Source organism: Mustela lutreola, chromosome 6, assembly GCF_030435805.1.
Source record: "Mustela lutreola isolate mMusLut2 chromosome 6, mMusLut2.pri, whole genome shotgun sequence".
NCBI classification, from domain to species: domain Eukaryota; kingdom Metazoa; phylum Chordata; class Mammalia; order Carnivora; family Mustelidae; genus Mustela; species Mustela lutreola.
In genome coordinates, this window is record NC_081295.1 from 12,880,724 (window position 1) to 12,952,812 (window position 72,089).

General features: G+C 35.5%; 1 protein-coding gene across 1 annotated transcript; it reads right to left on the reverse strand.

Moving 5' to 3' along the window:
* Positions 1 to 758: 758 nt before the first annotated feature.
* On the reverse strand, positions 759 to 53,353 carry OPRM1 (opioid receptor mu 1). Its single transcript, XM_059176716.1, has 2 exons — positions 52,841 to 53,353; positions 759 to 1,223 (listed from the first exon to the last, which is right to left on the reverse strand). Exons 1-2 carry the CDS (start codon positions 53,131 to 53,133, stop codon positions 839 to 841), a joined length of 678 nt encoding a protein of 225 aa, XP_059032699.1. The 5' UTR covers positions 53,134 to 53,353; the 3' UTR covers positions 759 to 838.
* Between the last annotated feature and the right edge of the window lie 18,736 nt (positions 53,354 to 72,089).

Consider the following 72,089-nt stretch of genomic DNA (forward strand, 5'->3'; position numbering starts at 1 on the left):
ATCTTCCAAAAAAATAGTCACTCCTCGCCATATTAACTCTGACTGGTAGAATGACTGTTAAAAAAGTAAGTTAGTTCCAATAATTAAGTGATATGTTTGAAGTTTCCATTAGAGTTCAGGTGTAAAATTTGACAAACCGAAGGCTGAACAAGTAAGAGCTGGCATTTTTTTTTTTTTTTTTCCTGTCTTTTCTAGCTGTGACATTGATTTGCTGGGAACATCTGGCACCCATCACCACCGTGAGTGAAGTGATGACCCTTTCTGTTTAACTACAGAGCCAGAACAGGACTGACTTCTAAGAAGTGACAGGGATGTTGGAATGATATGCATGAAACATAGACATTGGGGAAAATGAGGAGAAGTCTAGAACAGCATCACTTCCACAATGTGCTAACATCATTGATTTTGCATAGAAGCAACAGCTGTGAAGATACTGATTTTTAGTAGCTTTATGGATTTCTAGTTGGTGTACCTCTCTATCTAAATAAATATACACAAATACATAGAGATGTTTAAATAATGTAAAGTATCTCTCTGTCACAGTGACCATAATTTGCTATCCTCCCTCAGTCCTCATAAGGGGGGAACCTCCATCCCTTAGTTTCTGATTCACTTCTAATGGTTTAAAAGTTTGATTGGAACAAAAATCTATAATTTTTATGTCATCCCCCATAGGTGTACCCAGTTCTAGAAGCTGCATACCTGATGGTTAGTCCTATCCACTGTATTGGCCGTGGAGGGGTGGTCTCTGGTGTTCTGACGGATTCGAGTGGAGTTCTGTTGCTCAATGGTAGAGGAAGTTGGGATACAGAACTCTCTGAAGCATCGTTTGAAATTTTCATCCAGAAATGCGTAAAGGACTGGGTTTAGGCAGCTGTTTGTGTAACCTAGAGCAATGCAGAAGTGCCAGGAAACGGTCTGGAACGTAGTTTCTGGGATTGTAATCAAGGCTTTGATGATGACATAAATGTGAATGGGAGTCCAGCAGACAATGAACACAGCCACAACCACCAGCACCATCCTGGTGATTCTTCGCAGATTCCTGTCCTTTTCTTTGGAGCCAGAGAGCATACGGACACTCTTGAGGCGTAAGATCATCAGTCCGTAGCACACGGTAATGATGAGGACGGGCATGATGAAGGCAAAGATGAAAACACAGATTTTCAGCAGGTTTTCCCAATACCAGGTTGGGTGAGAGAATGTGAGTGTACAATCTATGGAACCTGGAAAACAATAATTATAAGGCAGAATGAGCAGCAACAACTAATTACAGCTTTGACCAGAGCTAACTTAAAACCATTAAGGAAAGCCAATAAGGGAAGGTTTAAAGAAATCGAGAGAGAAAGCTCTCTGTTGATTTTCAGGGAGTTATTTTTAGATCTTTGTTTTCTAAATATCTCATGTTTCATCTATTTTGATCACATTAAGCTTTCATTTAATCAACAATTATGGAACCTTTCACTTGAGCTAGATCCCCTATGGGGTCCATGTTGACATAAAATATACAATCATTGTCCAAAGTCTATAGGAGGTTCCAGGTAATGGATAAATTCTTTCCACTTTTTGATCTTTTTGATAGGTGGTTCATGATTTTGATATGAGGACTAAAAAAATAATTTGAAATTTTAAAACACCTTAATGTTCTTTTGGGTTTAAGTCTAATCAATCTTGTAAGAGCTATATTCTTATTTTCCCATCATTTTGATGAAGTCAATACAGAGAAATCAGGAAACAGTAGATTATATTTTCTTTAAGATGTTTAGTGTTTTAAAATTTAGGAGAGAACTCCTATTATAAAACATTCAAAGTCATTTTGCTAGAAAAAAATCACTGAAATTACAATTTGACTAAGAAGTTGGACCACTCATGACTTTACCAGCACATCGAGTCTATAAACCCCTCACCCCTCAGGCCTGCAACTTACCATGCCTGTACTTTGTTGTTGCCATGAACATTACAGGCAAGCCAATGGCTGAAGAGAGGATCCAGTTGCAGACATTGACAATTTTGGCATTGCGGGGAGTGCGGAAATCCAGGGCCTTGACAGGATGGCAGACTGCAATGTAGCGATCAACACTCATGGTACAGAGGGTAAAGATGCTGGTGAACATATTATAGTAATCTATGGAGATCACAATCTTGCAGAGGATGGTTCCAAATGGCCATGTGCCCATTAGGTAATTGACGCTCTGGAAGGGCAGGGTACTGGTTGCTAAGGCATCCGCTAGGGCAAGGTTGAAAATGTAGATATTGGTGGCAGTCTTCATTTTGGTGTATCTAGGGGGTGAAGGAGGAGCAGTGGCAAAGTTAGAAAGAGACCAGAGTGAAATATAGATAAGCTTCCAATAATAAAAAATATTGCAATGGTTAGTGGAAAGTACTAGAGATGAGATATGGGAAAACTCATTTCTGATACTAGATTGGCTATTCCTAATCAAATGTCTATGAGCTAAATAAAGTTTCTCTACCTATCAATTTTATAAACTGTAAAATGGCCATAGTAACAGCTAAAAAACTGATTTATTGAATTTTTTTTCATATGCCAGGCACTGTGATAGATGTAATAGACACAGGGAGTGCTCAGTCATATATCCAAGTCTACCGATATTCATGAAATGAATATAAAATGAATGATAATTCATTTTAACTCTAAATATATAAAAGAAAAATTTCAGATATATATAGCTAAAAGTATGGAAAAATGTAATTATGCAAAAATGTGTATGTATATATATCAATGTAATAGTACAAGTGTGTTTATATGTGTGTATAAATATATATTGGTGTATGCACACACACACACACACACACACACACACACACACACCCCGAGACTATTATGGTGGCACAAAGAAGAAATGAAGGGGTAAGGTAAGGGCAGAAGGAGGGCATCCTGGAATTGTAAATGTGCAAGTTTAATCTTACATTAGTAAGAGTAGGTTATTCTAGATAGAACACCTAAATAAAGGCATAGAGTTGAAATGGCACGATGTGTGTGTTTTGGTAGTGCCAAAAAGTAAAATCCCACCAGAGAAGGACAATAACTCTGGCTGGGTAGGAATACAGAGGCCAGTTCATGGAGCGATTTGTATGCCATGGTAAGAAGGCTGAACTTTATCCAATCCATGATGAGGAAGCTAAGGCTGTTTGTTTTGCTTTTATGTCTTAATAGTTTTATTGAGGCATAACTGACATACAATAAATGGCCTATAATTAAAGTGTACGATTTGATAAGTTTTGACATATGTACACACTTGTGAAACAATCATCTTAATCAAGATCAGGAATTGGCAAACCGTAGCCTGCAGACTCGGTTGGGCTACTGCCTGTTTGGAAAGAAGACACTCACATTCATTTAATTATTTCTTATCTGTAGCTGTTCTGATGATGCAGTGGCAGAGTTGAGTAGTTGTGACAGAGACCATATGGCCCTCAATGCCTAAAATATTAACTATCTTGCCCTTTACAACAAAAAATCCCAACTCTTGATCAAGATAATGAACATATCCATCACCCTCAGAAGTTTCCCTGGGCAGCATCTTGATCTTTCCATTTTCCCTTCCTGCCTTGACCTCCACCCTTAGGCAATCACTGATCTTGATCTGTTTTCCGTCATTATAGGTTAGTTTTCATTTTCTAGAAGTTTATGCAAATAGAATCATTCTATATGTATTCTTTTTTGTCTAGCTTCTTTTGCTCTGCATAATATTTTGAGATTCATCCACATCTTGTTGCGTGTATCAATAATACATTCTTTTTATTACTAAGTATGGATATTATTATTATTACTGAGTATGGATATGGATATCATTGTGTGGCTATGCCAGACTTGTTTATCCATTTACTTATTGATGGGAATTGAGTTGCAGGTTGTTTTTGGATACTGAGTTAGCTGTTATGAACATTAATGAAGTCTTTGCATGGAAATATGTTTTTCTTTCCCCTGTGTAAGTATCTAGGAGTGTCATATGTCTTCAAAGCCACAGAAATTAGAACTTAGAAGGGATGAACAGGTATACTGACAATACTACTAAATTATATATGATGGTAGAAGAATATCTTGCTTATATATTGTTTAATTGTCAGATGTATTTGACATTCTGTATCTATTTACCTTAATGTTAGGAACTGTACTCAGTTGCGCTCTGGGAAATGACACCTTTTCCACCTTTAGTCTGTAGGCTTTGCAGCCTCCAAGATCAAGTATAGGCTTTGTAGTGGGCTCTGTAACTAGTTCAATGCATCAAGATGTAAAGTGTTTGGGGCCATGATGAATGTCCAGGGCTGGTCTCGTTTCCACCAGAGCCCTCTGAGCATAGTATTTTTAGATAATTAAACCTGAGAGAATGTAGAGTTGTTGGAAGGGCCTGTGTGAAAGTGGATCCAATATGGAGGATGTGGATTTGAGAGAACAAGAGACGAGTATCTGCCTGATGCCAGGAACTTTTTGTTTACATGGGGCAATCAATTCTCTCTAAACTTTAGCCTGTGTTTTTCAGTCCCATGAAATTAAAAAGCTAACTCATTTAGCTCAAGATGGCTGCTGGTTGGAGGAGATAGTATTATGGACTCATTTTCTTAGGGCCTTAATTCAGTGTTGAGGGAAGTTGGTTTGGTTTCAGTAAGCACCAGGAAGCTGCAGTTATAATGAAGGATTTTATGAACCCTCTCAAGGTCAACAGGCTCAAATTGTTTATTCGAGCTTTAAAATTCTGATACACCAACTTGACTGTCAAACTTGCGGAAGTTGCATTAATGCCTGAAAGTCTGATCTGGGGCCTTTTGAATTGCTTTAGAAGTTTTATTCCTTTAAAAGATTTAAAAAGGGAAAAAGGTAGAGAAAGCCATTTAATTTGAGGAGGTAAACCAATCTGATGTTAGTGAGGACTCTAAATGTGGCAAACAGAAAAAGGGTAATTCAGACAAGATCCTCCAAAGTTCAACAAAAAGCAAATAAAAACAAAATTCAAACTATGACTTTAAGGATTTTAGAATAACTGACCTGAATGCTGAAGAAGTTTAAAAAATTTTGATATTTATAAAAATAAATTTCCTTCACAAACAAGGGAAAAAAAAAAAAGAACCTTATTAGCTACACCACTGATAGGCCTGCAGGATACAAAAGCAGGCTTGACTGTCTTAGTCACTTCCCATTTAGCTGACCTTAAACTTCACATCTTATCTTTAACAGTGTATTATGTTAAATAATCAGGTACTTTACTGTCAGTTTTATGACTCAGAATACCTCTAACCTTTTCTTCAGGCTCATCTTAACACTAGGTATTTATTGATGTATGTTTATTTCGGTTAAAAAAAATTCCCTCCCCCAGAATGATACGTTTATGAAACAAAATTAGGTTAGGGTCCTCTATCACAAGAGCGAAAGTGAATATCTACAAAAGCTGTTTCAATTGGCATTTTACAGGAACAAAGCCATTTGAATTTTCTCAATTTATCCAAAGAGCTATTCTCTAAAGATAGCCAGTGTTCTTACCCCAATTACTCACACTTTGAGTCACAGCAACATATAAAAGAGGGTTTAGTAATTTCCTAAATATATGTAAGAGAATTATACAAGACCAAAGGTTTGAGAATTCCAACTGCCTCCAACATATCTCTGAAGGCTTGAATCTAACAGGCCAGTCTGATCAGAAAAGGGGTCGTGCCGTCTAGCAAACACGGGCTTTTCATTCTGTTTCATTCTGTTCCGATGCAGTGATATGAATTTTGCCTCAGAAAAATTACATGAACAGTCGGTCACACTGTAAGTTGTAGATGTATACAAACCAGTGTTAGCAACCATGACAAAGAGGTTTACCCAAGTGGACCTGAGAACATCTCGTTCTGGGGGAAGGAAATTTTTTTAACTGAAATAAACATACATCAGTAAAGCCTCTGGATATTAACACACGAGCCTGTTGTCATCCTATGCACCTCTTCATTCTTCCTGTGCCATGAATGAGTTTGGTGACAAAGTTGGCAAAGTAAAATGGGAGGGATACATGGCATGTCCTTGGAGTGTCTCTCCTAAACTCACAAGGCCTTTCTGACTTTGCCAGTTTTACTGTGCCCTCTGAATTAGGGATTTTCCTCGAGGCAGAGGCTTAATCTATTTTTTTTCTTTCTATTATTTTCTTTTATTTCTATTATTTTCTTTCTATTATTCCCATTGAAATTTTCCTAGTACGTATTTTTTACAACCTGTTCCAAGTGATGGAGTAGCTAATTTTCTATAGAAATCCAAATATATTGCCATGTAATTATTATTTTTGAAAAATTATATTCTCCAGACACTCAGTGTTTGGCCCATTTTATGGAGCTCCCAGATGCCATGTTGGGGAGGCATTCTGAATCCCATTTCATTGGCAGCTCAAATATTCTCCCAAGTTTCATGTGCACTTTTTGTTTGTAAATACCCTTCCTTTCTTTGTGGTCATAAAAGAATTTCTGTTTATTTTCAGACCTGTTCTGGGTGTCATTTTCACAATTATTACTACTTGACAATACATCATTGATTTTTACCAACGTATGTTAAATGAAGCCACACTGAATAAATTACTTGTGTAAACCCAATGTGCTTTGCAAACCTTTTGTTATGGTTTTGAGTTAATTTTTGAATTGTGATGGCCTTGTCTCAGGCCAGAAAAACAAAATAATCAAGAAAGCTTGAAAAGAAGAACATTCTAGAATCAAACTTGTCAGTTTCATACCGTGTCAAGCCCTTAACACTGCTCTGCTACCCTCTCTAGGAATGCACAACACAGCCAACTGGGATGTGCAGAAGACTTTCAGCTCTTTTTGGGCTAATTTTCTGCTCTTTCATGTTTTTACCAAATGGAGCCCCCCCGCCCACCTTTTTTTCCTGTTTGCTAATCCCTGTGAAGTAGAAAGGCATCTAATCCAGTAAGGATTCAATGAGTCCTTTCCAGCACTGTGCTTGGAAAGATACTTTTATTCTATCTGCCCTGACTTTTATGTCTATTGACCCTCACATAAAGAAATTCATATGTTTAATAGAGAAGATAAGGTATTAATTAGATGAGCAAAGTGGTCATATGACTACCTACTTTAATTTCTCACTTATTGTCCATTTTATTTTGATATTTCAGGCAAGTGTGTGTGTGTGTGTGTGTGTGTGTGTGTGTGTGTGAGAGAGAGAGAGAGAGAGAGAGAGAGCTTGAGATCTAAAATCTAAAATAACCAAAGCCAAGGCCAGTGATGATAACTCTCATTAACATAGAAAGTGAGTATATAATAATTTATTATTTTCTTTTATGTTCTCCATTAGTTTAGGGAAAGAAGGAACAGGAATTTGTCATTTTTCCTATAGAATGTTTTAAAATACTTCACTTACATTTATTTGAAGTGGTTTTATGTGGTCAATGATCAAATTTCTAATAAGCTTATACTAAAAAAAAAAAGAAAAAAAAGAGACAGTAGTAACCTCAGACCTCCAAGCCCTGTGGACAATAAAGTGACTGTTGCCTGGTAGTTTGGTTCAAAAAAGAAGACAGAGAGAGGTTTATAGGAAATTAAACAAAGAGGCACTTCCTTTCAGAGGTTAATTGGTTCTTTCTGTCTCTGTTTCACCAGAATGTGATGACCATCAGGGACTTTTTGGTTGAGTGTTCCTTTCTCTTTATCCACACCAGCTTTATTTTTTATTCTCTCTTTTTATTCTTTCATTCTCCTCCATCTCCCACTAATGACAATTCATGAGAAAAATATCTTTCACCCAGAGCAAGGAAAAATCTGCTTTCTTGAAGTAGATTGAATGGAAGAACCCTTTAAATAGAAAATGTGAGATGAATAAGTGATTATATTTTTCATTCGTGGCTCAGAAAAATCAATGTATAATCCATGTTTCCTCTTAATAATTGTGTAGAATCCTAATGACATTACAATCAAATATACTTCTATTGTATCAATTTTACTGCTAATCTCATCATTTCCTTTTCTATTGCCTATTCTTTGCCAATTTTCCTCTTTATTTCTCTTATTTTCTTGTATGCATTTTTGTTAGATTCTTCAAGTTCTCCTTTTGGAAATGGAACTGAGGTGGAGGATGGAGTGAGAACATGGTCAGATGCCAATGCACCACGCGTCTGGTCAGAGGAAAAAGTGAGAGACTACCATTATGGCCAAGAGAATTTGTGTAACCATTTTTTTTTTTTTTGGATTATGCTTTTTGGAAGTGTTTATTTCCTGCTTTATTTCATTTCTGGAAATTTTACCTCAGGACATGAATAGCATTTATTTCATCAGAAGTTTATATGAAAAAAAATCATATTTTGCCTACTTCATGCCAAATTCTGTGATAAATAATATTATGTATCATAGAAAAATATTACTATGCTAAATCCTCTGATGTACTTGACCATTATAACTGGTTGAAATATTCTTGTCTATAACTTTAGATTTTTGTTTGCAGGAAAATATCATCTACTTAGACAAACTGACTTCCAAAACAGCATGAGAATATTTACCTTAGAGATAGAACTTTTTGATTAATAGATCAAAATGTTTTGCTTTTATTTTAAAGGACTGATTTTTAAACTTAGAAATATCTTAGATTTCAAATTTGGAAGTTCTCAGAGAAAAAGAGATATCTTCTATTAAAAATTTTGTATATAAAAAAGAATCAAGTGTATATTACCACTAACTTCAAATAATGGTTTATCCCTAGGTACTTGTTTAATAATGAAGGAACAACAACAACAACAACAAAAGAACACAACTTCAAAATATGATAAAGCAGTTCTACCAACAGCAATATTAGAAAATTGCTTTCTAAAGAAGATCAAGCATACACTACAGATTATAAATTTTTAGAAGGCATAATCTTCCTGTAAAATTATTACCTATTATACTTAATACAACAAATATAAGGTTTCATTTATACTTTTGGTGATGATGTACATATGATCATTCACTATAAATAAAATATGAAAGATAGCACAAATGGAAAAGTTAAATAAAAATAGAGAAAATTTATCCATTCAGCAAAGAACTCAGCACAAAATGGGCACCGGTAAATGCTTATTGAATGAAATTAAATATAGAAAGAAGAGGGCACCTGGGTGGCTCAGGTCTCTGCCCCTGCCTTAGGCTCAGGTCATGATCCCAGGGTCCTGGGATCAAGCCCCACATCAGGCTCTCTGCTCAGCAGGGAGCCTGCTTCCCTCTCTCTCTCTGCCTGCCTCTCTGTCTACTTGTGATCTCTCTCTGTCAAATAAATAAATAAAATCTTAAAAAAAATTGACTTAATGTTAGAAAAAAGAATTTGTGTTATTTTATTTTATTGTAGTAAAATAAGCCAAATGTTTTTTAGGGAATCAGCAGTTTTTAAAGTAAAAGTAAAGAGGGAATATTCTTTTTTTCCCCCATAAGTTCATTGTCAAATTAAAAAGAACTTTGATCAAAAAGTTATGTTATGGGGCACCTGGGTGGCTCAGTGGGTTAAAGCCTCTGCCTTTGGCTCAGGTCATGATCCCAGGGTCTTGGGATCCAGCCCCGCATAAGGCTCTCTGCTCAGCAGGGAGCCTGCTTCCTCCTCTCTCTCTGCCTGCCTCTCTGCTTACTTGTGATCTCTGTCTGTCAAATAAAATAAAAAAAAAAAGTCATGTGATTATAAGAAGGTACTGTAAGGGGCTTTCTAAACCACATTGTCTGATCACCTCGTTTTATGGTAAAAGAGTCTGAAGCATGGAGACATGTACAAATATTTGAGATTCCCCCCCCCCCCCATTTATTTAGGCTTCACCTAAAAGTACCATGTGCCTTCTGTACTGTAATGTGGGCCATGTACATTTCTGGGAGTGCATTGCTAGTAACATTGCAAAGAACTTTGCCCCAACAGTGTTTGGGCATCTAGCTAAAACATGGTAGATATGCAAAGCTTTTTAATCTTCTCAAAAATGGCCATGCTGGGAACATCTTGGAAGTTTTGAAACATTTCTCATTATATTGAATGTGGTAACAGAATCATACTTTTTAAAGAGTAGAGTTCATATCTTTTGCTTTACTTTCTCATAATCCTTTATCAGTTCTATGCAGTTGATCTACAACCTCTCTCTCAGGTTCTGTGACTCCCTTTCCAGCTCTCTCTGGAGAATCCACACCTGCCATTGGCTTCTCAAGTGCAGTATTTCCCCAGATGTAGTCATTCTTTCTTACTCCTTAATCATCACCTCCACCACTATCACGCAATCAGCAAACACAAAATAATTAGTAACATCACTTAAGAAGATGTAACAAATGGTGAATTGAGGTAATTAGGAAGAAGGGTCAACAAGACTTAATTACTTTTTTTTTTTTTAAAGATTTTATTTATTTATTTGACAGAGAGAGATCACAAGTAGGCACAGAGGAAGGCAGAGAGAGAGAGGAGGAAGCAGGCTCCCTGCTGAGCAGAGAGCCTGATGCAGGACTCGATCCCAGGACCCTGAGATCATGACCTGAGCCGAAGGCAGTGGCTTAACCCACTGAGCCACCCAGGCACCCAAGACTTAATTACTTTTAAGAAGTAGGGAATAAAGGAGGAAGAGTATAAGATGAGTCCTAAATCCTACTACGGAAGAGTGGAAAGGGTAGTAGTACTGTTATCCAACAGGGAGGGAAGACAGGAAAAGCAGATTCAGTACCGAGAGTTTGATTTCGATCTTTTTATGTTGTGGGAGGGACAAAGGAAAAATTATTGTTTGAATTTCAGCTAGAGCAGTTCATTCGTAAGTCATCAGCCTCTGGTTGGTAATTCCAATCATGCAAGGGGATGAAATCACTTTGTGGTAAGATGCAAAATGTGAACAGTGTTAAGGCAGAGAAGGACGATGTTTCAGTAGAGGACAGAGAAGGAAGGAAGTCAAGGAAAAGGAGAGAGGCAGAGAAAGGGTAAAAATGTGTTACACAGACGCACTGGAGCGCGAGTGGGAAGGAAATGAGGTTTGAAATGTCAGAGCCAGAATGTGGGCACGTCTTTTCATCACCAGACACTTTTTTTTGTAAGTGGGGAGTTTGACTTTTATAAATATCCAATCAAAATAGTTCTTTCCTATCATGACTATATTTGATTATATAGTATAAAATGCAATTACTCAAGGATAATAAAACTATAACAATTGTTTGAAATAGAATTTATCAGAATTCTTGATTTTGAATTTGTAACAGTCCTATAGCCATTAGTGTATCTATATGTGAAATTGCATATTTCATGCTTCCTAACATATTGGATCACATCTTACTTATTTGATAAATGTTTTTCTGATAAATCTTATAGCTCATGTAAGAAATTTGATATATATTTTCCTAAATTTGACAATTTATAATTTTGTACCATTCCACCATCAATCTGTAAAGGAAAAAAAATTTTCTAAAGAATCAATAAAAATAAATAAATTTTGATCGTTTATGTTAGAGGAAAATTAAATTGGTTTTCTTCTTTTTCATGGAAAATGACAGTTCAAAGTTGTATCAAGTGATGAGGCATTCAAAAAACTATAGGGCCTAAAATTTACGAAAGTATTACAGAGTACGGCAGGGAGTTAACTAATAAAAATATTATTATTATGGATTTTGTGATGTTTGTGGTATTTATCAGCTTTTAAAAATTTGTAGTTTTGGGGCATGTCAGTGGCCCAGTTGGTTAAGTGTCTGCCTTCCGCTCAGGTCAGGATCCCAGGATCCCCGGATTGAGCCCCACCATGGGCTCCCTGCTCAGCAGGGAGCCTGCTTTTCCATCTCCCTCTGCTGTTCCCTCTGCCTGTAAACTCTCTCTCTCTGTTGCAGTGTCACAAATAAATAAAATCTTTTAAAAATTTGTATTTTTAATGATTTTTCAACCCAATTATTTTCTTTAATTTTAAAGTTCAATTCAATTAATTTAAATTTAATTTCTAAATTAATCTCTAATTTAATTTTTAAAAATCAATTTCTTGACGTTCCAAAACATATGAGCTTTGACTCTACCTCACATATTCTGAGCCCATCCATGCCTACTTCTCTGCTCCCACCCAGAGGGAACTTCCTGAGATTCAATCCCATGATCCTTCTGGTTTCTGCCCTGGGTTTTCCCCCACACAAGTTAACTAGAGTCCTCATTTACTGCATGTGGCAAGGGTGCCTCTGGATGGCACAATAGTTCTCAATTTCAGTAATCTCCTATATCCCATTTTCAGATCTCCACCATATAGTGCAAAACCATCTCAGTTCCTCTCTCTGCCTGTTCTGCCTTGCAACCATTTTACTCCACCATCACTATCCAATGGTACCATGGGATGCTCTAGGAACATCTCATTCCAGAATTCCAGCCAGGTATGAAATCAAATGTCTTATTGTTTTGAGTTCACAGATCTGTGATTTATATCCCCATAAAGAATTGGCCCCTGGAGTAAGTAGCCATGTGGGCAAGTGATAAAGGCAGGGGCCCAAATAAAGAATTGACCTATTTGTTCTCTTTTTCCTGTCTTTCAAAGCCGAGAAAATTCTCTCTCCTCTCTGTGTTGCAGGAAAATCACAATTTTTGCTAGCTTTTCTAGCAAACTTATGGTTTATTGTATAAACTCTACTCTTCCAGTCCTTTAGGCTGAGGTTTCCATAATCAAGCCCAAATATTTTCCTTTTTTGCATTTTAAAGCTAAGGGTTTCAAAACTCCATCATAGAACTTACAGCCAAGAGCTTAATTTTTTCCATCCTCCCTGGGTTCTTTAATAGTTTCTTCTTTTTTGGAAAAATAAAGATTAGCCCCATAGTTTGATTTTAAATATAAAAGAGCTACAGGATTAAAAAGGAATTAATGATAGGGAAAACATGCATTAGGTAGTATTTTAGTTTATTCTTTTGCCAAGTTCCTATTAGATATCTGGTGAAAAAACAAGGGACGCCTGGGTGGCTCAGTTGTTAAGCAACTGTCTTTGGCTCACGTCGTGATCCCAGCGTCCTGGGATCGAGTCCCACATCTGGCTCCTTTCTCGGCAGGGAGCCTGCTTCTCCCTCTCCCTCTGCCTGCCATTCTGTCTGCCTGTGCTCGCTCTCTCTCTCTGACAAATAAATAAAATCTTAAAAAAAAAAGATATCTGGTGAAAAAATGAAATAGGTCATTGGAGTATACAGTCTAGAAGAGGACACACTGGCAAAGTGGATATGGGAGGGGTTAACATTTGTGTAGTATATAAGCCTGAGGCCTTGGAAGACCAGTTGAGAATAAAGTCTGTACAGGGAGAGAAAATGGCTCAGGTTAAAGCCCTGATAAGGGAGAAGGAGAGGAGAAGTGCATTGGGGAAATCGGACAGGGAGATGCACCATGAGAGAATATGGAGTCTAAGAAAGAAACTGAGGGTTTTGGAGGGGAGAGGGGCTCGGGAGTTGGGTGAGTCTGGTGGTGGGTATTAAGGAGGGCACGTATTGCATGGAACACAGGGTGTGGTGCATAAACAATGAATCTTGGAACACTGGGGGAAAAAAAGAAAAAAAAGCCCTGATAACGATGGAGAAGTAAGGAATAGCCAGGATTTAAAGAAGAAACCTAGAGCTGGGGTTAAAGAAACCAAGAAAGGGAAAAGTGTCATGAAGTCTATAGTGGTCAACTTCACCGAATGCTGCAGAGGTTAAGTGGAAGGAGGAAAGAGATATATTTGTTTGCCTTAGGAAAATACAGCTTTTTAATGGTCTTGACAAGTGCTGTGGAGTGGTCAGGGTGGAAGATATGTAGATAAGAGTTAAACAGCAAATGGGCCCCCAGCAGGAGGAAGATGTAAAATGTTCTGCATACTTTTGCTATGCAGAACAGAGGGAGTGTGCAATCAGGAAAGGATTTTTTAAAAACTTGATCTGATATACGAGAGAATGCGTGTGTGCTATGGAATCATGTAGCAATGAAAATTTGATGAATCGGGGGAAATGGAGGATACTCGTGGGAGCAATGTCCTTGAGAATCTGAAAGGAGGTAGGATTCACAGTGCACGTGAACGTCTGGTCCCTTCTTGATTACTACGAGCAGCAAGACTAAAAGTAGGGAGACAGATACAGACAAGGTCTGCAGACTCGTTAAAGACGTTTGTTTGCAAGCTATATTTGTCCAGCGAAATTCTTCTCTTGACCTCATTTTCCATGCTGTGGTTTCCATTTCTGTTTTTTGTTTCACCAAGTTTTAGGAAAAAAAAAAATCCATATGCACTGTTTTCCGTTCTACTGGGTAGGGACACAATAAATATTTATTAAATGAATGAATGAAGAAAACATCTGAGGCGTCAATGAACAAGGTGGTGGAGCAAGAAAGATGGGAGATCTGGCAGAGAGAGAGCAGGAAAGTAAATCCATCAGAGAAACATTTGCTTGGCAGTGGTGGGCACTCACTTGAGATTTGTAGTTTGCAAAACAAGTGGTTAGAAGAAGGGATGGAAACCCTCAGTTTTGAGGGAATACCATCTCAGGGTCTGACTTAGGAGCTATTAGTATGAAAAGAGTAGGGATCCTTAAAGGGGACATTTGGAATTGTTGATGGATAGTGGTAGGGCGTGACTATGCAAGATGAAGATCAAGTCAAGGTAGAATAAAATATCACCAGGAAGCTCCATTCAACCCCATCCTTCATGATGCCTCTTGCTCTTCCCAAGTCGTGATCTAGACACTTCCCGTAATGACTACTGTGGAGATGCTGGATGCTGCTTCTAGTACGACCAGGCACTCTTCTGGTCCTGGCTCATTCTGCTGTTTTTCCTGCTTCCTTCTCTTTCTCTTTCTCTTCCCCCTCCTTTCTTCTTCTGCTTTTCCTCCTCCAGTATATCTGGTTTGCATGCAGTTGTGCACTTGTTCTATCTTCTGTAGCATGCCATTCTTTCAAAACAGGTATTGTGTCAAACTTGTTTTTTTTCTCCTCAGTCTTTAAATTCATTCCAATTCGTTTATGGTAACACAAGTTATACACAAGTTCTGGATGAAACTAAAGACCTTTGAAGTACCAACTCCAATATCAAACAGTTGTCTTTTCCCAAGCACATATACACACATTCAATACTCTGGTTTCTCTTCAGATCGCATAAATCTTTCGCCTTTTACATATACACACATTCTTATCGCTTTGGTCTATTACACAGCTTTTACAATAATTATATGCATAAACATGTACCTTTAGAAAATGTGCAATGCCGCATTATTTTCTTAAGAAGTACCATGCTGTCTGCAGCATTTTTGAGTTTCTTTAGTTTTTTAGTCAGCAATATGATTTTGAAAGCTTTCCATTTTAACACCTGAAACCTACTTCATTCTTTTTAACTGCTTTCTAGTAGTTCTTTATATGAAATATGCCTCATTTTATATATCCTTTTAGCTGATTGGCATTTACGTTGTTGATGTCTTCAATATTAACAAGAGCAGGTGGATTTTGTGCTGGTCTCTTATATTCATGTGCAAGTCTTCCTCTGGACCCTCACTGCTGGGTCATGGATGACACACGTGTTCTGTTTAGAGAGGGTCTCCCTGATCACTTGGCAGAGGGGCTATCCTGCCACCTGTAGCACGAGACTGTTTCTGGTTCTTACATGCTTCCCATATTTGGTGTTAACTTGAAAACATTTATCAGTCTGATGAGTGATATATGCTATCTTATTATCATTTTAGTTACCACTTATTACTCTAAAGGTTGAAAATAATTTCATTTACTTCTCGGTACATTGTATTGCCTACTCAATATCTTTTCATTTTTGCCCATTTTTGTTAGGTTATCTTTTTCTTGTTGATTTGTAAGAGGTTAAAAATATATGTTGCAAACATTTCCTCGCAGACTACTGTTTTTTATTTTATGTTATTAGTGGTGTTTTCTTAAAATCCTCTAGATGTATCAAATTTTAACTTACGTTATGGTGTGTGTGTGTGTCTGTGTGTGTGTGTGTGTGTGTGAGAGAGAGCACACCTTTCTCACAAAGGCCTCTTTTATTCTATTTCAGAGACCAGTAAAATTTGTCTCTAAAATTTCCTTTCAATAATTTAAGAAAATTTGAGTGCATTTTTGAATTTAAAAATGATGTATGCTTAATGTGAAAATAAATCAAATAACAGGAAAGTACAAAGAATAAAAGAAAAAATAAACTGAAACTCTAACCGCTGGAGAAATCGAGAGGGGATTTGGCTATTTTGGCTAATATTCTTCCAAACATCTCATACATGCAAAAAATAACATTTATTAATGCTGGCTACATGCCTGTTTTTGCATTAAGCAATTTACAAAATTGATGGGACAGGCATTTTCTCATCTCTATTTTAGAGATGATAAATTAAAGCTCAGGAATCAGCAGTCTCACCCAAGGTTGTAAAGCCAGTGAGTGAGGGAACTGGGATGACCCCTTGTCTGTTCACTGCTCTGTGTTCCCTCCCTGAAATAAACAAAATGTCCCTCAGGGCCAGAGTCTGAGTCTTAGTATTCCTCCATCAGATTTACAGTAGGCACTCAAGTGCTTATTTTATTTGGTTACTTAAAAAATACACATAACCTTTTTCAAAGAAATCCCTGCACATAATTTCATCCTGATGATGAAAGATACTAGTTTCTCTTATTCTGTCTCATTCCTATTGTTCATGTAATCAATTTTAGTACTTGGAATGGATTTTAGTGTTTACTTCAACATCCACAAATAACATGCTCCTAGTGTATGTAGAGGATATAACTTCTAAAATAGTTTTGTTTGTCATTCGAAGTCCTTCTTGCTCAGCTTGAAAATACTACTCCATCTTTGTCTTTACTGCAATGGTATTGATGAGGATTGATTTTATTCCCTTATGTCATGTTATTTTCTTTTCTCTTTCTTTGAAATTTTTACCTCTATCAGTTATGTTCTTGAACCTCAATAAAATGTGAGAATTTCTTTTTAAAGAATTATTGTTCTTGGCATTCAGAGAACCCTTCCAGTTTAAAGTCTCATCACCCTCTTTAGTCGCGGGAAATTTGGGGCTCTTATTTCTTCAAAAATTGTGTCTCTTCTATTCTCTGTGTTCTCTGCTTCTGATAGAGACATCTTAGCTATTCTATCTTCTCTTCCGGTACCTTATTTGCTTTTTCATTATCTGTTCCTATCCCATTTACTATATTCTTCCAACTCACTGACACACTGTTTACCTCCCTTTGTTTTGTTTTTCAGGTCACCCATAGAGTCTTGAATGCTAAAAATTGTGGCAGTTATTCTTAGGATTTCATATTTGTTTCTATATGTCACAGACACATAAGTGTCAGCTCTTGCCCTGAGTTCTTTACAAACATTAAATAAATAGGTAGTTATATTATGATTAACTCCATTATACAGATGCAAAAAACTAAGACAAACAGTGGCCAAATAAATTAGTGTAGGGATTCCTGACTAGCAATTGCTGGGGCCAGAATTGAGTCCAAGTTGTTTGGGTCCCTAACTACCATCTTTTTAAAATTAATAACCATTTCTTTTTTCCTAATTGCTTCTTCTTGTTTCATGGGCATAATACTCATTTTTCTCCTCCCCTGAAGATATTAAATACAACATTTTAAAGTTCTTGTGTGATTGCTTTTTAGTTGTTTCCTCAAGTGTAAATCATTATTGTATTCTCTCCCGGATGCCATCTCTTTTATGGTGTGGTCACTCATTAACAATATGATTACTATTGATTTTGAGATGATCCTTGAAATCAATATTCCTTGTTAGACAGTTCACACATCTGCTGTGCAGCCTGACCAGGCACAGAATTCAGAAACTGTTCCTGAACCTTGTCCACCACAGTTTTCCACAAGAACTCACGGTGGGATGGGCTTGAGTAGACGAAGTCCATTGGTGCCTACCTTCTAATTTTAAGTCCATTGCTGGTCTCTCAGGTATATCTTAGTATCTCTGCTCCAAGTACTGCATCGGTTTTAAAATGGACTTTGTTGCTTTTGTCTAGTCTGGAGACTGGAAAATACACAAAGATCAACTAACATGGCTGCTAGCGCTGTGGAAATCCACTCTATTATAAAATTCCCTCCAGGGTGTTCTCCACAACCTGAGGCTTGGATTGTCTGTTTTTTTTTTTTTTTCCCCCAGATATGTATTCAGGGTTTTAGTTTATCTGAGGTGAAAGAATCTTTTTTCTTCTGAATTCATATTTCATGAGCAGAGTCATCAGTGACTCAAGCATTCATATCTGTTGCATTATTCACTCCTTTCGAAAGGAGGAAGAGTGACCTATCTAGTTTATATGTTTAGGGATTGGATATGTATAATCTATTCCTTCTCCTATCTCTTTTTGAGACTTGGGTCCTCAAAGGAAACACACGCTATATCCCACTGCTTCATGTTCTATATTTTAAAGGGGTTGATTTCCGTAGGAGGAGGTCACTAGTGCTCCCGGATTGTGAGTAGGTGGGTGAGTATATTTCACTCTGGATTTATAATTAAGAAACCATTAATAGTGCTTATCTAAGTCACACCTACCAGAAAAGTACTTATCTTAATAAAGCTGATATTTTTTCTTCATTCATTCATTCATTTCATCTTATCTTTCAGTTGGTTCAAACATCAGCAAGGAATGTAGGCACGGCATTTAATAGCCTCCTTTAAGCATCCATATTCCCTTCCAAGAATTTCTCTATAATTTTCATAAATTTACATGTGTCTATTCACGGACATATTGCTCTAATTTATGCTATTTAAAAAACAATTTATGGGGTGCTTGACTGGCTCAGTCAGAAGAGTATGTGACTCTTGATTTCCAGGTCTTGGGTTTTGAGTCCCACACTGGGGGTAGAGATTACTTTAAAAAATAAAACTTAAAAACAATATTTTCTAAAAGTTGTTCTAAAGTTTGGAGGCTGTGAGTGGAGTGCTGTGTTTGTTTTCAATCAATCTGAAAATGAAACATTGTACAGTATTTACCCTCAGCAAGTACTTGAATATTCCAGAAAGGCAAATCTTATACTATTAATGAATTCAAGAATAAATTTCAGCCTTTTGGATGCTTGCACATGAGATTTTAGTGCTGTGCAACATATGTGGTGATTATATTAGAATTAGCTATTTTGTCTTTTGATCTGTAAGCTTCTGGAACATAGGACCGGACTTAATCCCTACTCTACTATCTGCTTGCCTGAACAAAATAATGAATTATCCTGACTCAAATGCCTGCATCAATATATATCTCTTTAAATATGACGTTCCTCTTCACTTCATATTCATAAGGAATTCTCTCTACCCTAATAGAAATAAATCATACCAGACAAAACATAAGAGACTCTTAATCTCACAAAACAAACTGAGGGTTGTTGGGGGAAGAGGGGTCTCCAGATGGGGTTATGGACATTAGGGAGGGTATGTGCTATGGTGAGTGCTGTGAAGTGTGTGAACCTGGCGATTCATAGACCGGTACCCCTGGGGATAAAAATATATAATACATTTATAAAAAAATTAAAAAAATTTTTTTAAAAAGAAAGAAATCATACCTTCTCATCCGATGTCAACTTATCACTCCCACATCGATCTCCATATTTATCTCTTCCCTATTGTCAGAGGAGAGCAGGGGATGGCATGTAATGACAGTGAGGCTGAGGAATATGAGGGGAAAAGCCCCTGCCAGCTTTCACAGAGCTAGCCTAGTTGCTAACAGACAGGCTGTGGTATTTTTCTGTGGAACATAATTCTATAGAATATTAACATTGTAGGAGAACTCTTCAATGCTGTGATGCCACAAGACGAAAACCAGTTGACTCTATAACTATGTCTGAACAGAGATAAAACCCTAATCACCCACAGCCATAAAAATGCCAAACATCTCCTCTCTCCTGGTTAGCACTAAGTGACCACTGCTTCTTATTCACTGATGACTCTAGCCCTACTTTGTTTATTCTGTGTCCTAGATTTAAAAAATCCCTGATGCTCATACATCAGATTTGTCTTTCTTGGAGCAGCACCCTCTCCAGATCGACCTCTGCTTCCTTGAATTCAATCTTAAATCACTAGACAGGAACTAAAATTCTTGTGATGTATTGTCTCTTTCACTGCAGCAAGCTTAGTAAGTCTAGTTTTGTTTGGCACCAGGTGTATTCCTGGTGGCTTTCAGCTGGTGAGCATTGATAGTAGAGTGTACTTGGCTCAGGACATCCTACCAGCATCATCAGGCTAACAGCAATCAGTGACTGGAAGGAGCATCAGTAATTTTCCAATGATGTCCCCAGAAGGGTATAGGCCACTCAGAGGGCATTGTAACTATAACAGCTGCCTGCACCACTGGAATCCTGGTGAATGTATTCACTCAATGTCCGTCTGTAGCAGTCAGAATCCTTTCCAGATGGTCCTGGGGTGGGGGGGGGAGTGCTGGTGGTGGTGGTGGTTCATATTGGTTAACGTCTCATCTTTTTTCAGGGCTGCTGTCCTCTTTCTGAGCCTATGACCATGCACTGTGCCATTAGCTGGATCTTCCCCATGCCCTCGGTAACTCTTCACCTATTATGCATTGCATGCCTGCAATTACTAATTGAATGTGGTTTTTTTAGGTCTAGGAGTCATGGAAGCAAAAAATCTGCTTGCTCAATTATAGTCCTATGTTTTGTATTTATAGTGTTTCTTTTCAATATCTTCTAAAGATACTTCAGATTTTATTTATTTATTTTTAAAGATTTTATTTATTTATTTGAGAGAGAGAGCGCGCGAGAGAGCATGAGTGGGGTGAGGGGCAGAGGAAGAAGCAGACTTCCTGCTGACAGGGAGCTTGATGTGGGGCTTGATCTTAGGACTTAGGAATCATGACATGAGTGAAAGGCAGATGCTTAACTGACTCAGCCACCCCGCTGCCCTGAGGTAGTTCACATTTTAAAATGACTATCTGATATTTCCCTAATTAGAATCTTAAGTGTCAGGAGATTAAACAACAAAAACCTTACCTTTTGGAGTAGGAACATTCCTGGTAATTCTCGAGTCCTATGAACTACTTACTTACTCTGAAGACCAAGGCCAGTTGCATTAAAATGTTATGAATGACACTTTAATGTTATTGAATAACAAAAACTACCTTGATTTTGTTAATTCCCCCCAATATAGCATCTTCATCAAGTTGGGAGTAAAACAGTCCCACATAATCTAGAAGGAAGAGCACTCAGTTTAGTATTAAGATACATAGGTCTGAGTGTGGTGGCTTGGGATCTTGGCCAAGTGGTTGAACTTCACAAATGTAAAGAGATGATTATGTTACCTCTAAAAATCATCATTAGACCAAAAAGTTATGATGGTGATAGGTGCTATTTTTAATTATTATAACCATAGTCAACATTTACTGAATGCTTTTTGTCAGGCATTGCTACACAATAGTGTCCCTTGTCTGTGGGGACGGTGTTCCCAAGGATGCCTGAAATTGTGGATAGTATCAACCCCGTATATACTATGTTCTTTCTTATACAACCATACCTATGATAAAGCTTGTTTCTAAATTAGGTACAATAAGAGATTAACCACAACAACTAATAATAAAATAGAGAAACTCTATCAATATACTATAATAAAAATTATGTGAGTGTGGTCTCTGTTTTCACCAAAATGTCTTATTCTACTGTGATCAACTTTCTAGTGATGATGTGAGATGACAAAAGGCCCATGTGTGGAGATGACATAAGGTAAATGATGATGGACATTGTGACACAGCATTAGTTTATTGACCTTCAAATGCTACTTTTAGAAGAGGTTGATTTTCCCAGAGGGTACTGGTAACTGAAATCCCAGAAAGTGAAGCCTCAGATAAGGGGGAATGGCTGTAAGCAGTTTACTTGGATTTTTTGGCCAGTCTTCCTAACGGACTTATGGATTGCATATTATCACTTCTTTTTGCAGAAGAATAAACTGAGGTCCGTGGAGGTTAAGTAGCTTGCTCAGGAATAACAGTGGCAGAGGCAGAATTTAAATCCATATCTGTTATGGTTTACACTCTTCACTATTACGTGGCATTGCTACAACACATACCATACAATATAAGCTGTCTATATAATAACTACTAACTTTTAAAAAGTGCAGTAAGGTTTACAAATGCTTCTACATAACAACGTGTAAACTAGCGCTCACAAAAGTTCTATTGGTAGCTGCAGCCACCATGGTTATTGTTCCCATTTTAAGAGGGACAATATTTAAGAGGTTTGGAGCAGTGTCCAGAACAGACATGTATAGCATTATACATTTGAAATACCTGGAGGTTTTGTTGCTTGCAAGCAAAATACCTATATAATTTAGATGTTTTGCATGTGGGGTGTATGTGTGTGTGTGTGTGTCCCGAAATAAGTATTTCAAGTGTTTAACAACAGCACAGCATATTGAAGAGAATCATGTATTAAGATACTGTTCAGGGAGTTGAAATAGGAATGTTCTCATTGCTCCTGAGTTTTGCAACAGAGAGATTTAATTAAGATATATGAAGACTCAATTTCAAATACCATTTGTCAAAACTGTTGATGAGCGTTCCCTGTTTACTTCCTCTAATGTGTCATAGAACCTGCAGTTATCTAAATATTTGGCATTCAGTTTATTCCTGCAAAAATAGCTGTCGAAAATCTTTCAGGACCAACTGAGGGAGAAATAAAGGTAATACAATTAGCTTCTCTAGATCTTCACTTATGTAAAGTAGTCTATTTATGATGACTGCTTTCCATCCAAGAATTTTAAGTTCTTTATAACTTAATGATCATGCCTACGTGGGATTTTTCTAGGGAACAGAAGTCAGTTTATTGAGTTTTTTTCTAAGTATTTTCAGGCAGAGAGATTTTTTGGAAGGTATTTCCCTTCCCCTGTGGAGAATTCAATAGCACTTGTTAGGAGAAAAAAAAATGATTCATAAATATACTAGTAGCTTGGCAAAGCAAATAAGCCCCATTAGTTTTAAAAATTTGAACATTTAGTCTCATGGTGTGATAAGAGTATTAAATCAAAGGGAGCTGTCTTTCAAAATGTCTATCAACATTTCCAGTTACAATTAATGTATGTAACTGCACTTTTAATAGGAAAACTTCAAACAATGTCTCAACTTATATATTGGTGAAATAATGTCTCAACTTATATATTGGTGAATAAGCCCTCTGATGAATATTTTATTGCTTTTCAGGATCATCTATTACTTTAAAAAAATTTCTTCCCTTTTGTTTTCATATTATTGTGTTTTTCTTCATTATAAGATTGCATACCATTGTAAAAAGTATGAATATAAAAACTGAAATACAGAACATCATAAGCTAACATGTAGATACAAACTATCACAACATTTTACTATATTTAATAGTCTAATTTTGTGATCAAAGTTATATACTTTAAATTTCCTTTAACTTAATATAAAAATTATATGGGACTTTATATTATGAAATAGAACCTCTGAAGAATTATAGGCATGTCTTTAATTTTTATAGAAAACATTTATATTTTCTTTTTTAACAAAAAATATTATTTCTTCATTTTTCATGTTATATGTATTTTTTTATTCCAAGCTTTTATTTAAATTCCAGTTTGTTAACATATAGTATAATATTAGTTTCAGAAGTAGAATTCTGTGATTTGTCACTTACCTACAATACCCAGTGCTCATCGCAACAGACCTCTTTAATTCCTATCACCCATTTAAGCCATCCTCCACCCACTGCCTCTCCAGCAACCCTCAGTTTGTACTCTATAGTTAAGAGTCCATTTTACGGTTTGCCTCTCTTTTTTTTCCCCTTCCTCTATGTTCACCAGTTTCATTTCTGAAATTCTACATATGAGTGAAATCATATTGTATTTGTTTTTCTCTGGCTGACTTATTTTGCTTAGCATAACACATTTTAGTTCCATTCATGTCATTGCAAATGGCAAGATTTCATTCTCTTTGATGTCTGAATAATGCTTATTGTGTGTGTGTGTGTGTGCGTGCGCGTGCATGCGTGTGTGTGTATAGCTCCCACATCTTTATCCATTCATCAGCTGGTGGACGTTTGGGCTTTTTCCATAATTGGTTATTGTTGATAATGCTGTTATAAACATTGGGGTGCATGTTATCTCTTCAAATCAGCATTCTTGTATCCTTTGGGTAAATACGTAGTAGTGCAATTGCTGGGTTGTAGGGTAGCTCTATGTTTAACTTTCTGAGGAATCTCCATACTGTTTTCTACAGTGGCTGCAACAGTTCGCATTTCCACCAACAATGTAAGAGTGTTCCTCTTTCTTTGCACCCTAGCCAACATCTGTTGTTTCCTGTGTTAACTACAGCCATTCTGAGAGGTACAAAGTGCTATCTCATTGTAATTTTGATTTGCATTTGCCTGATGATGAGTGATGTTGAGCATCTTTTCATGTGTCTGTTAGCCATCTGTATGTCTTCTTTGGAAAAATGTCTGTTCATGTCTTCTACCCATTTCTTAACTGGGTTATTTGTTTTTTGGGTGTTGAGTTTGATCTGTACCTTATGGATTTTGTATACTAACCCTTTATGAGATATATCATTTGCAAATATCTTCTCCCATTCTGAAGGATGGCTGTTGGTTTTGTTGATTGTTTCCTTCCTTGTGCAGAAGCTTTTTATCTTGGTGAAGTACCAAGTAGTTTGTTTCTGCTTTTGTTTCCTTGCCTCCAGTCATATCTAGTAAGAAGCTGTTACAGCCAATGTTGAAGAGGTTACTGCCTATGTTCTCCTTTAGGATTTTTATGGTTTCCTGTCTCACATTTAGGTCTTTTATCCATTTTGAATTTGTTGTTGTGTATAAGAAAGTGGGCTCATTTCATTCTTTTGTATGTTGCTGTCCTGTTTTCTCAACACCATTTGTTGAAGAAAGTCTTTTTTCATTAGATATTCTTTCTTGCTTTGTCAAGAGTAGTTGACCACATAGTTGTGTGTCCATTTGTGGGTTCTCTATTCTGTTCCATTGATCTATGTGTCTGCTTCTGTGCCAGTACCATATGGTCACTACAGCTTTGTAATATAACTTGAAGTCTGGAATTGTGATGTCTCCAGGTTTGCTCGCTCTTTCTTTCTTTTTTTCTTTCTTTCTTTTTCTTTTTCCTCTTCTTCTTCCTTTTTTTTTTTTTTTTTTTTTTTAGTATTTCTTTGGCTATTTGGTTCTTTTGGGTTCCATACAAATTTTAGAATAGTTTGTTTTAGCTTTATGAAAAATGTTATTGGTATTTTGATATGGATTGCATTAAAAGTGTAGATTGCTTTGGGTAGTATAGACATTTTGACAAAATTTGTTCTTCTAAACCATGAGCATGGAATGTCTTTCCATTTCTTTGTGTCCTCTTCAACTTCTTTCATAAGTGTTCTGTAGTTTTCAGAGTACAGATGTTTTACCTCTTGGTTATGTTTATTCCTAGGTATCTTAGGGCTTTTGATGCAATTTTAAATGGGATTGATTCCTTGATTTCTCATTCTGCTGCTTCATTATTGCTATATAGAAATGCCACAAATTTCTGTATGTTGATTTTGTACCTTGTGATTTTACTGAATTCATGTATTGGCTCTGGCAATTTTTTGGTGGAGTGTTTTGAGTTTTCTATATGGAGTATTATGTCATCTGTGAATAGTTGAAGTTGACTTCTTCCTTGCTGATTTGGATAACATTAATTTCTTTGTGTTGTCTGATTGCTAAAGCTGGGACTTCCAGTACTGTTAAATAACAATGGTGAGAGGGGAGGGCATCCCTGTCTTTTTCTTGACTATAGAGGAAAAGTTCTCAGTTTTTCCCCATTGGGGATGGATTAGCTGTGGGTCCTTCATGTATGGCTTTTATGGTGTTGAGGTATGTTCCCTCTATCTCTACTTTGTTGAAGGTTTTTATCAAGAATGAATGCTATGGTTCATCCAAGGCTTTTTCTGCAATGCTTTAGTGGATCATATGGTTTTTTATTATATTTTCATAATTACTTGTTTTACCACAAAATCCTTTGTGTCAATATTAAGTCAAACCTGTGTTTATTTAACACCTTTTAATTTTTATTTTCACCAAGTCTTGTGGTAGGCAATGGTTATCAAATGAGACATAGCCCTCCTGCCTTGAAGGCATCTATAGTCTGGTGGGAGAGGAGAACTGAGTGATTTCAAAATAGTGTGTTAGATATTATGGCAAGGGAGGGGAGATGTAACAATGTTGAGAGGAGAACCTAACCTTAATTCAGTGTCAGGAAAATTGCAATTATTCAAAATATGTTTCATTACCTAAGGAGTATCCATGAAAATATCAAATTTGCTTCTTGGAGTCATATGCCTGATCTATGCTGTGGAGGATTTTGTCTCTGATGGAGGTAGGGAGGGGTTAGTAGAGGGTTGGCCCCAAGTAAAACAATCTATTATCTGTTTTCTAGAAATAAAAGTAAATCTTGTTTTTTTTTTTTAACTTAGTCTGTACCTGTATTATGTATTGGTTTTCCAGAAACATTACTAAATACATTTAAATTGGCAAATTTTACTATTCACTTAACTGATAGTAATTATCAAAATTTTATTGCCAGTTGATTTTATGCTGTGTGAACTAGGACTTCTTTTTATTGACCTAAGCTTTGTATTTTTAAATGTCCGTGAGATGGTTAGTCCATCATGTGGATACATCAGTAAGATGAATCTATATTTCTTAGTTATATATTGTCTTATAATTTATTTCTTTCCATTTCCTGGGGAAGAAACCCACTCTTATTTTCCCTTGTTATTGCGGGCATTGTCACCTTGTCTTTCTTCTCCTGGGGAGGCGTAGTCCACTGGCTTTTCAGGGGGAAAAAATCTCACCACTAAGAATTCTCCTAATGTTTGCTTGCTTTTGGTCTATCATGTTTACACAAGAAGCCTAATTTCATTTACTCTTAACTTCTCAGGGTACTTCATATTACCCATCTGTCTGCAAGGCATGGGATGTGGAACAAAATAGAGTATATGGAAAGAATTTGGCATGGGAGTTGAATAGGCTAGGTTTCTATACTTTTCACAAGTGGCCCCATAAGCCATTTGAAAGAAGAAAAAAAAAAAAAAAAAAAAAAAAAGAATGTCCCAGGTAAGAGCCACAAGTGAGAAGGGAAGATTTCTATTTATTCTATTTAGGTTCCCTGGAGTAACACCAACATGCCTTGCTACTTTCTTTCATCTGGAGTAATTCCAGCTCACTTGCTTCCAGCCTGTCCATCTGGTGTTTTGCTCACCAGGAAGATAAGGGCATGGAATAGCATGCTTTTCTTTGAATATTTAATTAGGTGAATCTTTGGCAAAGTCCTGAATAAAGGCCTATCTTTCCTTGCAGAAATTCTTCCAGATTCAATTTTTCCCATTCTCTGTTATCTCCTTACTGCCCTTATCCCATTTGGATTCCTTGGGACAGTTGGAAGAAGGAGAAAGCAGACGGTATGGACTCAGGTTCTCTACTTGAATTTTGGAAAACAATCCTGGAAAATATCTTTGCTTCTAAATTAAATAACAGAATTTTATTTTACTATTTATTTATTTATTTATTTATTTTAGATTTTTATTTATTTGACAGAAAGAGATCACAAGTAGGCAAAGAGGCAGGCAGAGAGAGAGGGAAACAGGCTCCTTGCTGAGGAGAGAGCCCGATGTGGGGCTCGATCCCAGGACCCCGGGACCATGCCCTGAGCTGAAAGCAGAGGCTTTAACCCACTGAGCCACCCAGGCGCCCCTAAATAACAGAATTTTAGAATAGAATTTTACTTTTAAGAATTCTAAGCTTATTTCAATCATTAACTCTCAGAGGAGAGATGATACAAAAGTTATTATTTTCACAAAGTAGAAAGGGAACACTTAAAGGCAGATTGTTGAAATTAATCTAGCATGAATATAACAGTGTCATCAATTCAATGTACTGAAACATTTCAGCAACACTATGTCCTATGACCGTTTCTTACTCTTTTGGCTTGAGATTAAAAGAATGAAAAAATTATATACAGTCAAATCCTCAAGGAGCTTACATTTTCCAAATTGGAAATTTCCTTTTTCCAAAAATGTATCACTGTTGTAAACAGAAATATAAAAATGACATGGTGTTTGGCTAGATAACTGATTCAAAAACCAAGCTTGATCTATAACTGAGTCTGTCATACAAACTGTCCCCTGATCAGTATGTTGAAATGAATTATTAGCATCCATTTTTCACAACCTAAAATCAGGTTATTGGAAATCTATTCCACTTAGACAGCAGCTTTGTTTCACAACTGAGTTTCTGTAATTGGAAAGTTTTAAAGAAAATGGATTCTATTAATCAGAACTAATCAGTCTATTTTCCGTTGAAAGGTAAACTCAATTAGAGTCCTAGGTCAAATTAGTCCAAAGTCATATGTTTGTCACAGTCCAATATGAACAAGAAGCTCCAGATTTAGACCCTGTAAGGACACAAGTTTTCCCTTTGTTTCACTTCCATTTCAGTGGGGGCACAGCCTATCAACAAAAGGAATATCATGAACAGGTTGTCAATTAGATAATGTCCATGGAAGTACGATGTAGAAGGTAAGATGAAAGTCTAATCAGCCGTCCTGATGAAGCCGTGAGACATGGCTTAAAAATCTCACCTCAACGGAATTAAACGTAACAGTTTTTAAAGTTAAATTTCAGGATCATATATATCTTGATTCAAATCTTAGTTCTATTATTTATTAGCTGGACAAACTTGAGCTTCTTACATTTCCCAAGTTCTATTTTTCTCTTCTGTAAAACTTAGAACGTAATTAGTACTTTCTTTCTATAGTTCATGTAACGAAAATTTTTTAAAATGGTGTATTTAAGGATTGTTAATATGGAGTCTAATGGGTAGTAACTTGTAACAAGTATTAGCTCGAAGAAGAGTATTTCAAATTTAATGAGGCTGACATTATTCTCTGATAAGACACCAGTAAATGTTCATAAAAGTGTTACTTTTGTTTTGCCTGTACTAAAACTGTTTGTAGTGTGTTTCTTACGTGTGCTAAAGTTGCACTCTGACCTATGGTTATTCTAAAAAACCACAACTATATTCTTTGACCAATAATTTGTTAAGTTCATGACCTCATCTATGTTAACTAGAAGGCTGACTGGTATATTATGTTTTACATAACAGCTTAACTTCAAACAACTGTGTGAACAAAACCTCTCAGTTACACTAACACATGGTTTCTATCGCTATACTAGAATTAAATTTTTAGGTAGAGCAGAAGTCTTATAACTTTATATAAAATATATTTTACAAGGCAATTAAAACAAGGGTGTGTAGATGACTTGTTAATTCATTGGTCCATATATGATTATTTTGAGTTTTTAAATTTTTGAGAAAATAATACTCTTGTGGAAATGATCATTGGTGTGGTTCATGTGTTTTAATATATGTGTTGTGGCATTGATTCATTACTCTTTTGTGGAAATGTGACGTATTTATTTTTATGCAGGAAACATCTTTGTTCAGAGAAGTAATCCTTTTCAAAGGGTGGCATCAGTTTTTTCTTTGAAACTTCTATCCTAAATTCCATAAAAGGGTAGTAATTTTAGAGAACAGAAGTTTTATGTCTGACTTCCATGTTGAGCTTTCTGCTGCCTGTGTTCATGTTGTAAGGTATTCAGAAGACTGGCCAAGGTTAGAGTACTAATGATGGCACTAATGGCACTAGTGGCACTAAAGAATCTCCTAAAGCAATGATTCTTGAAATTTTTCTTCCTCCTTGTCCTTTTCATTCAGGACTCTTCTAATATCCTTATCATTTGAAAAATGTTTACAATACCTGCTTTGAGAAATACTTGTAAATTAGGATTGATAGGAATCTCTTTCGTTGTTTTCTTAAATTAACCAGGGTCCTGTCCACTCATTTTTTTCTGTCTTGTCTCTGAGACATAAATAATACCTTTAAAATTTTTTGGAAAAGTGAAGAAACACTTAAATTAGGAGTTACCTCATTGCTGGGTTTGGTGATAGAGAAAGAAGTCCTATACTAATTGATTGTTAAAAAGCTTGGGAATAGTATTTGCCTGAAAATATGGTTGAAAACATAGGTTGGTTGTTGTAATCCTATCCTTGGCATTTATCAGCTAGTGAAATGGTTTGATATTCTTCTCCACTACACTGGACTTTTGGGGACAGGGAAGACTGTATCAGTCTTCTCACTACTTTATCTGGAGTCTCTGGGAGAGTGCTTTGTACATGGTTAGTGTCCAACAATCATTGCAATTAAATCCCTGAGCCTCAGTTTCATCCTCTGTAGTATTAGTCTAGCTAACAATTTCTTTCCCTAGGATCATAAAAATTTTATAAAATTCAAATGAAAAAATTAAGGTCCTTTAAAATTGTAAGGTATAATCTTTACTATTTAGATATATGTCTTATTTCTTTTGCAGAGAAGTTAAATAAGCTTTCTTTTGTTTTTGGAAGGAAAGACTTCAGGATCTCAATTTACACTGTCTGACTTCTACGGGACCTCTTATTTTGGTGCCTTGGACCACCAGCATCATCAGAAGCACACATATTTAATTTCTTTCAAATCATATAGTTACCTTTTCATAGGCCAAGGGGCCTGGATAAGTATGAAATTATAATGTCTAGTAATTTCTCTTGTTCTTGGCAGATGAAATCAGGTTCTGATGTTGAGCTTATACTGGTAGCAACATTTTTCAATTAACATTTAATACTTCCCCGCAAAATGCTCAATCTCTCATTGGCACTGAACCCACTGTTTTAGTGGAATAATGTTCAGAGACAAGGAAGGCCTTCCTTTCATTGACCTCCTTGTTCCCCACAGCTTTTATATTGAAGTAGTTTTAATTCTCAGGGACACTAAGCCCCATGAATGTTATTTTTCTACACTGTGGTTGCTTATTTATACAAATCATTACTCTAATGGCATTTACATACATTGCTTTGCAAGTTCTGAAAAAAATCCATTAAGGAGGTGTTAGAAATAGACAGACACACAGATTCACTGTACCATCATTAATGCATCCATTATGAAGAGCTCCACCTTTTTGACCAATTTTACTGTGATTAGTGAGTCAGACTCATAAAAGAAGGTAGGATTCTCTTCCCAGAGATGGAATTCTAAATGCCTAAATTTCCATAACTAGAGTTTGAGAACACCATTATTTTAAGTTATTTCTTCTAATTCAAATAAACAACGATGCTGGCTATAAACAAATTTCATCACATGCAATCAACATTTAAACTTAAATTCTGCTTTAGATGTTGTGACTCTAATACTAATTTAAATGTGAAACATTTTTAAGTAACAAAATAGCTATTTTCTCCCCCAAATAATTGGTTTGCATGTTTTTACCCACTGAATTTATTCAGTGGACAGTATAAAAAGAAAGACTTATCAAAATGGAATCAAGTAAATTGCACTTCTTTGTCTTTAGAATTTTCTTGGCAGCATCATGGTAGTCAATAAGATGATCTTGAAACCATCCAGTGTTAGGAAGGAGTTGACTAGGATGAAGAGAGGAATGACAATATTGACACCCATGCAATGCCTTGCTTTGCTTCTGCAGAAATCATGATTCCAAAAAGATAAAATGTATTTCAAAATATATCAGGTAATATATTTGACCTTAGCGAAAGCAAAACACTGGGTGAGTGCTCAGATCCCACATGCTCATGGTGTGAACCTAGTGGGAAGGAAAATGAATTCCCAGTAGGAAGGGAACAAATAACAAAACTCTTTACCTTTATATAACACTTTTAGTGTTCACCACACACTCACACACTTCCATATATCTTGTATAATGTGGACTTAAAAATCCATGTGAGATTGAATATGGTTATTATTTTTTAGTAAAGGTTAACTAATGAGATTTAGGGCGGTTGAGTGACAATGTTCACTAGCAAGAGGCAGAGATTCAAATGCAGTTCTTCTCATTCCAGGTTCAACACTCTGTCCACTCCACTATGCCTATTATGAAGGGAGCCAACTGGCCAATTTTAAGGACATTTTGGAAACACGCTGACTTTACCTTTTCTGAAAAGTAATTGAATTTGCTACTTACTCTGTAAACAGCTTCTTCAAGTTCAGAGAAATAAGACATATGTATAAACCCCAAACCTCCTTGACAAACAAGCTGCAGTTTTCACATTCATAAAATGAATAGGTTGGACCACATCTTTGACCCTTAATCTTGGCTGAACATTAAGGCTTTCCTGCCTGTTCCCCAAAACTACCCCCAGAAATTCTGATTTAATTAACCTTAACTTTAGCTGGAGGTGGGCTTCCTTTTTTTTTTTTTTTAAGCCTACCCAGGTGACTCTGATGTATAAACCAAGATTGAGCACCACAGGAATGGTGATCTGGGAAGTCTTCTTCTAGGTCTTCTTCTATGTGCCTAAGCATATTTCTGATGTTCCAAGACTTAACTGGAAGGAAACTCAAATTTTATTATTTATTTTAACCTGTTTGGGTTCCTTGATAGAATACAGATCTAATTCTCACATAAGTGATTCTAGTAACTATAGAATTTTTTAGCTGGATTGTATATCACCCAGTTAAATCTCTTCTCAACTTTGCTCCTCTTGCAAACTTGTACCCAGTGGCTATTTGGCTAATCCAAAGAATTGCTTACATGCCAGAAAGTTTTCTCTAAGCACAACTCTGTAAAGTAGCAGTCATTTGGAGACAGATGGGGACTGAATTAAAGATGGGGAGCCAGGCAGAAAAGAGATTTCAGTGAATCCTTAGAAAACCAATGAGAAAACCATGGATAAGAAACCACTGGATTACAAACACCACAGAATGCTTTGGCCTAACTGATGCTCCTTTTTTATCCAGCTAGCCAGTCTGAATACTAAAACACAAGGGAACACATTTTTCAAAGCAAACTTTGAGAACTGCAGATAACTTTTTTTTTTTTTTTTTTAATGAACAAGTTACATAAATTAGAAAGAAAAGAAAAAAAAATCCACGCAATGAGCTTTTGTGCTTGAAAGGGCATAATGAGAGGTTGGGTGAAATGAAGCTGCCAGTCACCATCTGGGTGCATGAAGGTGGGTGCAGAGTGGCTGGTATGCAGACATGGTGTCTTTGAGGACAGATTTTGTATTTGCTTAGAAGTTAATATGAATTTGCCGATGACAGTTTCAATTTTTCCTGAAAGCTTCAAATAGTTGAAAATGAAAATACTGTGAGAAAGCCTAGAAAAATGCACTAATTTAAGATAACCATAAAGCATGTCCAATTGAGGGGAACTTTTGAGCAAGGCTATTTTCTAAGCACTTACTTCCTGATCACTAGCTAAGGGTGGTAATGAATATTGCAAATTGTCTGGTGGGAGAAGTGTGAATGATAGTGGCATAGGAAGATCTTGAACTCTCCTTCTCCCACAAACACAACAAACTCACAACTATATATGGAGAAATTCCTTCTGAAAAGGACCTAAAAGCTAGCTGAACAGTGCCTCCACAACAAAAAATTAAAAGGCTACATCAAAGTGGATAGGAGAGGCAGAGACATGGTCTTGCAAGAAACCCCACCCTCACGTGTGGTGACCCATAGTCAGGAGAGATTTTTTTCTTTTCTTTCTTTCTTTTTTTTTTTTTTTTTAAAGATTTTATTTATTTATTTTGACAGAGTGAGAGAGCATGAGCACACAAATAGGGGGAGTGGCAAGCAGAGGGAGAGGGAGAAGCAGGCTCCCTTGTAAGCAGGAAGCTCAGTGTGGGGCTCAATCCCAGGACCCTGGGATCATGACCTGAGCCAAAGTCAGAAGCTTAACTGACTGAGCCACCCAGACACTCTAAGGGGGATTTCACAATACAGAGCTTATCCCTCAAGAGCGAGGGGTTTGTGTCCCATAGCAGGCACATCTACCCTTGGGAACTGCACCAGACAGATCAGCCCCCAAGGAGTTTGGTCTTAAAAACAACAAGGCTTACTTCCAGGAGAACCATAGAGTATAGGGACAGAAAATCCACTCTCAAAGGGCTCAGCACAGACTCACTCACATGGAGACCCAGTACAAAAGCAACCATTTGAAAGGTAACTAAATCATATGAAGAGACTCATTTGTTAACCTTAAAGCATCTTTCAAACAGGCAAGAAACTGTTGGGATTCTCTCTGAGGATGGAGGTGCTGGCAGGTGCCATTTTTGCATTCACCTTCTGCCTTCTTGGTGCTGGAGCTGGTGGGCACCATTTATCACACCTGCCTTCTGGCCTGTTAGCTTCAGTGGGAGTGTCCCATCCCCTCACACTACAGCCATAGCTGTTGACTGTCTTGCCCTCATGCACAACAGCTGGGCAGTCAAGTACCTTACATTTGATCTTGGCCATGGGGTGTCTTGCCCCAGTTACCATGTGTTACAACCACAGCCTGCCTCACTACAGATGGTGGGTATGCACAGCCCCTTGAGTATCTGGCTTGAGTGCCTGGCTCTGGTGGCCAGTGAGGATTGTGTTTCCGTGCTCTTTGGGTCTAAAATAATCAAAAAGACAGTCCGTGGTAGGTTACCATCTCTAGAGTAATGCATAAACAGTAGACTGACACATATCTCCAGTCTTCATGAGAAAAATAACTGGTGTTTTTTTTTTTTTTTGTCCTGGAGTTTCAGCCTGAGGGGTAGGCTTCAGATTTGCCACACATCCAGATGCTACAGAGGTATTCCCAGGAAATGTGGGCAGGGAGATACCAGATTAAAGCACTCTTTTGGCTTTGCCACAGATCACTGATGCATCCCAGAAATGAGCTTATACACATGACTAAAGCCACATTTTTTGCAAATGTTGCAAATGTTGAGGGGACACCTCCAACTCTTGGTCTAGAAGTCAACAGACTTCTAGACCAGATTTATGATCACAGACTCAAAAGACTGTATCTATATCTATATCTATATCTATCTATATATACATCATCTATCTATCTATCATCTATTTATTTATCTATCATCTATCTATATCATAAAAGCTGCTGTTTGATGACAGTGCCTAAAACTAAGCACTATCTGAGATCCATCCTTTTGGAACACTGACAGGTCTTACACACTGTCAACAGCTGGGACCCATCAAAAACAAATCAGGATACACAGATAATCAAAGAAGTCTGAGAAACAACCAAAACCTAGGGTAAGGTTGAATGACAAGGTTCATCTCCTTTATAAGGCCACTCTTTCAAGACTGAAAGACAACATTTATTCCAAATGAAAAAAATAAGACAAAACCTCAGAAAAATACCTTAATGAAATAAAGATAGGTTATCTGATAGGTTATCTATCTATTATCTATTTACTATTTATCTATTTATTATATATTTATCTACTTACTCTTTTATTAAGAGTTTAAAGTAAGGGTCATAAAAATATTCACTGAACTCAGGAGAAGAACAGATGAACACAATGAGAACTTCAACAAAGAGATAGAAAACATAACAGGGTATCAAACAAAAGCCATAGATCTGAAGAATGCAATCACTGAATTGAAAAATAAATTGGAGCTGTGGAACAGGAGACTAGATGAAAAAGAAGAATGGATCAGCGATCTGGAAGATGAGACAGTGGAAATCACCCAGTCAGAGGAACAAAAGAAAACAGAATTAAACAAAATAAAAATAGCTTAAGTGACCCATGGGACAATATCAAGAGAAATAATATCTGCATATAGAGGTCCTAGATAGAGAAGAGAGAGAAAGAGGTAGAAAAGCTTTTTAAAGAAATGATGGCTGAAATGTTCCCTGATAAAGAAAATAGACATTGAGGTCCAGAAAGCAAAGAGAGTTCCAAATAGGATGAACCCAAAGAGATCACACTAAGACACATTATAATTAGAAGGCCAAAGATTAAAAATAAAGATAAATAACAGCATCAAAAGGGAAACACACACACACACACACACACACACAAAACAACTTGTTATATGCAAGGTAACCCCCTTGTATATAAGGCTATCAGTTAACTTTTCAGTAGAAACTTTGCAGGCCAGAAGATAGAGGCATGATATATTCAAAATGCCAAGAAGAAAAAGTTTCCAACCAAGAATATTCTATCCAGCAAGTTTACCATTCAGAACTGAAGGAGATATAAAGAGTTTTTCAGACAAACAAAAACTAAAGAAGTTTATTAAGTTTATTACACTAAACTGACCTTATAAGAAATGTCAAAGTTATTTCTTTAAGCTGAAAAGATAATATACTAATTAGTAACAAGAAAACATATGGAAGTAAAAATCTCACTGGTTAATGCAAATATACATTAAAGGTAGTATATTAACTGCTTATAAAGCGAACATGAAGGTTAATAGAAAAAGGTAGTAAAATTAACTATTACTATAATAATTAGTTAAAGGATATGTAAAATAAAAGGTGAAAAATATGGTATTAAAAATAGAATACATAGGGGGAGAGTAAAAATATAGAATTTTTAGAATACACTCAGACTTAAGATGCTATTAACCTGAAATAGACTATTAAATATCTAGGATAGAATATGTGAACCACAAAGCAATCTACAGTAGATACACAAAAACAGTGATAAAGATATGGCAAACATAACATCAGAGGAACTTACCAAATCACAAGGGAAGCAAACAAGTAAAGAGGCAACAGAGAGGAACTACAAAACAACCAGAAAACAATAAACTAAATGGCATAAGCGTATGCAGATCGATAATTATTTTAAATGTAAATAGACTAAATTTTCCAATCAGAAGACATAGAGTGGTTGGATAGGTGAGGAAAACAAAAGTCATATTTATGTTGCCTATAAGAGACTCACTTCAGATTAAAGGACACACTGAAACTGAAAGTGAAGGGATGGAAAAAGATGACCCATGCAAATGGGAGCAAAAAGAAAGTTGGTGTAGCTATGCTTATCCCAGGCAAAATAAACTTTTAGAAAAGACTGTAGTAAAAGATAAAAAGAGGCATCACATAATGATAAAGAGGCCAATTCAACAAAAGGATACAACAGCTGTAAATATTTATGCACTCAACACAGGAGCACCTAAATATATAAAGCAAATATTAACAGTAAAAAGGGAGAACATGGCAACAATAGAATTATAGTTAGTGACCTTACTCCATTTTCATCAATGAATAGATCATTCAGACAGAAATCAGTAAGAAAACATTAGCTTTAAATGATACATTAGACTAGATGAACTTAATCAACGTATACAGAACATTCCATTCAAAAGCAGGAGTATACTAGTGCAAATGAAACATTCTCGAGGATAGATGTTAGGCAGCAAAACAAGTCCCAATAAATTTAAAATGATTGAAATCATTATCAAGTATCTTTTCTGACCACAATTGTATGAAACTAGAAATCATTGACAGGAAGAAAACTAGAAAAGTCAAATATGTGGATATTAAATAACATGCTACTGAACAGCCACTGAACAGCAAAGAAATCAAAGGAGAAAAAAATACCTGGAGACAAATGCAAATGGAAGTACAACAGACCAGAATCTAAGGAATGAAAGAAAAGCAATTTTAAAAAGGAAGTTTATAGTGGGACAGTCCTCTCTCAAGAAACAAGAAAAACTCAAATAAACAATTTCACCTTACACTTAAAGGAACTAGAAAAAAAAAATAAACAAAGCCCAAGGGAGTGGAAAGAAGTAAATAGCAGCGGTAACATGGAAATAAATGAAATAGAGACTATTAAAAAGACATTAGAAAATGTCAATGAAGGTAAGAGCTGGTTTTTGAAAAGATAAACAAAATTTACAAACATAGGGTGCCTGGGTGCCTCAATGTCTACCTTCAGCTCAGTTTATGATCCTGGGGTCCTGGAATCAAGTGCTGCATCAGGCTCCCTGCACAGCAGGAAGCCTGCTTCTCCCTCTTCCACTCCCTCTGTTTGTGTTCCTAATCTCACTGTTTCTCTCTGTCAAATAAATAAATAAGATCTTAAGAAATTACAAACATTTAGCTAGATTCACTAAGAAAACATAGATGATAGATAGATAGATAGATAGAATCAGAAAAGAAAAAGAGAAGTTACAACTCATACTACAGAAATACAAAAAATCATAAAAGATGAGTCTGGACAATTTTAGCCAACAAATTGGACAACCTAGAAGAAATAGATAAATTCTTAAAAACATAAAGCCTACCAAAATGAATATGATGAAACAGAAAATCTGAGCAGAATAATTACTAGCAAGGAGATAAAATCATTAATCAAAACCTCCCAACAAACAAAAGTTCAGGACCAAAAGTCTTCATGGTTGAATTCTACCAAACATTCAAGGAATATTTAATACCTATCCTTCTTTTCCAAAATAAAAAACTGAAGAGAAGAGAATGTTTCCAAACTTATTTATGAGGCCAACATTACCCTGACACCAAAACCAGACAAAGAAATCATAGAAAAAGAAAATTACAGGCCAATATTCCTGATGAACATATGCAAAATCCTCAACAAAAGATTAGCAAACCAAATTCAACAACACTTTAAAAGGATCATGCATCATGATCAAGTGGGATTTAATTTAGGAAAGCCGAAATGGTTCAACATCTGCAAATAATCAATGTGATACACACACCACATTAACAAAATGAAGGATGAAAATCATGTGATCATTTCAACAGATGCAGAAAAATATTTGACAAAATTCAACAACCATTTATGATAAAAACTCTCAACAAAGTGGATATAGAGGGAATGTGCATCAATATAATAAAGGGCCATATATAAGAAGCCTAAAACTAACCTAATACTCAATAGGGAAAACTGAAGGGTTCCTCTAAGATAAATATTAAGAAAATGTTACCCATTCTTGCCATTTTGTTCAACATAGTACTGGAAGTCCTAGCCTTAGAAATTAGGCAACAAAAAAGAAAAAAAAAGTCCAAAGTGGAGAGAAGTAAAACTGTCTCTCTTTGCAGATGACATGATACTATAGATATAAAATACTAAGAACTCTACCAAAAAATTGTCAGAATTAATAAATGAATTCAATAAAATTTCATGATACAAAATCAACATACAGAAATCTGCTGCACTTCTATGAATTAATAACAAACTATCAGAGAAAGAAATTATAAAGAAAACATTTCCATATATGATTACATCAAAACAATAAATTACTTAAGGGTAAATTTAAGGAGATAAAAGATAAAAGATACATATTAATGAAAGAAATCAGAGGACACAAATAAATGGAAAGGTATCCCATGTTCATGGATTGGAAGAATTAATATTGTTAAAATGTCAATATTACCAAAAGTCATCTATAAGTTCAATGCAATCTCTATCAAGATCCCAATGGCTTTTTTACAGAAGTAGAGAAAACACTTCTAATATGAAACCACAAAAGATCCCAGATAGCCAAAGAATTCTTGAGAAAGAATAACAGGAGATATTACATTTCTTGATTTCAAGCTATATTATAAAGCTATCATCATCAAAACAGTATGGGATTGGCATAAATACAGACAAATAGACCGACAGAATAGGATCAAGAGCCCAGAAATAAACTCAAACACAATGGGCAACTAATATTTGACAATGGAGCCAAGAATATGCAATGGTGAAAAGACAGTTTCAATTAAATGGTGCTGGAATTATTGGATAATCACATGTAAGAGAATGAAACTGGACCCATACCTTACACCACTCATGAAAATTAACTCAAAATAGACTCAAGACTTGTGTGTAAGACCTAAAACCATGAAACTCCTAGAAGAGAACAAAAGAACAAGTTTCCTTGATGTAGGTCTTGGTAATGATTTTTTTGGATATGACACAAAAAGCACAGGCAACAAAATAAAAAAAAATAAACAAATTGCAGTACATCAAACTAAAAGGCTTCTGGACAACCAAATAAACCATCAACAAAGTGAAAAGAGGTCCTATGGGATGGGAAAAAATATTTGCAAGCCATATATCTTATAAAAAGGTAATAGCCAAGTATAGAGAGGACTTGTATAACTCAATAATACAAAAACAAATAACTTGATTAAAAAATGGGCAAAGGACCTGAAAAGACATTTATCCAAAGAGTATCTATAAAAGGGCCAACAGGTACATGGAAAAATGCTCAACATTATTAGTCATTAGGAAAATGCAAATTAAAACCACAATGATATACCACTTCATACCTCTTAGAATAACCATTATCAAAAAGTCAAGAAGTTACAAATGCTGACATGGTTACGAAGAACTGGGGACTCTTGTGCATAATGTAGGTTTTTAAATTCATGTGCCAACCTAGGTATCTAGTGACAGACTGATGATTGATTCATATGGGAATCCATTTTGTTTTCAAGCTCTTCCTTTTGATTATGATAAATGATAACAAAAACACTAAACTTGTCTTCATGTCATGAAAGTGTCATTATATTTAATGTGGAGCATAATTTCTAATTTTTTCTTCAGCTGTGTTTTTAAAATATTTCCTTGTAAAACATTTGCATATGCAATCAAAACTCATTATGAATGGATTCTGTATCTGCAAATAAACTTACATGCTAGAATGTATTTTAACCTTGAAGATATTTACTTTTGGGTTTTTGTGGTCATTTGCAGATATGTACAGAGTTATGAAAAATTTGAATTGCTCCTGTGGGCAAGTTCTTAGTTGAGGTAAAAGCAACACTCTGCTGTCCCATTTTAGCTGTCAGACTCTAAATGTCTCCTTTCTGAGGTTCATTAGGTGATTCATTTATTTTTTTATCATTTTCTAAAATTTAAATTGGATTAATTAACATATAGTGTATTATTAATTTCAGAGGTAGAGTTTAATGATCCATCTGTTGCATATAACACCCAGTGCCCATTACATCATGTGCCCTCCTTAATGCCTACTACTCAGTTACCCCATCCCCACCTCACCTCCCTTACAGAAACCCTCAGTTTTTTTCTTATAGTTAAGAGTCTCAGGGTTTGTCTCCCTTTCTGATTTTCTTATCTTATTTTTCTCTCCCTTCCCCTATGATCCTGTTTTGTTTCTTAAATTCCACATATGAGTGAAATCGTATGATAATTGTCTTTCTCTGATTGACTTATTTCACTTAGCGTAATACCCTCTAGTTCCATCCATATCATTGCAAATCATAACAGCTCATCCTTTTTGATATTCGAGTAATATTTCATTATATATATACCACCTCTTTTTTTTTTAAAGGTTTTTTATTTTATTTATTTGCCAGAGAAAGAGACAGAGAGAGAGGGAACACAAGCAGGGGGAGTGGGAAAGAGAGAAGCAGGCTTCCTGCTGGGCAGGGAGCCTAATGCTGGTCTCAATCTCAGGACCCTGGAATCATGACCTGAGCCAAAGGCAGATGCTTAGCAACTAAACCACCCAGGCATCCCTATACCACATCTTCTTTATCCATTCATCTGTCGATGGACATCTGAGCTCTTTTCATAGTTTGGTTATTGTGGGCACTACCACTGTAAACATTGGGGTGCAGATGCCCCTTCAGATCATTAGGTCTGTAACCTTTGGGTAAATACCTAGTAGTGCAATTGCTGGGTCATAGGGTAGCTCTATTTTTAATTTTTTTTTTTTTTTTTTTTAAAGATTTTATTTATTTGACAGAGAGAGATTACAAGTAGGCAGAGAGGCAGGCAGAGAGGCAGGCAGAGGAGAGAGGAGGAAGCAGGCTCCCTGCTGAGCAGAGAGCCCGATGCGGGACTCGATCCCAGGACCCTGAGATCATGACCTGAGCTGAAGGCAGCGGCTTAACCCACTGAGCCACCCAGGCACCCCTCTATTTTTAATTTTTTGAGGAATCTCCACACCACTTTCCAGAGTGGCTCTACCCCCATGCATTACCACTAACAGTGTAACACATCTTCACAGGCAAGGAAAACAAAAGCAAAAATGAACTATTGGGACTTCATCAAGATAAAATCTTTTGCACAGCAAAGGAAACAGTTGACAAAATCAAACGATAACCTACTGAATGGGAGAAGATATTTGCAAATGTCTTGTCAGATAAAGGTCTATTTATTCTCCAAGATCTATAAAGAACTTACCAAACTCCACACTCAAAGAACAAATAATCCAGTCAAGAAATGGGCAAAAGATATAAACTGATATTTTTCCAAAAAAGACATACAAATGGCCAACAGACACATGAAAAGATGCTCAACATTACTCAGCATCAGGGAAATACAAATCAAAACCACAATGAGATACCACCTCACTCCAGTCGAATGGCTAAAATTAATAAGTCAGGAAATGACAGATGTTGGCAAGGATGTGAAGAAAGAGGAACCCCCCTATTTAGTGACACACTTATAGCATTTTTGTGTTTTTTGTTGGTGATCTCAGTGTTTAAAATGGACCTCAAACAGAGTGCTGAAGTGCTATTAGGTGTTTAGGTGTTTCTAAGTATAAGATAATAGTGATGTGTCTAATGGAGAAGGTAGGTATCTTAGATGAGCTTCATGTAGGCATTAGTTATAATACTGTTGATCATGCATTCAATATTAATAAATCAACAATATACACTAAACAGTTACCTTTAAACAGAACCACAAATAACAGAGAGTTATGTTTTGATTAATTGATACAAATGAAATTGGAGGCTCATAGGAACCTAACCCTGCATCTCTCCTAGAAGTAAAGTTTCAGTCTTCTGTAATTTACTAATCACAATGACTTCATAGAACATAACTACCATCAATAATGAGAATTGACTATTAACTTTTTATTTTTCTTACTCTTTAAAATATTACTTTCTGTATCTCAATCATGAGTTCGATCTCTTTCCTATTTAAAATTTTTGGACTTCACATCTATCATCTATCCATTTGTCTATCTATCTATCTATGTGAATTTATTTATTTACTTGTAAGTGTGTGTGTGTGTGTGTTTGTGTGTGTGTGTGTGTGTGTGAATTTATGATTTGTTGATATTAATCTATTGGTACAGATCAGTTTTCATGACTCAAGTTATAAAAGCTAAATGCCCATGAACAAAGCAGTAAATGGGGAGAATTGATCAATGAAAATTTATATCTGAATACTTTGAGGTGAATTTGAAATGCTGCAAACTTTCAATTGCAAAATATTTCAAAGATGCATGATTCTTTTGTTAAACCTTAAGATGTTTAAATTTCTTAGCTACAGCAGAAAAATAGTTGTACATCAAATCTTCAATGATTAGGAAAAGAAATTTTGTAAAAGCATGAGTAAATTCCCAGATTTTTCACAATCAGAACGTTTATCATGGATTATGCTTCAGGGAGCTTGGTTGTAGAAGTACTATGAGGAGACTACAAATAGACATGGCTTTAAGTTGAGATTTGAAGAACAAGATTTTTATTAGAAAAAGTAGATGATAGGAGAAAATTGAAAAAAAGTAAAGAAAAAGAAGTAAAGAAATAGAAAGAAGTAAAGAAGTAAAGTAAAATAGGAGAAATTAATATGTAGTATATCTGGAGATAGTGAATGTGTTAACCTGGTTTAATTAATTTATTTTTTATTTTAAAAAATATTTTATTTATTTGTTTTGAGAGAGAGAGAGTGAGAGCACACCAGGGGAAGGTGCACGAGAGGGAGAGGGAATCTTAAGCAGACTCCATGTTTAGTATGCAGCCTGATGTGGGGCTCAATCCCATGACCCTGAGATCATGACCTGATCCCAAAACAAGAGCTGGGCATTTAACCAACTGGGCCACCTAGGTACCCTTGGTTTAATTTATTTATCATTAATTTATATTATTAAGAATACTTTTTTGTATGAATGATTACCATTTGAATCACATTAGAACCTCTACTTATATGTAAATAATAAGATAACACATGATTGAATAAGAAAAATTATACAACTGTACTCAACAATATTCTTGCCTGGGCAGAAACTTATATCCAGAGCAGAATAATGTCTCTCTCATTAAAATGCATCCCAGTTTCCATCAAGTGTAAGAGCCCTACCCACCCTACTTTAGAATGCAACAACTAGAATATAATTAATTTCTGAAAGCAAATATTAAAGCAATCTTTACATGAATTAAAAGGAGAATGAAAAAGAGAGAGGGAGAAAGGAAGAGAGAGGGTGTTAGAGAAGGAGAGAAAGACATAGGAGAGGAGAGAAGAGGGGTGTCAGAGTTTAAGCTGAATTTGAGGGGTCTGAGTTCAGGCAAAATCCTATGTGTGAACTTTGAGGCCCAACAATAGACAATTATAAAGGAGGCTTCATGGGGAGAATCTGCCCTCCTCACAACAAACTTGGTACATAATCTGGAGGAGGTTGTGATCAAGGACTCATGCTCCTTTTCCAACTCAACAACCATGCTCTTAGATGTGGTATATAGACCCAAAGATTGTATGATAATTGCCTTTCCCTGATTGTTTTATTTCGCTTAGCATAATATATATCTATACACACACACACACACACATATACACCCACACCCACAACCACACATACACACACACACACGTACACGCTAGAATACTATACAGCCATCAAAACCCCCCAAATCTTGCCATTTGCAACGATGTGGATGGTACTAGAGGGTATTATGCTAAGTGAAATAAATCAGAGAAAGGCAATTATCATACAATCTTTGGGTCTCTGTGATGTAAGGAATTTGAAAGGCAGGGTGGAGGGTCGTAGGGGTAAGGGAGGGGAAAAATGAAACAATATGGAACCAGGAGGGAGACAAGTCATGAGAGATTCTTAATCTCAGGAAACAAACTAAGGGTTGCCGGAGGGGAGAGGGATGGGAGGGATAAGATGGCTTGGGGATGGACATTGAGGAGGTTATGTACTATGGTGAGTGCTATGAATTGTTTAAGACTGATGATTCACAGACCTGTACCTCTGAAACAAATAATAATTATATGTTAATAAAAAAAATTAAAAAGAAAAGATGTATATTGCTAGTCCAACAGCCTCCATTTGAAGTCTCCTTGTTGAGGAGCCCTTAAGAAGGTTATTTCCAAGTGTCTCTGTTGAGAGACCTCCATATCAGGAGTTCTGGAAAAAACTTCTCCCCTCTCTTACCCCATACTTTCCCATTCCTATTCTTTTGCCTCTCCCTCCCTCTGGTCCGTGGGTAAATAAAATGTGTTTTGGGGGGCCCTCTGTACAAAAAGATGATGGCCTTCTTCCTCACTCTGTCGCATCTATACTCATACATGTAACCTGGTGCTCTTCTGTTGGGAAAAATTGAAGAGTGGGAAGCTGACACCTTTTTCCTGTTTCATGTCTTGCTTATACTCTCACAATGAGTGAATAAAGTCTTGACTATTGCTTTCGGTTAGTCTCATTGTATCAACTGACAAGCACAAAACTGACAGCTCAGCATTTTCTCTCTCTAGTAGACTCCATCTGAGCTTATTTAGAATCCAAAGGGTGAGAGGGAATGAAACCAAGGTTATATAATTTGGTAGATCATTACTTTTTTATCGATATAGTACAGCTACAAAAATTATGGAGAAACAGTCCTTGAAGTTGCCATAGGAATTCTTACTACTAGAAGGGACTCCAAGATTTTTAGTTTAATTCTCACATTTTGTAGGTGAGGAGAATGAGGCACAGAACAATTTGAAGTTGAATCTCAATTGGCACTTAGGGTTCTGAGCTAAAGCCACTTTTTTTGTTTTTATTCCATGTAACCTTTCCATTCTAAATGTCTATCTTGGTTCAAGGACCCTCAGCCTGAAGAATTTGTGGAGAAAGAAAGTGGCCTGAAGCGACACAGATGGCTAAGGGAAAGGAGGTCCTCAAACAAACTCATTATAAAATGTTTCTTATACATGACATTTCTTGTATCTGATGTTTCAGCTCACTTTGAGGATGCTGAAATTTTCTTGAGCCCAGTTACTATAAGAACTCTTATAGTTATTATACAACTTGGAATCTGTGGAGAAGGGGTGGTAGTTTTTGTCTTCTGATAATTTGTTAGAAGGCACAGAGGTTTTATTTCTTTTCCATATAAGAGACCCTACTGCCACCATCATCTTGAACTCAAGAAGTAATCTGGACACCACACATGACTGTTGTCATAAAGCAAAAATGTACTAAGAAAGACTTCCCTGAATCCTGAGGCAGGAAAACAAATAAAAGGAAAAGCTTCACTCATGAACTCTCTTCATTGTTCAAATTTGGGTTACTTTCAAATTTTTCTTAAGAACTTTTTAATTATTAAGAAAAACCTAGGGGCACCTGGGTGGCTCAGTGGGTTAAACCTCTGCCTTTGGCTCAAGTCATGATCTCAGGGTCCTGGGATTGAGCCCCACATCAGGCTCTCTGCTCAGAGGGAAGCCTGCTTCCTGCCCCCACCCTGATTCCCGCCCACCCCCCCGCCCCCACCCTGCTCTCTTTGCCTGTCTCTCTGCCTACCTGTGATCTCTGTCTGTCAAATAAATAAATAAATACAATCTTAAAAAAATAGAAAAACCTATATTCTATGACTATATAAAGACTGTTTATTAGTAAAATTTTACTATGCCAAAATGTTGTAACCCATTATAAAATAGCAGGAATTGGTGTGAAGGCAAATCATTTTGGAAAGCAACTGTAGGGAATAGAAGTGGGACCAGAAGTGGGGGAGTAGGAAAGTGAAGCAAGAAAGAAGGAAAAGAATTTTCTTGAAATGGACACAATGTGGAACACAAATTCTAATGTGCCTTGTGGTCTGCGTCTTAGAACTGAATAGAAGGAAGCTTAGGTGACACTCATCCACAGTCTCTCATTTCCCCAGTCAGGGGTTGTTTCATGGGGTGGCAACTCCCTCACACTTTCTGATCAGTTGTATCACAATGGTTTTTGTGGAGGGTGGTGGAATCGGAGAACTTCCAGAGCCAAAGGCAAGGGGTGTAGATGTAGCTAGGGTAGAGAATTAACAAGTTGTATCTTGGCAAAACTGTCATACCGATCACTGAAGTAAAAGGTGAGTCAAACTAGTCAAACTAGTCATACAAATCGCTGAAGTAAAAGGTGAGCTTCAGGATGAGAGGTGAGATACAACAAGTGTCTGAAACATTATGAAAACCATTGTTTTACAATATGACCTGAGGGTGCTCTAGAAATTCCTTGAAGGTACCTTGAGGACAGCAGTGGAGTGTAGGATGGGGGTAGCAGTTGAGCAGTATTGTGTGGCCGCAGCATGTGATTAATACTGAATAGTTCTTTTGATCTCTTTTATGTATTGGCCTACAAGTTCTTGAAGTAAGTGTCTAGGTCTATAAACAAATTTGGAGACTACGGTCATAAATCATTATTTTAGTTCATATAAGTTAAATTTTATGAAGGTTAAAGATAGGAAATTCTCATATTTTAACATTTCGCATGTTTAGTCTTGGTATTTACCATTAACGTATTTTAAAATGTCACATTGTTTTACATTATTTATGGAAACCAAAATAATTTTATTTCAACTAATACCTAAAGTGGAATAATGGAAGAAGTAACATTTTCAACTTTAATATGTAAAAAGTTCTCTAAGATATTCAAAATCTGGAAGTAAGTGTTGTTAGCATTTATTACTTGAATGACATTTTGAAGTAGTCAGAAACCAATTATTTTTATTTCCTTCTTGGAATAGAGAAATTATACGTAGGTTATATTTATGAACAGATTTACTTACTGCAGCAGTTGCCAGAAATTTTTTTCCCCAAATATTGGATGTAAGTATTAATGAAAATATTAGTTCAAGAAAACACTTGCAAAGAAATCTTTACAATGATTTTTAACAAAGATTTACAGATAAGTTAAAAGTATTAAGCAGGGCTAGTTCTTTGACATCTTGTTTCTATCATTGATCTGCTAGAACTAGAATAATTCTGGGAAAATGGTGAAATTATATCTAAATTAACATTAATGTAAAATATAAATTTTAATATGTAAAGTTCAAAGAACATGTTTAAAAGATTATATTTTGGGGCATCTGTGTGGCTCAGTGGGTTAAAGTCTCTGCTTTTGGCTCAGGTCATGATCCCAGGGTACTGGGATTAAGCCCTGCATCGGGCTCTCTGCTCCTCAGGGAGCCTGCTTCCCCCTCTTTCCCTCTGCCTGCCTCTCTGCCTACTTGTGATCTCTGTCAAATAAATAAATAAAATCTTAAAAAAAAAAAAGAAAAAATGATTATATTTTGTTGTGGAAAAACATATCAGAAATAAAAGTTTAAAAATATTCATGTGAATAATAACCACCAAATTTGCATTAATAATAGTCTCTGGGGAAGCAGTATTATAGGAGAAAAAAGGAAGTTTCTTATACATATATTACATATATATATATATAATGTAATTTATAAATTATACATTATTATAGATATATAATTATGTATTATATAATATATAGCCATACATAATTATGAATTACATATTGTATAATATATACAAATAATAGATATTATTATATATAATATATATTACTAGAAGTATATATAATTATTATAATTATATATAATTTTTAAAGGTGAAGAATCTTCTATTACTCTCTATACATTCTTTTATGTTGGAAATATTGCATAAAATATAAGATAGCTCATTCTTTCAAGAAGGAAAGACGAGAAGGAAAAGAAATGGATTGATAACACTATGTGAATGACAGTCATAGCATTCAATTGAGGAAATGAAAAGTAACTTTTGTTTTCGGGACACACAGAAGAAAACTGTTCCAACAGAATTAGCACCTGTGTGGGAAACAGCAGTTAAAGTTGAAATTGTAATAGATGATACTAGAAGCTCTCCATTGTGAAGTAAAAGGAATACAATTAAATTCTTATGTTTTCATGTAAACCATTACGTCAAAGACAGATTTTCTTTTTTCCCTTTGAATCTAACCTCTAACTAGGATATTTTATAGTTTTAAAAAAAAGAAAGTGAGGGGTGCCTGGGTGGCTCAGTGTGTTAAGCTTCTGCCTTCAGCTCAGGTCATGATCTCAGAGTCCTGGGATTGGGCCCCACATCAGGCTCTCTGCTCAGCAGGGAGCCTGCTTCCCCCTCTCTCTCTGCTTGCCTCTCCGCCTACTTGTGATCGCTCTCTCTGTCAAATAAAAAAAAAATCTTTAGAAAAAGAGAGTGAGCTTTATTGGTATTTGAGCTTTCTAAATAAAAAACTTTTATTTTATAAAAATTACTAGTGATCATATTCAGGGACATAAGCACTGAAATTAATTCATATGTATATATGTATTTGTAGATAGATGTATATATATAAATACAACATATGTAAACTTACATAAAGTATTGTTATTCCTTATTTTCCCAGCAACTTATATATGAAGTAAAAAAGCTTGTAGTTCTGTTCCAATCAGGCATGACTGATCACTTCATAGTTTAAACCTAAATCAAATATTAAGTATATAGAACAAGTGTTTTAAAATGAGAAATACTTTTTAGTGAAAGAAAAATGACAATAAAATCTTTCATATATTTAAATGCTCTGCTCTGATAACTAGTCATATTGAGAATTCATCTAGTCATACTAAGAAATAATCTGAAAAATGAAGACAATATTGGGCACTCTTCATTGGTAATTTATTGGGAAAGATGGTTTACATAGCTCATAAAGATCTAATGGTTTCCAACCCTTTACTTTTTAAAAATAGTGTGTGCATAGGCCATATTCATGACTATATGAACAAATTTTTGGAAGAATATATCACAAAATAAATACATGTGTGACAATACCAGTTTTTAAATTTAAGGTTAATTCTATACTTGGGTCAAGGGTTCTCACAAAGTGAAGCATGCTGGTTGCTATAACTTTGTGTACTATTTTGGTTAATTTAAAAAAAATTCCATTTCTTTAAAAAATTTGACTTTTAAGTAATCTTCACTCTTAACGTGAGGCTTGAACTCACAATCTCAAGATTAAGAGTTGTGTGCTCCACTCTCTGAGTCAGTGAGGTGCCCCTAGTAAACAGTCTTGACAATAATAAAGTATCATCCCATTTGAAATAATTGCTAAATTTTATAATATTTTATCTCCATTTCTTTAGAATCTATGGTAATTTTTATAATAATTATATTATTATTAATATATTATTATTAATATATTATTATCTTATTATAATAATATTACCTTGCAAGTAATTTTTTTTAAACTGAAAAAGTTCCCATGTGGTGAGTAGTTTTAATATTTTTATCATTTAACATCTGGATTTTAAATCTTTGGATCATATGATAGTATCTATTTTCCTCCCTTATGTTCCTTAGCATAGCACAGTGTAAGAATTCTACTTAAGTTAATACTATTTAATAATGTTGTTGATGACGGTATGGTGATGGTGGAGTTGAGACATAGAGCAAAAAAAGTATGAATCATGGCATCTGTATTGACGGTTACTTTTGTTGTTGTTTTGGTTCCTATAGTCATCTGAGACTCATAATTCATTTGATGTATTAAAACATTCTAATAAATATCACCTTGATCTGGATAGAAGACTGTAACGTGACCGTTAACTGCACTTGACCATTCAAAAGTATTTGTTGAATTTTAAATAATATCAGGAAGTAAGCATTTCACCTCAATAAGATGTAGCATTATAGTCATCTTTTTAACAGGGACAATAATATCTCTGAACTATTATTTTGTAGTGAAAACACTACAACCTGGAGATAGTCCAGTTAAATATTCTAAGCTAAATAAACACATTTTATTCAATCCCCAAATGTTTGCTTCACTACTTTTGGTCACTAAATTGTCCATTTTTCTGTTTTACTGTCATATTCCCAGAGGGTTACTTAACTATAGAATTAAACACCCAACTTGTCATAGCTGGATATTTGGGGTGACCTTTCAAATCATACTGCATTTTGTTCCAACTTTCGGTAAAGAGAAGTAAAGCATAGTGTCATGTTGTTACTAAGATGCAATGTCCCTATGCTTCTCCAAGTCATCAAGAGGTCAGAGGTAATGCCTTTAAAAGAAAATCAACCAGCAATCACTTAAACACTGAAATAAGACCAATCTTCTTATTTCACAGCCAGTTGCTGCTTTATTTCACAGCCAGTTGTGGCTCACTCTTTATAGAAAAGCATAAGCTAGAGGGGAGAAAAATAAGGAAGGACAATACCAGGAGAAGCAATAAAAGCGAATAAAGGGTTATGTTGCAGACAGCAGGATTTCTATCTTGGTAATCTCTCTTCATCATTTATTCTCCAGGATTCCAGACATAAATTTGGGGTACTTTATTATTTCCACATTATTACTGCTAATCAAATTTACTTTGCAATATTTTAGTTGAATTAACTCAAATCATGATTTACCACTCTAATAACAAGAAAATTATATTGGCTAAGGTAGATATTATATTGAACTAATACAGTGTTACTGAACTAATGAACTACTGTCCTTGAAGAAATCATTAATACTTTCTGTGCCTCAGTTTACTCATCTACCATAGGTTAAACTCTAGGTTCCCTTCTAGCCCTATCAGCTTATGATTCTATGAATATTCTTAGGACAAATGAGAAACATATTTTCTCTTCATTAGGCAGGCCTTTAATTATGATTTTTATTAAAAATGTAAGTATGACTGGGTTTTTAGCTTTGATAGGAGTCTTTGTATTACATTATACATGGTAAATATTTAAAAAAATAAATTCTATTGATTTCCTTTCTGCATTTTCCCTTCTGTTGTTAGCCTTCTTCTCAATAGATGGTGCTCTTTTCTCAGAGACACTATTTATCTTATTCCTCATCAAAAGATTAGAGAAATTAGTTTTATTCTTTAACAATCATTAATTAAGGCAATCAGACATACAAGAAATAATCGATTACAAACAACTCGCAGAACTTGATCATGAAAGCATAATAGGAAAAATGAATGTTAAATGATTAAGGAATTCCATTAAAACCTGCAGTACTTGCTGAGTAGATGAAAAATATTGCAACTAAGTATGAAATTGCCATGTTCTCTACATACATATAACCCCAAGTAGGAAGAACATCTCAAATTAGAAATCATTTTAAAGTGTTAAAATATTTATCTACCTTAACATAAATGCATATATAGTATTCCATTATTATCATTAGGACTTTAATATGCACACCAACACTAACACAGTTAATATAGAAAGCTTGCACACTCTTTGCCAAATAAACCTGGAGCATCTAGGTAAACAGAAAATGGGCCATAAAGTCTTGAAATAATTTCACGGATAAAGACAGATTTTCCTCCCAGAGCAACCACTGTAACTTCCTATAGTTTTAATCCAGAATTATGCACTTTTGGTCACTTCTAATTGGCTTCCACTTTCAGAGGATGTGGAAAACAGACATGCTCTGTATTTCTCCCAAAACACACTGTCTATTCCCAATTCAGTTTGTGACTCCCCTAGCAGACCTGGCAGCTGCCAACTGCAAAATGGTCTAGGCAACACAACTGTCACATTTGTTACTACAAAGCAACACTATTTACTGCAGAGAGACACCAGAAAAACTTTCTCACTGAGTGTGTCCTCAGGATAGAAGGAACCGTGGGGTAAGGACAAGTGTGACAAGTAAATGGGGGTGGTGGTGTGGTGCAGTAAAGTACAGGTAAGCCAGCAGGGATAGGAAAGTTGCCAAGGTTCATGTCTGTAAAGAACTGAGAAGGAGATTGGTCTCCTCACCAGGAAACCTAACTAGAATTCCTCTTCCATTATTCACAAATTACTGTTTCCACAGCTCCTGTGGAAGGGACTGTGGGATTCTGTGCCCAAGAACCCTCTTGGCTCAGTGTAAGTGAGCTCTAAGACAAAGTATATATATATATATATATATATATATATATATATATATATATATATATATTCATTCCCCACCCCCACCCAGAGCTTTACATCTTCTACCAAGGCAACTTCTCTGCTACTGAAATTTTTGATTTCTTTAACAGTGGAAGGAAAAATCGAAAAGTGGATTTTTGCACTCACAATAACCACTCTATTATTCATCGTCACCCCCTTATTCTCCTTTGTTTACCTCCCTTCTCTCATCCTCCCGCCAAACACTGCCTGGGGGGTCAGGTGTCCCTTTATGCCCTATTAGCTGCTGAAGTCTCTGGTGGGAGTCCTGGCGCCTTCCTTACCTGACAATCACATACATGACCAGGAAGTTTCCGAAGAGACCCACCACGCACACGATGGAGTAGAGTGCCATGATGGTGATGGCCGTGATCATGGAAGGACTGCCGGTCGGAGGGCACGAGCTGTCGCTCCCGCCCAGCGCCGTGCGGTTCGGACCGCATGGTTCGGACAGATTGCCATCTAGATGGGAGAAGTTGACCCAGGAACTGGGACTAGGTGCCGGGGAGCAACTTGAAGAGTGCGTATAGGAATCAGTGCAGTTGCTGGCGTTGGTGGGGACGGTGCTGCTGTCCATGGTGCTGACGGCTGGCTGGGACCTCGCTATGAGCTAAACCCGAGCACCCAGACTTTTCCAGGTTCCACGCGTCTCGGCCGCTTCCTCTAGTCGCTGCCACAGTTCCTGCTATTTCTTACAGAGATCAGCCCTGGAGCAGCCAGAGAGGAGCGTCAGGTAGAATGGGAGAGGGGGGATCTGACATTATCCACTGCTTGTAGCCTCCTTCCGCCTTAGTAGTAGAGACACATCCTCAACCTCACACCGCTACGGGGAGGGGAGGGAGGGCTGTGCGGGATCCGGAGACTGGAGGGGAGGGAGGAGAGAGAAGGGGTGGATTTTGCGCAAAGCAATCCGACCGGTTGGTCTGTCTGTCTCCCCATTCGGCACTCGGTCGTGCAAACACCACTAAGGAGGGGCAGAATGGGGAAGGGAGTTGGAGGGAAGGGGCGGGGGAGACAGAGAGTTAGTTCTTGGCAGCAGTAAAGCATAAGAAAGGGGGCTGACATCAGTCTATTTTCCCAGCTCCGTTTTCTCTGTGTAATATGAAAGGAAAGACGTTGGCCTGGTGCAACCGGGACAATCCTTACATCCCATCGCTTTTCCAGCCCTCAAGTCTGCTGAAATCATTCGGGACAGGTTACACTAACTCCTTTTCTTTGCCTTTTCCTTGCCTCAGTCCTGCACGTACGTACACACAAACGTAACCATGTTTTTTTACATCACTAAATAAGAATTTTCAACCCTTCAAACCTGTCTGGGGAAAAAAAAAAGTGGCCCGGTCTCTGAAAAAAGAAGTGAGAAACAACTTTTGTGTAGGAAACCTGTTCCTTTCATTCCATATTCCCCTAATTTCTCTTAAAGTAGAAGTTCTAGTTACATCTGATTTCTGTCTTAGTGGGGACGAGGCACAAGAGCTTTTTACAGAAATCAGGGGGTTGTGGCATCCAGGAAAGCCAACCAAGAATAATGGTGAACCTCCACATCTTAAATCTCAAAGATCCATTTAGAATTGTTTATTACCCTTTTATTGACAGACTTCCCACATGGACATGAGCTTCTCAGTAGCAGTTCTCAAAATCAGACGTTTGCATTATTTTAGTCCGTTTCCTAGTGTAGAGATTCCAGGAGGAATTTCGCAAACATCTGGAACTGGAGCGGCCCACACAAAGTTGGGGAATATTGATACATTTTAAAATTTGATACCTCACTTCCAAGACTCCAAATACTTCAATTTTGGAGATAAATTTGTAAATCAACTAGGAGTAAGAAGTTTTGGTTGTTGTTGTTTAATTTTTTTTAAATTAACACTAACTGTGAAGTAAATCTCATAACTGTAAGTGTATTTGTGTATGTATATATCTTTTAACAATATGCATTGGTATTAGATATCCCAAGTTGGTTGTAGAAAACAACACTCTTGGGGAACAGGAAGAGAAGTAGGTTAGGGAGCTTGGAAAGAACATTTAATTCCCATATTATTTCTACCATTTTCTTGAAAACAGATAACTCACAGGTAAACTCCATTAATCATAGGTTACTTTACCGATTTTCAGCATTATTTTTATCCTTTTACACTAAAGGTATAAATTCATCAGTAAAAGTTCATAAAGATCTCCTAAGGACTAGTAAAAATACCTTGCCACATATTTTCATATAAACTAGTATACGACCTCACACACATTGAACTGAAATCTGTCTGACATTATTTAGTCTCTTGAGGACACATAGAATAAGTTTAAGCTTATTTCATGTGAAAGACAAATAAGGATAATGTAATAAGCCCTGGCCTTGGGCTCAAGTAATTTTGTGAATTTTGGATTTATAACTATGTAGCTGTGTGAGTTTGAATATGTTACTTTATCTCACTGAGTGACAGTTTTGTTATCAGTAAAAAAATGTTAATAATACCTTATAGGTGTGTTAGCAGGATTAAATAAGGTATACAATACAATACTAGTTATTTAATAAATGATAGCTTATTACTCCATTTCATATATTTGAAAATAACAAAGTAGTCTCTTCCACAAGTTAAATATCAGCTTCTTTTGGCTATTTCTTATAAAGTATAGTTTTGCTTTTTTTCAGTAGGCTTCCATTTTTTCTATTCACATTATAGTTTGTACATCTGTTCTTCTTCTACTTTTTTTTGGTGTGTGTGTGTCAGTTCTCTGTTCTTAAGGTAGAGCTCCAAAGCTAAAAATAATGCCCTAAGTTGGCATGACTGATAAAAAGTGAGCAAGATTATAAACTTTTCTTTCTACCAATATATGTTTTGGAAGGTCCCATTAACATTTTTTTTTTTTTTTGACATTTGACATTTTTTGCTTTCTTGACACTTCTGAGGCCTAGTACTAACAACATTCTCTAAACATGATCCAAATGAATTCAATAGATATTTATTAAAGATCTACTTTGGGTCAGGTGCTGTGGTTTTCAAAGATAGATACAATTGCTTTTGGACACAGAAGTTGACTTCTCATATCGTGTAAGTTATGTTTTTCTTTTCCTATAAATTTATAGTTGTTTAGAGAGATCTGAGTGCAACAAATAGGTTTTTAATTTTTAAATTACATCTTGTTGGATCTATCTTATGATTCATATCTAATAAAATCTTTTGGAATTGAGATTCTGTCATTTTCTGTATGCCTGCTTCTGACTTTATATATTTTATTTACCTTCCCAGTTTTAACTGACTCCTGAGGGTGAGCTTGTTCATTATGTACTTAATACATAGTGGACTTTTTCCTTCTTTATGTATTAAATATATAGTATGTGTACATATATAATATGTTAATTTAATTGATATATAATATATACATATAGCATATGTCATACGCTATCTATATGCTATATATAATATTCTATATATATACATACATGCATACATATATATAAATATAATATAAACATATACCATATGTTTTATAAATGCTACGGACTGTCACCGAATGTTTGTGCCTTTCCAAAATTCACATGTTAAAATCCTAACATCCAAGGTGATGGTATTAGGAGATAGGGTCTTTGAGAAGCAATTAGGTTATGAGAGTTGAGGTTTCAGGAATGGGACTATTGCCTTTATTTAAAAAAACTCCAGAAAATTCTCTAGCTCCCTTTTCACCATTTGAGGGTACAATGAGAAAAGAGCAGTTTGGCATTCTGCAACCTAGAAGAAGACCCTTATCAGAAACTGACCATGCTGGCACCCTGATCTTGGAATTCCAATTTCCAGAACTGAAAAATAAATTTCTCTTACTTATAAACCACTCAGTTTATGGCATTTTTATTATAGCAGCCCAAATTGAGTAAGACAATAATATTGTCTAAACTAATCTGGGTGATTTTTTTTTTTTTTAAGATTTTATTTTATTTATTTGAAGGAGAGAGATCACAACTAGGCAGAGAGGCAGGCAGAGAGAGAGGAGGAAGCAGGCTCCCTGCTGAGCAGAAAGCCCGATGTGGGACTCGATCCCAGGACCCTGAGATCACGACCTGAGCCGAAGGCAGCGGCTTAACCCACTGAGCCACCCAGGCGCCCTAATCTGGGTGATTTTTAAATGCTTGGAAAAAAAAAACAAACACTTTAATGAATATAATAATAACATTTGCCCTTTTAAATTCAGTATATTCTGTTAACTAGTCAGCATTTAAATGAACAGACATATGGAGAGCTCATGAAACTTTTCTCTTAGAATTACTGTCACATTAGAATTACTGACAAATTCCCATTGTCCTTCTCTAGAAACATCATTTGTTTTTCATTCTATTTTATAGATATACAATTATTCTATCAAATAAGTATTTGAACTCTGGGCTTTAACTACATATTTTTAATTGAAATTTGATGCTTGGCTTTTCTATTACTCTTTCTCAAGTTTTATTAAGGAAATTATTATTTCTATTTTGAATGCAGGATTTTCTGGACACCAATGCAAGTCTTTCCTTGCAGGCTGAGTATATCCTACCAATATAAAACTTGAGAAAATGCACGACAAACTTAATTTCTCTTTCAAATGTCATAGGACAGCCTTGAGAAACCCAGGGAAAAGCTATTACAGAAATAAAATTTTATACCATTTAATATATAGTATAAAAGGACCTCAAGTTCCAGTTTTGTTTTATCTTAGTTGCCCTATGGGGTGTTCTCCCTTTTCTCCTACTTCCATGTTTCTTACCAGAGTCGTCCTTTTTTTTTTTTTTTTAAGATTTTATTTATTCACTTGACAGAGAGAGAGAGAGATCACAAGTAGGCAGAGAGCTAGGCAGAGAGAGAGAGAAGGGAAGCAGGCTCCCTGCTGAGCAGAGAGCCCAATACTGGGCTTGATCCCAGGACCCTGGGATCATGACTTGAGACGAAGGCAGAGGCTTAACCCACTGAGCTGAGCCATGCAGGTGCCCCCTTACCAGAGTGGTCATAAGTCTGCTGTGAAATCTCAAGTCTCTTGTAAAAAGAGGTGAAATGTAAATACGTAAGTCATTTTATAACATGCCTAATTATTTTATATAACTTAGATTCTAACTACATAATCTTTAATTTCCTTAAGCCTTAGTAGTTATCTGTATAATAGGAATATCTGCATTTTTGTTAGTATTTCTTATTTCACCTGGATATTCTATTTGAAGAAAGAAAAGCTTATCTACCAGTCAAGACTTAACATTGTTATCAAACCCTTACCATAAAACATTTTTCATAAAAATATTTGCTTCAAAGCAATGCATTTAGTAAAAGAATGGATTCTAGACAGGTGCTAAAAGCCGCTCACTGAATTTGAAAATATATTAGATTTAATTATTCATATAATTGCCATTACCCCACACATATTTTAATAGCTTAGTCTTAATTTTTTCTGGAGACTTACTGTTAATGGAACACAAGATTAATGGTTATTAATGAGGAATACAGACATAAATACAATGTATAAAACTATTATAGTGGTTTGAAGCTCAGGATAAAAGGGGATATCTAAGATTTCATTAGAAGAACAGTTTATGTGTTTGTTGACTGATATTTTCTATGTTATCTAACATTTGAATGTGTATAACTAAAGAGAATTTAAATGCATTATGATGCAATATTATCCTCGACCACTGTATTGTTGCATAAACATTCAGTAAAGTGCAATAGGTATGTTTATATGGTAAAAATAAAACAAAAAGGAAAAAAAAATTTCACAATCACTTCATCTCAATAAACCTAAGAGAGAGATGTCTGCGATAGAAGAAACAAAACTCCTGGATTTTATTTATTTAAAACATTAAAAATTATTTATTTATTGAATTATAATTGACATACAATGTTATATTAGTTTTAGGTGTACTACGTAGTAATTCACATTTAAAGGGGACTGGATAATTCTTTATGGGGGATGTGGGGGGTTCTGTCCTGTAAACTTTTTTTTAATTGAAATATAGTTGAAATACAATGCTGCAGTAGTTTGAGGTTTACAACATAGTGATTCAATAACTCTGTATGTTGTGCTCACAGGTGTAGCCACCACCTGTCACCACACAACATTATAGTACCATTGACTATAAACCTTATGCTTAATCTTTTATTCACATGACAATTCTTTGATAACTGGAAGACTGTATCAACTACTCCCCTACACCCATTTTGCCTGTCCTCCCTCTGGCAACCTGCAGTTTGTTCTCTGTCTCTGAGTCTGTTCCTATTTCATTTTGTTTGTTCCTTTGTTTTGTTTTTCAGATTCACGTATGAGTGAAATCATGCAGTATTTGTCTCTGACTTATTTCACACGACATAAAACCCTCTAGGTCTGCCCATGTTGTCATTAATGACAAGACTCCATTCCTTTTCATGACTGAATAATGTTCCATTGTATGTGAAAGTATTTTTCCTTCACCTTTTGGATCTTTATATCTTGTTGAATGTGGCTTGAGGATTAGCAAGATGAATTACAGGAAATATTACAGTATATTTAATAGTGCAAAAATGAATTTAAAGGGCCCAATTCCTTTAAGGACCTGAAGATGGTATCTGTAAATCCAACTCAGTTAATTCTCTCAAATAATTTATAAAAGCAGGTAGTTTAAGTGGTTCGTAAGTCTAAATATCTTTCTTAAAATCTGGATCATTTCTACTTGAGTTTTTCTCTTCAATTTCTAGTTAAAGAGGACTGCCATTACTCTATTATAGTCTTTTATCACTCTATACCTAAATAAAAAGTTGTTAGACTTTTTTGTCTCAGGAATCTACACATTTAAAAATTACTGACAATTCATAGAAACTTTGGTTTATGTAGGTTGTTCTTTATCACAATTTGTAACATTAAAAATTAAGACAAAATATTTAAAAGCATTTATCCATTCATTTAAAATAAAAACAGTAAACTTATTATAGGTAATTTTTTTTTAGGGTAAAAAACACTATACTTTCCAAAGTAAGAAAATATTTACTGAGAAGAGTAGCATTGTTTTACATTATGGGTTTATTTTTAATGTCTGGCTTAGAAGAAAATATTTGGATTCTCATATTTGCTTGTTCATTCAATCAGTTGCAATATGTTATCTGGTTGAGGATATGAAGAAACTATGGCCTTACACAAATACGTGATTAGAAAGGGGAAGAGTATTTCAGTGGCCTTTGCCGGTAATTGTGATATTTTTCTTTGATAGTAAACCCAAAGTTCACAAGTGCTAGTTACTTAAAGATTAGTTGGAATGTAGAAATTGAAGTAGTGATTTTTTTCTTTTCAATTAAAATCCATTGGTTTATCTTCCACTTTTAATGAACTTGCTACTAATGCATGATTTTGTAAATCATGTACTGATCATTTGGAAAAGGTTGGTTTACTGGATTATGTTAATTTTCTAAATGCTGGACCAGTCCATTATATATTAAAAAAAATCACATTTGTTAATGTCACTACTGGTATTATAGGAAATTTCTTCACATATTGGGATGTTGGGAAGCTACAATGGAAGACACATTTTTCTAATTTTCAATTTTTCTTGAGGGACTGGATTTTATCATTGGTAAGAAATATATTCAGTTTTCCTTGAAGTGATGGGCTCATTCCCTTCATTTTTAGGAAAATATTTGCTAGACATACAATTCTGAATACATGTAGTTTATTTTCAGTCATAAGTGTAATAGTAGTCCATGGAAGAGTTCAGTTCATCCCACACTACAGAAATACTTTTCCTGGAGAAAACCTTCCTACTCCAGTATGCAGCAGAAGTGTTTTATGTGTACTTCCCATTTCATCATTCAAAATATCAAAAAGACATTTACTCAAGGGTCAAGATTTAATAAAATTAATTATTTTTATTGATCTGTCAATGACATATTATTTTATTTTTAAAAATTATTTTTATTAACATGTAATGTATTGTTTGCCCCAGGGGTACAGGTCTGTGAATCATCAAGGCTTACACACTTCACAGCAGTTACCGTAGCACATACCCTCCCCAATGTCCATAAGCCAACCACCCTCTCCATCAATGACATTTTAAAGGTGAAACTTCTTTTTTCTTTTCTGTGAATGTGTGTGAAAAATACAATGACACAGTTTTGTGTCACTGCCTTGATTCCTACTAAGGTGCTAACAGTTTCAACCCATCATTTCTTTTGTACTATTGATGCAAATTGCAACACAGTGAGAAAGTCATAGAACTTTCTAGGGTTATTATAAAACGGTTTTGACCTCATGGATCCCTTGAAAGAGTCTTAAAGACCTCCAGTAATCCCTAGACCACACTTTCAGAACCACCAGTTTAGACTTTTATAAATATCTCCTGTTTTCTGCTTTTATTTCTTATCAGTCTAATGGACATATGTGTCAATGCTATATAAATCTTAAAATCATTCCTTGAGCAAATCATTCCTTTGTACCATAGCTTTTAATGATTGATCTAAACCAACTTTATCAACCTTTATTTTTTGTACAGACTACTCTATATTTCCTTTTTCTTAATTCATTTCCCCATTTTCCACTTCTTGAACTTCCATGCTCCAAAGATCACATAGAAAGTGATGGTAGCAGCTTTTTCCTAGCGTGTTAATTCTGCATTCAAACAATTACACATCTGCCTTTGTACAAAAGACATTCTACTTTGGTGTTCATAAAATCAGGCCATTCCATTCTCATTAAAAAGGCACTTTATTCATGTTTTTTTCTCTAACCCAAGCCCTGCCCTTAATCTTCCCTCTCTTTTCTCATAGCCTCATTTATTCCTCCACACCTAAAAATCTGGCCTTCATTTCTAAGGACATTAAGGATTTTCATAATGGTAACCTACTGACATTGTAAGTCTTATAGGATTTCTCTTCCTGATACTCTTTAGTGCCACACCTCAACTCTATTTCTTGATAATCTTATTGCTCTGATCATATGTTTTCATTTATTTTATTTTGTTTTAATTTCAATTAGCCAACACGTAGTATATCACTAGTTTCAGACGTAGTGTTCAACAATTCATCAGTTGCGTACAGCACCCAGTGCTCATCACATCCTATCCTTTTCATTTATTTTAATTGTTACTTTCTCCATTATTTGCTCCTTAAATATTGATTTTTCAACATCTTTTCTACTAACCTTCTCAACATGCTTTCCCAAAGTAATAGCAAATCACTCTTGATTTTAACCTATATGCTGACGGACCCAATCATTCACATCTCCAGCTTTGAGCTTTATCTAAAGTTTCAGATTTTAATGTTTGGTAGACATTTCTACTTGAACAACTCATGGGTACTGGAGATGCCATACGTCCAAAGTATTTTCACCATCCAATCCAAACATACTTCTCTTAATGGTGTCACTATCCCCTGAGTCTCCCAAATGAGAAGCCTGACAGCCATACTTGCATTTCTAGATGGGCAGCATGTAGTGGTTAGGAGTGTAAACTCTGGTGCCCCATTTCTTGGTAAAATCCCACTTTAACCACAATCAAACCATGTGACTGTGGACGATGTACTTAGCCCATGTTTTCATCTATAAAATTGAGTTCCCGATATGGCTTTTATGGGTATTGCTTGAGTTGTTGTTAATAAATACTTATAAGAGTCTTTGGCACATGTAAATGTGATAGAAATATTTGTTAAATAAACTCATAGACTGCTCTCACTCTTTTTATCCCCTATCCAGTTACCATGACTGCTGATTCTACCTGTTAAATTTTCTCTCATTCTTGCTATCAGTCTTCTAATTTAGGCTTTTATTACTCCTGTAGAGTTAAATAGTAAATTCTTAACTGTTCTCTCTTTCTCTCTATGCATTCACCTTACACAGTGTTGCCAAAAGGTAATGCTAAAAAATGGAAATCTGACTGCGCTGCTACTGATCTTGTTTGTTGGCTTCCCATTATTGATAGGATAAAGTTGAATTTCCTGTTATATATGGTCCCTCAGGATAAACCCTGTTAGCTTCATCTCTGGGGTACTCACTGTTTGCACTTTGCTCCCTGTGAATACTGAATGACTTATATAGTTCCTTGTACTTGCCATACTCTTTCTTGTCTCTATTTTCATCATTTTCTTCTCTGGCACACAGGAGGTATTTAATAAGTATTTGTTGACTGGCTGTAAGACACCGTTTTAGCCCCATTTGACCATGTGGACTGGTACAGTAATGGAATAGAGCAAATCTTCAGTAAACATCCTGTAACAACTAATTGGCAGGAAAGTGGAGAAGACCCAATGGTTAGATGCATTCTAGATATACAGAGAAGAGTATCTCAGAACTTAATGCATTTGCGCTCAACAACTGATTGGTCATTTCCCTCTTGAGGACCTTTGGAAAAACAATGTAAAATTGTCTAAATGCCAGTATTTTTATATTAATATTAAGTGATTGTGTTTTTGAAGTAGGATTTAAAGAGATATAAACTGTCACAGAGCTTTTGATGGGATTAAACTATCATACTTTTTCTTTAATTCTCTTTTTTTCTTATTGTTTTTAATATGAAGTTAAGACAAACTTCTATGATAACTCCACCATTAAGTAACACTTGTGGCTGGAATGTGGCTTTCTGACCATTACCTTGGGTTACACATTCTAGCCTTCACCTGGGTCCATTTGCAGGTTCAGAGAGATATGTTAATATAATTTTCCCCTATTTTTTGTCTTTTCCGTGATCCCTTTTCTACACGAACAATGGAAGCAATACATATATTTTTTAAAGTTGTTTTTAACTCTGGATGCTTCTGATCTTCATATAACTTTCCTCCCTTTCCATGAATAGATTGCACAAAATTTGAGGTAGGACAATGTCTGTCACCCAAACCTCTTGCCCAAACTCCCTATACTTCCCATGTTTTGTGAGGTGAATATCCCAGAATTTTCTTTACTAAAAACAAATTTGTGAGGGGAAAGCTGAGTACATATGATTAACACTATTTTCCTTTTGTTTTTAGCTTATAATTTTACTTTTCACCACACTTCTCTTGAAAGAGTCCAGGCAGACAGTAAGACTTTTGATTCAGGCAAATTAACACTTCCAAGCTCATACTTGATAATACAATCCTATTAAAGTTTTTAATTCTTAAAGGAACCAGACATAGTCCAGTTTTGAATTTTTTATAATTTTCCTCAGCATAAGTGAAAATTTCTAAAATCCTAGTGTCTCCATATCAATTTATTCCCTTCAACAAGTTTAAAGAACCTCAAGAGCAAAAAGCAAGATTTACCCTCCTTTGTATATATGTTAATATACCTTCTCAAGTGTAAATGAATATCTGCATAGCAGGAGGAAACTCTGAGAAGGGTATAATATGTCAGCTATACTCTGAATGTTTAAGGGAACATTTCTGAATATAAATATAAAGGAAAATTTGTCTCCAAATTTTCCCTGATAGGAGCCTTCAGAATTATCAATGTTAGTCCATCTATGTGGATAGAAAAATCTCACCTGAAACGATGCTTCTTTATAATTATTAATGTATCTCTTAAAATAGCTGCAAGAGTCTTCTCTTGAGGTTAGAATCTTCTTTCTTTGAGGTTAAGATTGATTTTCTAACATAATAAAAAAGTCATTTAGAGCCAAGTTTATCTGTTCTGCTTTCATCATTTTATTTTGGGTTTAAAAAAAGGTAAGATAGTCAGCCCAAGAGTATGGAGATGGATTTTTAAAATATTTGGTTTATACGTTTTTTGTAGGCAATTTCAAGATTAGTTCTATAAGCAGGAGGCTTTTCTAAAAATATAATCTTATAAAATGACCATATGAAAAAATACTTTCATTTATGTTCTAGAGTGCTTAGTTTTTTTTTTAAACATTTAATTTGTTGTGATGTTGCATGTATATTACCTTAGAACGTGTCAGTCTTAAGTACATTAAATATTTTAAGAAAATCTCAAAGCATAAATGGGCAATTTTTTAATGTATGAATTTATATTTGAGCTCAGTGAAGGCCCATGGAAGGGATATGGAGACCTGTACAAAGAGGAGGGGATCCTATAAGATGGACCAAACAAGATGGTCATATTGTTAGAAAAGTAACAATAGAATGAAAAAAAAAAAAAAAAACTTGTGGGGGTGAAATTCTGTGTCCAGAAAGAGGAAAGAGATATTAACAGGGTGGGAATAGACTGGCTGGAAAAACAGCTCAATGATGGAGCCAAGGAAGGGGGGACCTTGCACCCAAATAGAAAATGGTCTCTTTTTCATACATCATACAATGATGTATGAAACACAAAAGGAAAGGTTATCAAAGATTTGAGCATAGTACTATTTTCAGGACTTGAATACACATTCCTGGGCTTGAAGTATGGGTGAGAGACTAACACTCCATCTCAGAAAGAAATTTAATGCTTTTGCTGGAGCAATAAGTGACCTTAGTCTACTTTTATTATTTCCCAGAACAATAATAGGTTTTGGACTCCCATACTTTTGATGAGCACAAGTAGAAGAGACAAGAAAGGGAATTGCTGGCGAGAAATGGAAAATGAGAAAGAACTTTGAACCCACGGATGCGTTGGCTTCTCTTCCGCATTTACATGTGGATGCTAGCAGCTAAATGTTAAACAAAAGTCAGAAGACGCTGTTGAATTGTTGTATGGTTCCCTTAGGTAATGCTATAAACAGCTAAATAATTCCATTAAGTTCAGTGTATTTCACATGGTGTGTGATCATAAATATGTACAGTTTCAGGAGCAGGTAACTTATTTGATTAAATGGTTTGAATGGGTAGATGGCAAAGGATACAGCATAGGAATTCCATTTAAATTGTCTGATATGATTCTCAAAACAACCTGGAAATGGTAGCTTGAGTAGAAATAATTTCGTTTCCACTTTACTAACTCAGAAACTGAAGCTCAAACTATTTCAACAACTTAACAATGATCACTTGTATGGAAAATAGTAGAACAGAGACTTGAGGAAGTTAGATGTTAAGGGGCAAATTCCTTCAGTCTTCTTTCTAAATCCCTTCTTACAGCATATGAGTATAAATAAGACATTTCCTTGCAGGCTACTTTATGCCAAACACAGTGGTAGTGCTTGAATAACCTTAAGAAATAAATGCTATCATGAAGACTTCTATCCAAGTGAGTAATGGAGGCTCTATGAGAAGTTGGAGAGAAGGACTTCAAAGGCTCCTCTTTAGTCACTACATTCTGCTGTTGATCTCATGTACCTCAGTGTCATTAAAGGCCTAGAGATTACGCTGTGCATCATAAACCCCTGGATTTATACACATGGTCAAACACATTAGAACTTTGTATGCCAGGCACTGGAACCAGATACTAGAATAAAATAATGAACAAGTCCTTGTGTGAATGGAGCTTACATTCTAGAGGGAGGGAGGGAAAAAGTGTTGGGGGCAGTGGGAGAGGGGCAGGGAGAGAACAATTAGTCTATGACTAATTTACGATTAGTCAGATGATAAGTGCTAGAAAAAAAAGTCAGTTTTGTGATAAAATCATATTGGTAGTCCAATGAGGAACCAAATTGAGAGGCATATCAAGATATTTGGATTTGATTATATAAATGAGATTATAGACACAAGAGAATAAAGCTCAACCATATTTTTATTTCCTCAATTATTAACAATTGAGGTTTTAATCAATTAATTTATTTTAAGAGACAGGCGTGTGTATGGGGGTGTGGGGAGCAAAGAGAGAATGCTAAGCAGGGTCCATGCTTAATTCAGAGCCTGAGGAGGGGCTAGGTCTCATAATCCTGAGATCATGACCTGAGCCCAAATCAAGAGCTGGATGCCTAACCAACTGGACCACCCAGGTGGCCCTTGAGGTTTTTATTTCTAGAATCTTTTTAGTTTTGGCTGATAACCTGATTTTCAACTGGGAAACTTTCCACCAGACTCAATCTCCTTCTTCACAGTATAATGGGAACACCTATCACAGCAAAAAATACAGTCCATAAATACTGTGCTTTCATAAATGCCAAAATATCTGTTATGTATGAGGAACTGTAGAAAATAATCTAATTTCATGTTAACAAATTGGAATTAGAATTTCCGAACTTGAAAATGAATTTCAATATAAATTCTTTAAATTCAGCTCTAAAACTTATTAAGCAACTTAAACTCTTAGAGTGAAGATACAAAGTACTTTATGAAAGTTTAGTTACTCAATACCTACTAACTTTCTTTCTTCCTCTCTGACTTAAAGCTAAGTATTATAATTATTATTTTTTAGGGGTAATTTTTTTAACTATGTTTTCTCCATGGATTTTTAAATTATAAATAGTTATATATATATATAAAATAAAAATATAAATAAATTTAATAATATATATTTATATATAATTAATATATATAAATATAATAAATTAATATATATTTAATTAGAGATTTTTTTTATTTGAGAGAGAGAGAGAGAGAGCACATGAGAGGCGGAGGGTCAGAGGGAGAAGCAGACTCCAAGCTGAGCAGTGAGCCTGATGTTGGACTCAATCCTGGAGCCCCAGGATCATGACCTGAGCCAAAGGCAGTCGCTTAACCAACTGAGCCACCCAAGTGCCCTAGTTATACAAATATATTAACAGTGTCCTTCCATTCTTAGACAATTGTTTGCACATCGTAGATTTTTTCTTTATTGCTTTCTTTTTTTAATTAAAATTTTTTTGACTTTTTTAAATCAAAAAAATTTTTTATTATGTTACATTAGTTGCCATACAGTACATCATTAGCTTTTGATGTAGTGTTCCATGAATCATTGTTTGTGTGTAACACCCAGTGCTCCATGCAATTTGTGCTCTCCTTAATACCCATCACAGGGCTAACCCATCTCCCCACCCCTTACTGCTTTCTTATACTTTGTGCATGTTAACTTTGTAATCAATTACTTTTTTTTTTTTAAGGTTTTTTTTTTTTTTTTTTTGAGAAAGAATATAAGCTGGGGAAGGATAAGGGGAGAGGCAGAAGTGGATTCCCTGCTGAGCAGAGAGCCCCACCTGTGGTTCCATCCCAGGACCCTGAGATCATGATCTGAACTTAAGGCAGACACTTAATGGACTGAGCCACTCAGACACCCTTATAATCAATTGTTTTAATTGATTTTATAATAAATTGAAAATTTATTTTAATAAATTTCCTGGAGATAGCACATATTTGTTATTCCTTCCTTCTTATAGCTGTAAGTAACAAGTTATTATGTGGATGTTCCATTTTATTCAACCAATCCATTTTGATGGACATTTTAATTGCTTTCAGACTTTTGCTACTACCAATACTAGTGCAATGAACACTCCTGTGCTTTTCATATTTTTTGCCAGTATGCCTTTTAGATAGGTTCTTGGAATTCCTGCTGGATCAAAGGGTAAATGCGTACATAATTATGCTAGGTATTTTTAAACTCTTCTCATTGGCAATTTCATGGTTTACAGCTTTAACAGAAATATTTGAGTGCCTGATTCTACATTGAATTACCAACAGTGTGGTTTCAACCTTCTGGATTTTTTGTTTATGTGGTAGAAGAGAAATAGTATACCAAAAGTTTTACTTCGCTTTTCTGTTTTCTGTAAGGTTGAGTATCTTTCTTTAGAGTTAAGAGCCAGCCTTTAGTTTTCTTTGTGCTCTGTTCATTTAAAAAATAGGGTCATTAAATTGTTGAATCACTATATTGTATACCTGAAACTACTATAACACTGGATGTTAACTGCCACAGAATTAAAACAAAATCTTAAAAAAAAAAAAAAGTTAAAAAAAATGAAGTGATTAGTCTTTTTCTTTTTTATTTTAGGGTCAGTTTATATATTAGGGATATTAACACTTCAGTTAGTATTTTTTCCCCAGTTTTTCATTTGTCTTTGTAATTTGCTTAAGTTCTTTTGCCATGCAAAAAGTATCTTTTTATTTTGTGTTCAAATTTATCCATGTTTCCCCATATTCTGGAATTTGAGCAGTGGGTAGATAAAGTTTCCCAGACTATAGAGGAATTTAACCATACTAACTTCTAGAACTATGATGTTTCATTTTTTATGTCTATTTTTTTGGTACTTTTGGAATTTATTGTCTTTTATGATGTATGGAATGGGTTTGATTTTTATCCTTTTTTTTATATGACTATCCAGTTATCATAATTCCATTTACTAAACAGCTCATGTTTTCCCTCAGACTTGAGATACCACCTCCTTATTGTACTCTGTTTTATGTGTGTATATGTAACTGAGTTTATTCTGAATGTTTTATTCCATTCCATTAGTCTCTCTGTCTTTTTTAATGCAACAGTTTCCACACAGTTATGAAGCTCCACAGTGTATTTTAAGAACTGATAGGACTGGCTACTTCCCTACTTCTGTTTCAATATTTTTGCTTATTTGTTTTGTCAAATTAAATTTATAGCTAAGTTGTCCAGGTCTGGAGAAGAAAAAAAGCCTGATGTTTTTCAAATGGTATTGTATTAAAATTCTAAATTACCTTAAGGGAAACTGATCTATTTATAATGTTGATTCTTAAGCACATGGTCTATTTTTTCATTTGTTTACATTTACTTTTGTGTCATGTAAGAATGTTTTAAGATTTCATCATAGAAGTGTGGATATTTCTTAAAATTTGGCCTAGGTAACATATTATTGTTATCATTTTTAGCTGCTGCAAATTTGGTTTTTTTTTTTCATTATATCTACTATTTGGTTACATCATATATATATATATACATACATATATATAATATTGCTTTTTGTATGTTAATTTTTTGTACATGTTATTTTATTATTTATGATAATTTTTTTTTTTTTTTTTTTTTTTTTAGAGAATTCAAAGGGAAATAATTTTTTATTTTAGGGGATCTCAATTTATTTTTGCATGGGGTCACATATTTTAAATAATAACCATTGGGAAATTACTTCAATTTAAAATTCAAAGCCCCAGAAAATTTCCAGAAATACATATACCACATAAAGTAAAGAATATCTGTGCTCAATGAGCCTCTAGGTAATAAATCCAAGACCATAGCCCATACTGAAGTCTCAAATCTCTGCTTGGTTGGGCTATATTCTAAATTCAACATAAGCAAGTTGTAAGTCACCTTACTTTGAATAGCCATTAGATTTCCTTTAAGGTGTATATACAGCAGTCCTCCCTTATTTGCAGTCTCTCTTACTGTAGTTTCAGTTACCTGTGGTCAATCAAGGTCTGGAAGCAGATGACTCTCCTTCTGAGATATTGTCAGAAAGTCAGTAGAAACCTGGTCCTACCTCACAACACTTACGTCATTCCCTTCAATTCATATCATCACGTGGGTATGTTATCCTCTCCTATCATCACAAGAAGAAGAAGGGTGAGTACAGTAAGTAAAATATTCTGAGAGTGATCACATTCTTGTAACTTTTATTACAGTATATTAATGTAATTTTCTATTTTACTTTCATTTGTTGTTAATCTTGTACTGTGCTAATTTATAAAATAAACTTTATCATAGGTATGTATGTAGAAAAAATATATAGTATATATAAGATTTGTTACTGTTTATGGTTTCAGGCAACCACTACGGATCTTAGAACATTATCCCTGTGGGTAATGGGGAAGTACTATATATAGTTTTGTGTCTATGAGTCCTTTTGTAGAATTTACCTATTTATCTTATAGTCTATAAATACATATTTCTCTATGGCTCTCAATTTTTCAATTTGCATGGCAAATTTTAGCCTGCCCAGCATTTTGTCATTTGTAGTTCCCCTAAATAAAGTCTGTTTCACCTCATCTCATAAAATTGAAATGGTTTTTCCTCTTACTTACAAAAAAGTAAATATACTTTCCAGAGCTCACAAGGCCTTATTAGATCTGTGCCTCAATTCACTTCCTTCCACCACCTGAGCAACCTCATCTTCTACTTCTGTCCCCTCATTTCCTCCATATTGCCTCATGGTCTTTGCACTTACTTCTCCTGCATATCCCAGTGGCTCACCCCTTTGCCTCTTTAAGGCGTCTAATCATATAAATCAACAACTCCTTTCCTGATAATTCTTTTCAAGTAGCCTATACACTGTGGTTGATGTATTATTGATCCCATTTTTTTTTTACCCCTACCTGTGTCTATACCCCTTACTATGAACTCTCTAGTTCTTTCTCCCAGTGGGTGGGTGACATACACAGTTCTTTGAGTCTAGGTTCAGCAATATGACTTTCTGTGGCCAGTAGAATTAGAAGCAACTGTGTGTTAGTTTCAAGTCTAAGTCAGAGGAAACCTTGGCTCTTTCCTTCCTATGTTCTCTTACAGGGCCCTGAGAACCTGCTCAGACCAGCCTGCTGGAGGTTGAGAAATATGAATTAGGGCTGAGTTGCCCAATCACCTTGATCAAGATTGACCTTGACCATCCTAGAGTCAGCCAATCCCAGCTGACATCAGCATAGTTGATATATGTGCAATAAATGCTTACTGCTGAATGTCACAACTTTGTAGTAATAGTTAACTAATAGGTACACCATTGCCACTTTATTCCCACTCACAACACTCACCTTTATTTAGCACTTACCACTTATCCAGTCAATTACAGTGGATCCTTGAACAATGACAGGGTGAGAGGTGCTGACACCCACACAGTTGAAAATTCACATATAGCTTTGATTTTCCCAAAACTTAACTGCCAACAGCCTACTCTTTGGTTGGAAGCCTTCCTGATAACATAAACTGTTGATTAACACATATTTTCTATGCTGTATGTATTATACATTGTTACAATAAAGTATTCTATTTCTACAATAAAGTAAACTAAAGAAAAGAAAATGTTATTAAGGAAATCTCAAGGAAGAGAAAATACACTTACAATTTTGTACTGTATTTATTGAGAAAAAATCCGTGTATAAGTGGATCTATGCAGTTCAAACCCATGTTTTCAAGACTCAATTAATATATTTTGCTTTTGTGTTTATTGTTTTCTACCATTCAATATTACTTCCATGAAGATAGGGAATTTTTCTGGCATGAGTAGATTCTCAATAAACATATGTTATATGAATAAGTTCATAAATTATTTCCATAAGTTTTGCTAACATACACTGATTATTTCAGGCACTTGAACGACACTGCCAATAGAGTTTCCCAAACTAATTATTTTCTCACACACTTACACTGGTGATTTAAATTAAGTACATATAGCTGTATTTAACTATCCTTTGAATTTTGTTTTCTTTGAAAACATCATGGCTACAGTTGGTTGGTATTCTACAAAAAACGATTTTCATTGTTCTTGTTTTCTCTGGATTATTGGCTGATTTAAAAAGGCAGGAATCAAACTGTTTGGGGGCTCAAGGTTTATACCCACTTGAAATTTTCCTCTCCTCTTTGCAAGCCTAACTGAATAAAGATAGTGAACAATAAATATTACTAAGCAAATTTTCTCATATTTCATTTATTTTTGGAAAATATTTCATTGATCTTTTAAAATCTTTGAACATTGTTGAGAATTAATAAGTTTAAAGTTAGAGAAAATGTTGTTAATTGACTCAAATGTAATTGAAAATATAGAGCAATCTTGACCCCAATTCTGCTTTTAATGTGCAACTCTAGACTAGGCTCTCAGGTGGTATTATTTGCCACTTTAACACTTTGGAA

Excerpts from the sequence above, each read along its gene's own strand:
- OPRM1 (XM_059176716.1), bottom strand. The coding sequence starts at position 53,133 with ATGGACAGCAGCACCGTCCCCACCAACGCCAGCAACTGCACTGATTCC. Across the intron at positions 1,224-52,840 it reads GTCATGTATGTGATTGTCAG|GTTCCATAGATTGTACACTC; the intron begins GTAAGGAAGGCG and ends ATTGTTTTCCAG.